The 64,958-nt window shown below is 34.1% G+C and overlaps 3 protein-coding genes across 4 annotated transcripts; all 3 read right to left on the bottom strand.

Moving 5' to 3' along the window:
- Positions 1-16,860: 16,860 nt before the first annotated feature.
- Positions 16,861-19,819, bottom strand: LOC106758087 (chloroplast envelope quinone oxidoreductase homolog). Its single transcript, XM_014640999.2, has 4 exons — positions 19,658-19,819; positions 18,931-19,072; positions 18,264-18,355; positions 16,861-17,755 (listed from the first exon to the last, which is right to left on the bottom strand). Exons 1-4 carry the CDS (start codon positions 19,718-19,720, stop codon positions 17,066-17,068), a joined length of 987 nt encoding a protein of 328 aa, XP_014496485.1. The 5' UTR covers positions 19,721-19,819; the 3' UTR covers positions 16,861-17,065.
- Positions 19,820-33,581: 13,762 nt separating this feature from the next.
- Positions 33,582-35,010, bottom strand: LOC106758705 (40S ribosomal protein S20-2). Its single transcript, XM_014641665.2, has 3 exons — positions 34,827-35,010; positions 34,634-34,747; positions 33,582-33,911 (listed from the first exon to the last, which is right to left on the bottom strand). Exons 1-3 carry the CDS (start codon positions 34,933-34,935, stop codon positions 33,769-33,771), a joined length of 366 nt encoding a protein of 121 aa, XP_014497151.1. The 5' UTR covers positions 34,936-35,010; the 3' UTR covers positions 33,582-33,768.
- Positions 35,011-57,869: 22,859 nt separating this feature from the next.
- Positions 57,870-63,901, bottom strand: LOC106758257 (ABC transporter C family member 3-like). 2 transcript variants are annotated; one of them, XM_022779506.1, is made up of 11 exons: positions 61,307-63,152; positions 61,039-61,125; positions 60,305-60,955; positions 59,999-60,163; positions 59,551-59,845; positions 59,245-59,459; positions 58,824-59,037; positions 58,732-58,748; positions 58,550-58,613; positions 58,201-58,440; positions 57,870-58,118 (listed from the first exon to the last, which is right to left on the bottom strand). In XM_022779506.1, exons 1-11 carry the CDS (start codon positions 63,116-63,118, stop codon positions 58,003-58,005), a joined length of 3,876 nt encoding a protein of 1,291 aa, XP_022635227.1. In that variant the 5' UTR covers positions 63,119-63,152; the 3' UTR covers positions 57,870-58,002. The 2 variants fall into 2 exon arrangements, with proteins under 2 accessions (XP_022635227.1, XP_014496681.1); XM_014641195.2 differs by having other exon boundaries at positions 58,732-59,037; positions 61,307-63,901.
- Positions 63,902-64,958: the final 1,057 nt, after the last annotated feature.

Raw genomic sequence — 64,958 nt, 5'->3', positions numbered from 1 at the left:
AAAAAAAGAAAATTAATTCAAAACAAAAGAAAATAAACAATCCTAATTTTCTTTACCAACACGTGTCCTCATTCTTCAAATGTTAATTCCCAATTTGTGAGGCTTGGAAATTGTTCCAGCCGAGAGCTACCCCAGTTTCCTCTGCTTCAGCCGAGAACCTCTAATTTAACATCTTCTTCTCAAAATCAATTCCTTTGCAAATGACNTTCTNGGTTCTCTCTCCAAATAGCATCTCATTGCTTCACCAAAACCGTGACAGCACCCTCTCTCCACATGGACCGTGATTCTCTCATCCGTACTGCACCAATTCAAGCTTCAAAATGAGATTAAATTCTCTTCTTCCAAGACGTGGCAGTAGCCTCTTCTAATGAACAATTTCATGAGTCAAACAATAAGCATTAAATGTGCACCAATCAAAGCTGCAGTAACTCTCCCAATAAATCAATTCTTCACTTCTTAAAATTAATTGGAATCACAAGCATCAATTCACCAACTAAACTCCTCTTTAATATTCGGACAACTCCATTCCCTAAGACATCATGTGCTTACTAAATGAAATAGCAATTAANTGATAGAACTTTCTTTCTTCATTCAGCAACGTCCCATCACCTCAAGCCAATCCCCTCTGCACTCATTTGAATGAAAACCGTGACCCTACACATCAGCTCACATCACCGTACTGCAGCATTTTATGCCATGGATATTGAAGAAAACTTTGTCAAAGTATGCTAGCCCAAAAGAGATTGAAAGCACCGAATAAAATGCAAGCAATGTGAGTAAACTTAAATGTACCAAAACGCAACAACAATAAGGGTGGCAGCTGGCCCTTCGTCACTAGCTTCAATCACTTCCGCCAATTAATATTTAAACCCATCACCAAATGAAAGTTGGAACATGTGGCAGCTCACTCTCTCAACCATTTAAAGCAACGTTTAAACCATATTCTTTCAAAAGCAAAACGGAAATGGTGTATTAATTAGGTAGCTCCCCCTTCGAGATTTTTGCTGCATCATTTTTAATCAACAAGAAATTCCAAGGCTAACAAAATAATGTTGCAGCAATTTTCATAATGGAAAGGAAATAAAGGAGAAAAGTGCTTCTATTATTTTTAACCTCTGAACCGTGTGCTCATTGTCTCCCTGGGAAATAACATTCAAAACCACAAAAGTCTCCAAAAACCCATTGAAAAACGAAAACTCGCGAGAGAGAAAATTCCTCTGCAAGGTGACGGCACACACACCCCTAGGTCTGAGAATGAGTCACCAAAAAACTAATGAGAGGGTAGGGTCCACCCAAAACCCTAGGGACATGTCATTTTTTATATTGGGCTTAAGTCTCCTCTACAAAATTGGCCCAAATAATACAAAACTTAAATTAAAAAGTCTAATCTACTAAATTAAAAATTGACTAATCCTAAAGTGCCTTTGTGGAGAATCTTCAATTTGCTAGGTGTCCTTCCAAAAATCCCAAAGAATAGTTCCAAAATTGCCCTGAAAATAGAAATAGGAATAATTAAGCTCAAATAATTCAAATTAATTAAAATATGAATTATTGGTCTAATTAAGCCCAAATGGTAAAAATGACACAATAACTAAGAATTAAGCGCAAATCATCAACACAATTCGGCGCGAAAAACTAAGTTAATGGTGTAAAATATTGACTCATCACCTTCCTTGTGGAATCTCATACTTGCATCATTCACTCCCTCCTGAGGTCTCCAAACAACACCTCCCAAACTTCACACACAGATCCATACAGACACTTTTACAAACAATGACAATGGTCCTCTACGTTGAGGATTGTGGTCCATGCAGCACAGGTTTTAGTCCAAAACCTGGTTGTGCCTCGCAAAATCGTTTACGCAGCACTTTTAAACGATTACACCAGAAACTTGTATGCTGCAAATGAGTTTCTTCTTCAACCTTCCTTGTGGAATCTCATAATTGCCTCATTCACTCCCTCTTGAGGTCTCCAAACAACACCTCCCAAACATCACACACAGATCCATACACACACATTTANTGCTGCAAATGAGTTTCTTCTTCAACCTTCCTTGTGGAATCTCATAATTGCCTCATTCACTCCCTCTTGAGGTCTCCAAACAACACCTCCCAAACTTCACACACAGATCCATACACACACGTTTACAAACAATGACAATGGTCCTCTACGTTGAGAATTGTGGTCGCTGCAGCACAGGTTTTTTTCTAGAACCTGCTTTTGCCTAGCGTAATCGTTTATGCACCCCTTGTAAACGATTACACATGAAACTTGTATGCTGCCCATCTATGTGGACTTCACCAAACCTTAAAAACTTTGCTTTTAATTAAAGGAATTATTAATAACGTGGTTGATATTGCCTTTAATTAACACACAACGAAAATAAAACGATATTGCAAATCATTTTATCATGAACAATTATATATATATATATATATATATATATATATATATATATATATATATATATATATATATATATATATATATATATATATAAATGCCGGTGGAGATGAACAAATCATCAACAATGTGATCTTATATATAAATTCATCTGTACAAGGAAACAATGTAATTTGAAATACAAAACAAAAATATTTACAATCCACCATACACCTAAATAATCCTAACAATCCTCCAAAAACCCATACACATGAAGCGCTTTCATTCTTGCAAGGTTTTCGTTGTCCAAAATCCACTCCTTGACGTAGTTCTTTCTAATTTCTCTCAAGTCCTCCTGAAACAAAATGTTTTTTACTTCAGATATAAAGAACACCATCATGTCAAATCTGTCACAATGAAATATCAGCTTACATTTGTATATTGCGGCAAGCTCTTGCCGTTGTACCTGTCCTCTCCATCCCAAATTTTCATTGCCTTTAACATTATCACTCCACAATCAAATCTAAAATCACAAAACCAAATATATAACTTATGACAACATACAATAGTGAAAACACCAAATTATTTACAATCAATGATTATCACAACTTACAAGTTCGGTTGGCTTGGAATGTTTGATAATACAACAGGCAAAGGAGCAATAGTACCTTCAGGTTGATTGTACAACATGCACAAAAATTTGGCCATGTTTTTACCCTAACAAACAAGTACATTAAGCATTTTCAAAAAAGATTATTAATTGACAACATTCAAGGAGAACATCAACTGTGATTTCATACCACAAACAAGTCAATCCTCTTCCGATCTCTGACAGCCTTGTTTAATGAGTCAATGACAAATATTTGTAATGTTTTCATGTTCAAACAATAACACCACCAGTGGTAATCATGGCAAAATGGCATAAACACCTACAAACAACATAACTGAAATCTAATTACATGAACATGGTACAATTTCCAAACTTAATAACAACACATTAAACTAACTCACAAACTTAGCGGTGGGAATGTCAGCAAGACCAAAATGGTCATTCCTCAGATAACTGGCGAAGTTATGAAGTGTATAAACATGTTGATTTTTTTCCATTCGGTTATAATCATTTATAATATGGTCCTGTAAACAATTACAAATGCATTAATGGCTTTTACATTATTTGTACCAAGATATATATCAATTGAAATAAATTATGATTTACCGCGTACAAAGAACTGAAATGCACCCTCCTCACAACACCGGTCAACCGTTTTTGATAGTGCATAAACATTGTTGACGCAAATAACACCACCTACACAATTCAAATTCTCTAAATAAATAACATAAATAAGAACACTACAAACTCCGTCAAGAAACGTCGTACTAACCATGTTATCAACATATGTACGTGGCGCTAAAGTCTGAATAGATGTTGTGTTCAAAGACTGGCCAATGATGTCACATACTACCTTGAATAAATACAAATATTATTCAATTGCAAAACAATACCTTTCACAGAACACAATTGAAATTCAAAACATTTACCTATTTGCTCTGTCTTTAACGCTAACTGCAATGTATAGTTTCTCAACATCCACATCGGTGGCTGGATCACCAACAAACTTCTGCAACGGTACATGCTCTTCATCTACATCAACATCATTGTCACCATCATCAACATCAATATAATACTGAAGAGAGTCGGATGCTACGGCTTTGTCAGTTCCTGCAACTTTGTGATGTTTGAGTGGTGGTTCTTCATCCGCTGAAGGGTGTTCATCGCTTCCACCACCACATCGTTCATCCTGTAAACGGTGTTCTTCAACTCCACCACAACAAGGTTCATCCCCTTTTTGGTGTTCATCGTCTCCACCACCACAACCTTCATCCCCTTTATGTTGTTCATCGTCCCCACCACCAAATCCTTCATCACCTACACCATAACCTTCTTCATCGTGACAAACATCACCTTCTTCGTTATAGATTGGACATTGACGCAGGTCCATCAAATCCTTCGTAAGGCTTGCAATTCTGCCATTCAATATTATTATTTCAGAATTGCTTTTCCTGATTATCTCCTTTGCACATGCTTCCCAATGACTGTCATCAGAGTTGTCTTCGTATGTATCCGGAATGGTTGATGGTTCACCCTTCGTCTCTTGACGAATTCCTCCGTCATCCATGTGAAAAGCAGCCCGCACTTTTGCCTTTTCACGATCGTTCACACTTAAGTACCAATCCATTTTTAACTATAAAAAACAAATAAAACTAAATTACTCAAATATATCCATCACTAATTAAAAACACACAATTCATGAAACTTTCAAAGGCTTACTTTTTCGTTCTTAAACATATTTGAAATTCTTTCTTCCGTTCCCGTGTAAGGGAACCATCGCCATATGCGCGGCCAGAGCCTTTGAGATCGATGACCGTGTAAGGACAATCTTTCTACGGTCCAAGCCTTGAAATATCAAAACAAACAATTAGGCCATATTTGTAACAATTTCAATCATAATTGTTCAATAAAATATGTTACCTGCAAAATAGCTACATTGCCACTAAGCCCCAGTGACTTCGAGATTTCTCCACGCATTATTTTCTTCATACACTTGTTTAAATTTTGTACAATGTTATTATGTACACAGGATGCCCAATCATACAAATAGAAACTATCCAAATCATCTAAAAGTGAGCAGGGCATGTTACAAACATGTTTAGACTTCCTCGGAAAATAAAATGTAACCAGACAAACTAAAATGTATAGTTTACACACCACATCCACCTCTATGTCCTCATCCACTACAATCATATGAAACATCTGAATAAGTCCTTCTTTGTCGTGGTTCTGGAATTAAACATGTCACCAACTAATCCAACTAAACATTCATTAAAGGTAACGTCTAGACCACCTATGTCTAACCCTGTGGCCATGAAAACGTCCACAACATTGAAATGAACCAATTGTTGACACACCCTAAAACTAACATCAATCCCAACCCACCGTTGAACCATCTCCTTCATTAATTTTAAATTCACTTCAATAGGGTTTAAAAGGTTCATGCACCACTTAAAAGCGGTCATATTAAGACGCTCTATATGACGGTATTTTAGTTTGGTATTCATTTCAAGAATGCTGGCCGAATCCATGAAAATACGAAGGCGCCACTACAAAACATTAAAATGACATACATTAAATGCTAACAATCAAACGTTATACATCACCCATACCAATAAAACATAAAATTTTAACTTACATTTGGTTTTCTTGAAGCCATTCAACCTGCAGTTATATCAATACCCAAAAAATAACTTAGGTTAGGTTTCGCTTAACAAATAAACCCCTCTATTACAGATTACATTTAAAAAAGTACATTCTTGCACTTACCCGAAATCCACAAAAACACCACCAACGAAATACGCAAATGCTCCGTCAACGACAACGACATACCAACCTTTCGCGAGATTCACACAACCACCCACACCACTACAGTGATGGTCCGACACACACGGCGGCAGTGACAATGAGAGAAGGACAAAACCAAACACCGAAAATGACAGAAACGACAGAAGGAGAAAACCCATGACCGAAAATGAAAGAAACGAGACGAGCAGAAAACCCAAGACCGAAAGAGATGGATAGATGATGCGAGACAAACCCAAGAACGAAATAGATGATGTGAGACCGAGAGAGGAAGTGAACGAAAGAGATGATGACTGAACCAAAGAGAAAGCGAAACCGTGAAAATGAAGAGCGCGAAATGAAAATTGTCTTCAAAACCTAATGTTCCGATTATGCCCCTACGTGAATATTAGAAAATGATTTTTTTTTTTCAAAAATCAGGGCCAATCAGACAACGCCATGTGGCCGTTGTCAAAATAGTGTTAAAAGGGAGTGTCAACATATCATTTTCGTTTTATTTATGTATCAAAACCGAAAAGGTTAAGAGAGAGAAGATGTTGTATAGAAAAGTAATTGGAATAAAGAAAAGTTTTATGCATGGGATTTTCTAGATTGAGAATGAAACCGTGAAGGGTTGGGAATGAATGGGTCTTTTAGGGTAGTAGTAGAGTGTTAATGTGAGAAGGGTTTGCTTTAGAGAGAGGTAAGGAAAATTGCCTGTAGAGAGGTTTAGCTTTCTCTCGTAACGCATGGGAAGAAGCAGTTTTACTTGGGACATGCTATGATTCACGTAAAGAGTTGTTAGGAAGAAGAATAATTTTGTTTGGGTAGGAGTATGAATTGAGATACAGAGGGGTATTAAACAAAAAGAGTAGAGGATGGTAGCATGGGAGGGTTATGGTATTTTATTTTAGTGTTAATTAGAAAAGGGAGTGAGTAAAATGAGAAGAGGAAGGGGTTGTTATAGTAGTGTTGTGTGGAATAAATTAATGAAATAAAAATGAAGAGAAGTGCAGGGTAGGGGACATGAAAATTGGAATGAAAGAGGGAGAGTTGTGTTTTAATGAAAGAGAAGAATAAAACTAAAGAAAATAAAGATAAGAAGAAGGGAAAAAATATAACACATCCTCCAAATGAACAAACAAACAGAGCAAGAGCAAAGTTTATATTCATTTTACACACATTAATAAATATAAAATTATTATAAAAGAGTAAACTTTTTCAATTTTTAAAAAAGGGGTTTGCTAACTTGCGTACGCCTATTTTTCAGTTGGTACATTTTAGCAATGTGTACCAGGTTTCAGTAGACAAAAATATCCTTATATCATGAATTCTAAGTTTTAAGGTTAAGGGTATTTTAATAATTTTCATTCTCAAATTAAAAAAATAGAAAAAGAAACCCCCAAACCCTTACTCACCTTTCTCATTCCTCTCAACCCTTTCTCTTTCATCTCTTTCACTCTAACCTTTTCTCTGTTATCCCTACTCTAGCCCCAATTGAAAAAAAATCAGAAACACTTGTCTTATTTTAATAATTTTCATTCTCAAAACTAAAAAAAAGAAACCCCAAACCCTTACTCACCTCCTTCATTCCTCTCAATCCTTTCTCCTTCATCTCTCTCACTCAAACATTTTCTCTGTCATCTCTGCACTAGCCCCAACTAAAAAAACACTCATTATTAAATAAAATGGTTAGAGAAAAAAAATACTTACATAAATAAAAAAATTAAAGCACCTAATTTTTTCTTTATATATTTTAAATAAAATTTCAAGATTTAGAATTTTTATTGTTTGATTTTATGTTGAGAATTTGATTGTATTTTGATTTGTTTTTTCTTTAGTAAAGGAAAACAAGTTAATGAATTTCTACCAAAAAAAATTAAATGGCCACGGAGCATCCTTCCTTTACCCTCTGAGACTACTACGTAACATTGTTCCATGGCCATTTAATTTTTTTTTGTAGAAATTTATTAACTTGTTTTCCTTTACTAAAGAAAAAAACAAATCAAAATACAATAAATTTCTCAACGATAAAATCAAACAATAAAAGTTCTAAATCTTGAAATTTTATTTAAAATTATTTAAAGAAAAAATTAAGTGCTTTAATTTTTTTATTTATGTAAGTATTTTTTTTCTCTAACCATTTTATTTAATAATGAGTGTTTTTTAGTTGGGGCTAGTATAGAGATGACAGAGAAAATGTTTGAGTGAGAGAGATGAAGGAGAAAGGATTGAAGGGATGAAGGAGCTAAGTAAGTGTTTGGGGTTTCTTATTTTAGTTTTGAGAATGAAAATTATTAAAATAAGACAAGTGTTTCTGATTTTTTTTTCAATTGGGACTAGAGTAGGGATGACAGAGAAAAGGTTGGAGTGAAAGAGAAAGGATTGAGAGGAATGGGAAATGTGGGTAAGGGTTTGGGGGTTTCTTTTTTTTATTTTTTTAATTTTGAGAATCAAAATTATTAAAATACCCTTAACCTTAAAACTTAGAATTCATGATATAAGGGTATTTTTGTCTACTGAAACCCAGTACACATTGCTAAAATGTACCAACTGAAAAACAGGCGTACGCAAGTTAGCAAACCCCTTTAAAAAATATCTCTGATTCAAATTACCACCACCATCTTCTTTGAGTAATATGTTAGAACCAATTTTATAAAATGATTATTTACATGATTTAATTTAAAAATGAAATTTAATAATAATAAGAAGGAAAAAGATATAACACATCCTCCAAATGAACGAATAGAGCAATAGCAACAAATTACAATGTCGCGGGTTGTTGTGTGTGGCTGAGGGAGAGTATGGAGACGAGAGAGAAACAAATTGGATAAGTGAGAAAGGTGGATTAGGGTAAGGCAAGGGTTTCTGATTTTTTTTTTCAATTGGGACAACGGTAGGGATGACAGAGAAAATGTTGGAGTAAGAGAGATGAAAAAGAAAGGATTGAGAGGAATGAGGGAGGTGAGTAAGGATTTGAGTTTTTTTTTTTAGTTTTGAAAAACAAACCCTATATATATATATATATATATATATATATATATATATTCTTTCATTAACAGTGCAATTACTGTGAATTCTAATTTCTTAAAAAATACAAAGTTAAGAAATGACTGTTCTTTATGTAAAAGATTTTTTTGTATATTTCATATTTTTATTTTATCTATAATTATATTTTAAAATTAAAAATGAAAAATAAAGTATCTTTACAATAAAGACTTAGAAAATAATTTAAAATAATAGTAATGATTTTAAAAATGGCACTTACTTATTTCATTAATAAAAAATCAAGGGTTAAATATGTTTTTAGTCCCTATTCTTTGGGGCGATTTTGATTTTAGTCTCTCTTTCAAACTAAGGTACAATTTAGTCCTTCAACTTTAGAAAACTCTGGTTTTAGTCATTTTTACCAAATTTTTTTAACTTTATTTGTTGTTTCAAACGTGTTTCTCAGTTAACATTGAAGCAAAAATGTGTCAAACAGTGTAAACAATCCAAATGCTATAATGAAACGTTGAAACAACAAATAAAGTTAAAAAATTTGGTAAAAAGGACTAAAAACAAAGTTTTCTAAAGTTGAAGGACTAAATTGTACCTTTGTTTGAAAGAGGGACTAAAACCAAAATTGCCCCAAAGTATAGGGACTAAAAACATATTTAACCCAAAAATCAATTATAAGTAAATTTTACGTTTATCCGAGATAACATTATAAATTTGATAATTCATAGAACATAGGTAAAACGAAATATTGTTAGAGTTATCCGAGATAATAATTAAGTATCTACAAGTTCTCTAAAAACTAATTATTACTCAAAAAATAATACTTATGTACAAATAAATTCTAAGTAAACCTAATAAATTAATCAATAGTCATAGCATATCAACACTTATTTCACCCTCTGCTTAAAGATAAAACTAAACACAGAGAAAATAATATAGGGTAAACTAGTCTTTAAAAAGAACTTTCATAATACAAGTGGTTAGATCATATATTCATTCAACATTTATAATATTGTAACAATCATGTAAAACACAAAATTAGTTGACTCTAGACTCAATTGTCCGAATACATGTTTTAACATATGTATTCACGATAGGTGTGTACCCATAGTAGTAATATTTGTACTCTGCAAAGTTATAAATACAAAGGTTATCAACCTATTACTCACGAGGCTAATATTTTATACCTAGAACAAAGTCCATAGTAAATACCTCTCGTCATTCTCTCCCCCACCTAACCCCACTTATTGCTTATATATGAGTTTAATGGTTAGTAGTATATCAAGATACTTACTTTCAGAATGTCCATATGTCAAAGCTCACACTACAACACATCATCACCAATTCCCCTTGGATTGATTCCAACATTCTTAATTCCACATCACATATTTTGTCAATTATAATATCTTTTATAAACTAACATATCATAACATAACTTATAAGTAACAGATTTGAAAGTTGTATTAAAACTATGTTAGTCTCGTCTAGCGAGGCCATCTCATTCGCTTAACGAGTATCGTGTGAAAATATACTCGCTTGACGAATGAACAGCTCACCTAGTGAGCTCAACACTAAAGCTCCCAAACTTAAATTACGATCATAATTCGCCTAGCCAAAACTCAATCACCTATCCACTAAAAGACAGGGTTAACCTAAATATAAAACTCGCCCATTGACCATAAACTCGGCCAACGATGGTAAAGTTAGTGAGCTTATTGACTTTGTTTTCGCAGTGCGAAAACTCGCCCAACGATGGTAAAGTCAGTGAGCTCACTGACTTTGTTTACGCGTAGCGAGAAAACTCGCCCAACGATAACAAAGTCAATAACTCTCTGATTTTAAGCTCGTCCAATGAGATTATGCTCGCCCAGTGAGTCTATATAATTATGTAGAACAACAATTACGTAGAATTATGACTGTCAGTCTTTGCAACACAATCTAATACATTCCACATGCACAACCAACCAAAATTCTCAACTTATATGCAATCAATTGATAAAATTTAGTATAAACACCAAATAGATCATTCAATCATTTCAAAGATTCAAACATGTAATTCATAAAGGAAGATCTCGCTTCAAGGATCACTCAGGCAATCTCTGATATTCATAGAGATTAGCAGAGGATTAGAAATTATAGACAAAAGGCATAAAGCTCTTAAGATAAAGAGTTTTAGAGAGATAATGTATTTTAGATAATGATCTCTTTAATAGAAAAGTATATTTATACTTTTGATTCAAAATAATTGAATATCAATATTTAAAACATTTTACCACATCTAATACACGATTTTTTTAGGCTCTTACAATGTTAATTGAATTTCATTCTATAAAATTCACCATTTTTCTAGAATTTTTTTCTAAAGTTTTATTTGTCTTTTCTCTAACATTTTAAGTTTTGCTATCATTTGTTTGATGATCAGAGACCACAAGTGGACTCACAATAGAGACATCTACACTTTTGACTGATTATAATATAAAATAGAGTAAGTTCACTTTTTGCTCTACTTTTGAATTAGTTTAACATTGAGACATATTTGTTTTAGAATCCATGCATGTGACATAAAATAGCTTTTGGTTTAGCTCAAGCTAAAATATTTTGCTCAAGCTAAAAAATGACTTTATTGCTTTTGGTTTCTTAACTTATTGAATGTAATGGTTATTGTAAATACAAATTGAGATAATAGTTATTTTTTTATATATTAAAGTTTTTGAAATGTGATATATGAAATGATATTGATGAGGAAATTGAAATTGTTATTGTGCTGTAATATGTATGATTGTATGTCATATTGAGATTGTTGAAATGAGTTGGTTATAGTTAAACTGAAATTGGTGAAAGATTTTAAAAGAATGTAAAATAAATAGAAAATGTCTAAAAATTAAACTTTTAAGAATGTACATGGACTTGAGTACTTTCTTAGGATGATATTGGTAATTTATGAATTTCTTGAATGCGTACAATTAAAATACTTTAGATTATATATATATATATATATATATATATATATATATATATATATATATATATATATATATATATATATATATATAATTGATTGTTTGAGATGAGATATGTGATATGAATTATATATTTTGAGAAGGTAATGATTCTTAGACTAAGAATATTACTATGTGTTGTGATGTTGAAGTGTATTGACATTAGAGTTGAAATGAGATTATCCTAACTATACTAGTATTAGACTCATATAGATAAATATACTTTAGTTGTGAGAGTCGATGGATGTTCTCTCTTTTGTAGATTTGGTAAGAGATTGAGTCTCACAAATATAGGATTTATCTTGTTATGGTCTTTAGGAGGGGTGTTGTCTAACCATGATATAGCTTCAATGAGGTAGGAAATGAGTTATGATAGGTTTAGGGTCTCATATTCTACTCAATATACTAGTCTTCCGATGGTCGAGTCAGATGTTTATCTATGTATGCAAAGGCCATGAAGATCTTTATATGTGTTGTAATCTTTAGGCTTTAATGATTGAGTGTGACGTATGGCTTGTGAAAAGATGTATAATTTTTAAAATTAGTAGTATGATTTAAATTGTTGATGAAAACCTCCACACCTAAAAGGTAGATGTTTGTGCATGCTAATTGTTGGAAGTCCCACATCGACTAGAGATAAGGCCAATTTATAATATATAAGTGAGGTGCAAACCTCACCTTACAAGCCGGTTTGTGGGGTTGAGTTAGGCGTAAAAACTCACTTTCTAATATGGTATCAGAGCCATGATTAGAGTCTATCCTAGCGAGTTGCTGGTTTTGTGGGGTTGAGTTAGGCCTAAAACCCACTTTTTAACATGGTATCAGAGTTGTCGTTAAAGCCTATCCTAGCGAGTTCTAAGTGAGCAAATCTGTTTCCACCTGTTGTCGGGCCGCTATTGGACCATTCAATTTCTACTATCACTTTATAATATATAAGTGAGGTGCAAACCTCATCTTACAAACCGGTTTTGTGGGGTTGAGTTAGGCGTAAAAACTCACTTTCTAATAGGGTATCAGAGTCTAGGACATGAGGAAAAAGGGAAATAACCCTTATGTGTTTATAGGAGTTTCATATCTTGGTCTTGGTGGAAAAGGCTATGATGATCGAGGACCTTGAGATAAGCCAAGTATGGTGGTGGACCCTCAAGAAAGTAAATCTTCTTTTGGTAAGGGTAAAACACCTCAAAAGCCTTATTAACTCCAATAAGGGAAGAGAGTGGTTGGTTTTCATGAACAATTATAAGGACAGTTGCAGTGTTTTAGGTGTGGAGGTGCATGAGGAGGGATTGCCCTCATTTAGAGAACAAGTGTTACATGTTCCACAAGGAAGGACACATTTTAAAGGAATGTCATTTGGATAAAGGGCAAACATGTAGTGAGAGAAAACAACTAAAAAGAAGAGGAAGTGGAAGACCTGAAAGGGTATTTGTTATTATGGGTGTTGCTGGTACATAAATTAATTTAGATGTTTTTATTTTTTTGTGTAAAAAATAGTTAAATAAATACTTAAGTTTTACTATTCAGTTAAAATTAATTTAGATGTTTTTCTATTTTTTATGTAAAAGATAGCTAAATAAATACTTTAGATATACTTTTAATTTTGTTATGTTAAACTCACAATACTAACAACACCATATATGTATAAGTAAAATTGAATCCGTTGAAAAGATGAGAACAATAATATTGTCTTTTTCTTTTACTAATATTTTATTTTAATATTAAAATAAATATATTAACAAAAATAAATAAAATAGTGTTCTAATTAGTATTATATGAAATCAAATAAACAATTTTTTAAACAATTTACGTCACGTCTCTCTCGTCTCCCACCTCTTCCTTCTCTCATATTTTTTCTTTATTTCTCTTTAATTTTCTTTGTCAATATCTTGTCACTTTTAATATTTAATTAAATATTATCGTAATTGAGGAGTTAAAGGATTAATTTTAAGATATTAAATTCTTAAACAAGATAAATTTTTATTTAGTCTAAATTATTTATTATCTTTTTTTCTTATGATTTGATCATCGATCTTACTTGAGTTAATTGAGAAAAAATATCCTTTCAACTTGATTAAACTTATAATAGAAAGCAATTATGTTTAGATATTTTTTGTAGGTCTCTAGATTTTGGAATAATTTATTGTTGGATGGTTTGAAAATTGCACTTGAAGATTTTAGGCAAAAGAAACATGATTGTTATAAAATTGTAGGATAGATGACCGGATTTGAAAGTGAATTTTCTACTAGACTTGGATTTCTAAACAAGGATTATAGTTGATTGAAATTTTTTTAGAATACTTAAACCTGAGTATTGTTGAGTTTCACTTAATAAATAATTGTTTAAAATGTTTTGAATTAAATGTTGTTATTGATGAGCTTATCTAGTGACTTGGTTATACATGTTAATTTTAGAGTTTCCCTAAATGGAGCTTTGAAAATAATTTAGATAAGTAGAGTAAATTGTTATAACATTCCCCATGATAATCATGAATTTGGTGTGAATATAAATATGCATGAAACCAAGATTGATTTGAATGTGTGAAGGGTGATGTTTGTACAAATCATGGTTTGGATTGGTCACTTGAATTGTTTAAAAATTGTATTATTGAAGTGTTTTTGAAATTAATTGATTTTTGTTTTTGAGGCAATTTTTTCTTATATTTTCATTTTAAGTGGAAATTATACACTCAAGAAAAGATAGAGCAGAGTTTCAAACATCGCTCTCAACCCTATATTAGATGTTAGTTCATAGTAGAACATACATAATATAAGTCTTTTGAAAGACTTCAACTGATATTCCATTTGTTGAATATTTTTGAACATGTAAATTCATGAGTGGTCTATATGATTTTTTATTTTGTGTTTGATTGAAATTGGATTATTTATGAATCATCTATAAAGTTCTTTCTTTTATATCATTATCTTATGTTAGGAATTTATTTCCAATAGATTACCTTGCATGGGTTGTTTTGTTTTATGCATTGTGATAAATGTGTAATGTATACAAGTAAATATTGGTACATGTGTAGGAAAACGTATGGAAAGGAATACAAATTTTCTTTTATTTTAATTCTCTTTATATATATATATATATTTTCGGTGTATGTTTAAGTTGGATTGTGTATAAGTATTATACAAGCTCTCTTATAGATTTGTGTATAATTAATAGTTAAATTTTTAAGGTGTTATGTTTATAGTATCAAAGTAGTTTGTTCTTACGATGACTTGATAATTGTGGGTTTGTTTTGTTTCTTTTATGTTTAAATAATTGTTTAAGTATAGTTTAAAGACATAATTGAAAGCTTTTAGTTGAATATTTGACAATTTATTTTAAATCGTGATGTACTCAAATTAAATGGTTGTTATGAATCAAAATGTAAGTATTAAGAAAAAAAAAGGAATCTTGATAAAGTGATGAGGATCACACTCATGATTGAGTAAAGATAATTTTCTATCTTTAATTCTAAAAGTTTAAAGCATAGTTTATAGGTATATTTGGAGTGGTTATTTATATATTGTATGTAATTTGATATTAAACATGTTTGATTCAAGTGCAAAATGTTTCATTGCATTAAGTAATTGTTTGTAGATTTTGAAGTTGTCTTTTTGGATATTAGTTCTACACCAACAATTGTTCTGGTGTAGCATTTTAGATATATAGGTGTTTTTGTTGTTGTTGGCACGAATTCCAAGTAGATTTGAGACACCTACATTTTAAGGATTCATATTCTTATAGCTAGTGTTGAATAAAAAACAATATCTTTAGTATAAACAAATATGAAGCAAGTATTTGCACATAAGTGTGAAAGGAGTTACAAGGTAAAGTTAGTTGTTTTGTGATTTGGTTTCAGATAGATTTCAATTGTTAAAGTTCGATAAACACAATCCGTAGTGTAAAGTTTTACATACATGTTTCTAGAGGAAGTATCATGAGTTGCCTTCCAAGATAGAGGTAGAGTTTTCCTTTTATCTGCTTGGAGTGAGACTAGTGTCAATAACATATTATAAGGGAACTCCAGCTGAGTTGTAAAGCTTGAAAAGGAATTGGAGATTTGATGGAAGACCAAATGTTGTAGTTGTAAGAGGTAATCACGAGTAATGTTGAAGAAAATGACCATAAAACTTATTTAACAACGAAACCGGGAACATGTGACGAATGTGTGTTGTGTCTAGTAACTGCAATTTGACCAACATAAAAGAGATCAAAATATTTCAGACTAAGCTTTTAATTCTTTCTCAACACTATTGAATGTTGTCTACGAGGTTGAAGTTTGTCAAGTGCAGAATCTCTTTCATATAATTAAAATTCGTGCATCATCCTATCACCCCGTTGCTTCATATAGTTTTGAGCTTTGGCCAATTGTTAACTTTAACTACTATAATAACATATCTCTAGCACATCAGAGTTTTGGTACATGTTCCGGTGATGCTGTCGTCGAACTCCTCCTACACAATTTCTCCCTCGAACGTCTGGTCCCACACTCCGATAGCTCCTGTTCATCTTAGATGTTCCTTCAGCTGCGTCCGATCGGTACCTATTAAAAGTACTCTGATGCTCAAGTCAGCTTATGGTAAAAGGTAGAGATAGAAAGAGAAAGTAAAATACTGGGAGTAAATATACATTCAATGTAACCAACCACCTTATACCTCTGACCTCTATTTATAGTTTTCATTGTAGGCTTAAGATTAACAAAATCTTAATCACAGCTCAATTGTTAGTCCAATACTTCTAATCTTGTTTTATCTTAATTCATCTTTAATGTTCCTTTCTTCCTGACCGTTTGGTCTTGTGGCAGATCATTACCTCAGATCGATGTGTCGACACCGATTGTTAGACAGCTCGATAGGGGTTTGTTTCTCGGACGCCTCCTCATGTAGTTGTTATCCAGACCGGCCGTATTTTCTTATCCGTCCGATTCCTACGGTACAGTACATAAAAGGAATCTTTGGCCTAATTCGCATAGCATTTTTAAGAGGTAAGAAAGTTGTAGTAGCCTCAGTAGTCCATAAAAAATAATCCTTTTTCAACAGATCAGTCAAGAGAGCAACTATATAAGCATAACGTTTAACCATATAAGAATAATGTCTAACAAGCATATAGTCATCTTTTATCATATATAGGCAGTACATACGGTCACTTTTTCCAACCAAATTGTATGTTACAGTATCCAGGGCCAAACAAATCTTATGTTACAGTGATTCATGTCATACCAAAGTAAAACTCAAAGGTATTCCTGAATCAATTCATATCATACAGTAAATTCAGTTTATGGAGCATTCGTATGCATATCTAGAACTCAATAATTATCTTCCCAGTTGCATGACCATCAATACTCTTGGCCCAAGCATCTTCAGCCTTAGTTAGAGGATATTTGGAGTCTAACACGGTTTTAAGCTTTCCTTCCTTGACTAAATCGATGAGATATTGAAGGTCCTCACCCTTGGGTAACAAAAACAAAGGCACAAGTTGCTTTTTGGAGAAGGTAAGTTTCTTCAGAGCAAATGTCAACATTGAAGCAGAGCTTGGAGTTATGTCTACAACCTTTCCATTTAAGGTCAAATTAGGCTCAAAGGTGGACCAAGGAAAGCCCACTGCACAGTGTATCACAGCATCATATTTCTTACCAGAGGGACTCTTCAAAGCAGCACCGTCTGGGGTCTTATAGTCAATTACCTCATCAGCCCCTAAGCTTTTGACCAATTCAATGTTGCGAGCACCACATGTTGCTGTCACATGAGTGTTTCCTAGCTTTGCCAGTTGGATGGCATAGTGACCTACACCACCTGATGCAGCAGTGATCAAAACGTTTTTCCGTTCACCGCTCCCATCAAGTTTGATCCCTATGGTTTTGGTGATTGCCTGGAGAGCTGTCAAACCTGCTACAGGTAAGCTAGCAGATTCTGATGCTGAGGTTTCTGATGGTCTTGATGCAGTGATGCTTTCCTTAGCAACAGCAAACTCAGCCAGTCCTCCACCACTCTAGCATGATAAACTTTCATGACTTATAAAACATGTCTTTTCTTTGATGAAGCTGCTTGATAACTGCTAAATTCTATCATGCGTTATCAAAATGCAGGAATCATATACCTTGTTAAAAAAATTTATGTGTTTTTGTCTCCTGATTATAATTCAATAGATATAAATTCAAATAACTTCCTGCAAAAATGTATGTGTTTCTGTCACAAAAAGGCCAGAATTCTACTTGCACGTTATGATGATATATAAATTTTGACAAACACCTCCATCAAGTCCTTGTATTGATGTATGAAGATATTTATATATATAGTTAATCAGTTTATAATTTGAACAGAGATGCTGTAAAAGGAGGATTTAGGATGGTATCATCATAAAGTAGAAGATCTAAAATTTCATGGGATATCGGTTTTTAAATTCTTCAAAGTTATCTACTGCTAGAAGAAATTGTTACTGGTAGTATTCTTTTGAAGTTGACAAGGGCTACAATATAATAATGATTGTGATAACTTACAAATGGGCTGACAAGGGCTACAACTTTGTCTCCAGGTTTGAACTTTCGTACACTCCTACCAACCTCTATGACCTCTCCTGCTATATCAGTACCTACATAATGCAGTATCTTCAACGTAATAATTGCATAAGGAGATGGAATACATGAGATAAAGTAAAAAATGTAAAAGATTTCGTAAGCTCAAGCTATAAAATATATTTGGAAGACTGAAATATCAAGTTCAATGTGTAATGCTTAATTAAAGAAAATCAGCTTCATTGTGGTGTTATTGATTCCACATCTTTTAGTTGAACAGTAATCACAAAATGATAGCTTCTAAGTTTATATAGAAAATAAAGATTACTAGTATAGCACAGGTAAATGTTTCAATATAGTTGTCAATGTCACATATTGCAAAAGGTAATAACGGACTATGAGATTGAGAAAAAAGAATTGACATGTAATAATAGACAGTATTTGAAGAGAATATAATATTATCACATACTGTTCCTCATATAAAATGGGAAAGATATTAATCAAAATCTTGTCAAAGATAGGTGGTAGAAAGTATAATTGAAAGGACTGGCCTTAGATTTCTGTAAGTGAGAACATGTCCTTCTTAACTCAAATTCTAAAATGTATGATAAAGATAAACACCTAAACAAGAAAGACAAAAAAGGAAAGCTACCAGGTATATATGGGAACTTGGAGGGCAAAAGTGGCCACAACATGCCTTTCTGTACTTTCCAATCAAATGGATTTAGACTAGCTGCTTCCAACTTAATCAAAACCTCATCTTTACTGGGAGTGGGCAAGGGAACTTCAACATGCTGAAATAAGTATAAAAAGTTATGAACAGCATTCTTAATCTGGTAATACTTTTTTATGCCATCGGTGCTTTCTATGAACATAAATTCAAATAAAATGCACTTCCTACATCAGATTGAACATTTTATCAGGTAACAGATTAAGCACACACAGATGAAGTCCTTAAATGCAAGTGAAAGATAAATCTACTGGGGAAGAATCTCAGGGCCATGGGTAAGGTAAAAGTGCCACTGGATAGTTAACTAATTTGGTACTTGATTCATCAAATTTACCCTGACATCCCTCTCATTTCTATCGCTATGTTAATCCCTAGATTGATATATTCAACTAACACCCCATGTCACCCAAAAAAGCACATTACAGTGTAGTGGTTGCCTTAAACGTGCAGTCTGTAATATCAAGAAACATAAATGTCAATGGTTTGGTGAGTATAATTTGCTCAAGAGATAGTGCAACACAAGAGTTTAAAACAGAAAAGAAGTGTTCAAGCATTGCGACACTTTTTGGACTATTAAGCAATCAATACAATATTCAAAGCAACACAATGCAACGACATGCCCATCGGAGAGAGAGAATTGAAAGACAACCCTTAAGGCAGAGGATCCTCCACCGTAGCTGTTGTACTGAACCGCATGCATGAGCTTTCCCATATCCCCAGCTGAGAAGAAAGGTGTGGAGTGTGTTAGTGTGAAGCAGAAAGGAAGCAGGGAGTAGGAGAAAGGAAGAGAAACATGCCAAAAGGTAACGCGTGGATAGGAAAAAGACAAGTGGTGGCATCCCATCCATCAACGTTTTTTCCCTTGTCGTATAGGTTTTGCCGTCATTAAGAACATTGCATTGAAATTTAGTATTTGTCAAATGCTTAAATATGTTTTTTTTTTTCCACTATTTATTAAAATTGCTTTTTTTCTTTAAAATATAGGTTTAATACATCATTTGGTCTCTATTTTTGGGGATTTGATTCAAAGTGATCATATCTTTCAAAAAAGTTCAGTAAGATTCCATATATTTCGTTAAAAATGTTCAATATGGTTATTTTTAGCTCATGGTGTTAAAAGCATAACGGTAGAAATGCCAACGTGGCCAAAATTGAGTGACCTGTGCAGTTTGATGAATAGGTGGCAATGTGAAATGCAATGACTTGGTGGAAATGGTTAAAGTTTAAGTTATTGGGTAAAATAAAAGGATTGACTAGGGTTCCTGCAACTTGTTCCCTTTTTTGAGCAAAGTGGTTGTGGATAGATAGAAATGGTTTCTTTCCAATTCTTATTCCAATACAGGGTGGGAAAGAAATTTGCATTCCTCAAATGATGGTGGTTGGAGATGAGGTGGGATAATCCCTCATTGCAAATGTGGTGATTTTGCTGTAAGCAAAGTGACGAGAACTCCACATTGCACTATTTTATAATACATGGTTCTCCCTTAACTTTAGGAGTTGTTACAAATCAGAACATATAATTAGGAAAGAACAATAACAGTAACAAATCTAATATAATCACAACAAATTAGCAATCAACATTAAATGCGATAGCAATCAACATTAAATGAGATTTTCACAGTGAACCTTGATCTTTATTTTCCAACACTCCCCCTCAAGCTTGATCATAGATGTTAACTAGATTAAGCTTGTTTGTCATATCAATGAAGTTCACGCGTGAAAGTGGCATGGTAAGCACATCAGCAACTTGGTGTTTTGAAGGCACAAAATTCAGCGAAATCTGCTTACTCTCAATGTGATCATTGATGAAGTGTCTGTCTATCTCGATATGTTTGGTACGATCATGTTGTACTAGATCTTTGGTGATGCTCAGTGTAGATTGATTGTCACAATTCAGCTTAATCGGTCCACTAATTGATATCTTCGTATCACCCAACAATCTATGAATCCATAATCCCTCACATACTCCATTCGCAAGAGATCGGAGTTCTGCTTCTGCACTACTTCGAGCAACGACGGTTTGCTTCTTGCTTCTCCAAGTGGCAAGGTCTCCCTAGACAAAGGTGCACATACCTGAGGTTGATTTCCTATCAATTAGAGAACCAGCCCAATCAGCATCGGTGAACACTTCAACTCCCCGACTGTCAGACTTTCTAAATAAAAAACCCAAGCCCGGGGCTGACTTTAAATACCTCAAAATTCGCATAACAGCCTCCATGTGAGTCTCAGATGGGTTGTTCATGAAACGACTCACCATACTTACAGCAAACCCAATGTCAGGTCTAGTGTGAGCCAAATATATGAGCTTTCCTACAAGCTTTTGATAACGTGTTAGATCAACTCCGGCTTCAGTTGTTCGGCTATACAGTTTATGATTGGGGTCAATAAGGGTACCAATAGGTCTGTAATTGATCATACCTGTCTCCTTGAGTAGATCCATTGTATATTTCCTCTGAGATACCGAAATACCTTGCTTAGAGCGAGCAACTTCCATTCCCAAGAAGTATCGTAGTTGACCGAGATCTTTAATCTCAAATTGTGCATCAAGAAGAGTCTTAAGCCGAACTATGTCCTCGATATCATCTCCCGTGATTACAATGTCGTCTACATACACACTCAGGATGGTCTACTTCCCAGATGATGAGTGTTTAGTAAACAATGTGTGGTCGGCTAGACTTTGACTGTAGTGGTTTTGTTTTAAGACTTTAGTGAACTTGTCAAACCATGCTCTAGGAGATTGCTTCAGCCCGTACAATGACTTTCTGAGTCTACACACTTTGCCTTGATTTTGTTGAGTAGTAAAACCGGGAGGAATACACATGAATACTTCTTCCAAATCACCGTTGAGGAAGGCATTTTTCACATCAAATTGATGTAATGGCCAATCTAAATTTGCTGCAAGAGAGAGTATGATACGGATCGTATTAAGTTTTGCTACGAGGGCAAATGTCTCACTATAGTCTAGACCATAGGATTGAGTGTACCCCTTTGCCACCAATCTTGCTTTTAATCTATCCACAGTTTCGTCTGCATTATGCTTTATCGTAAAAAACCATCGACAACCCACAGCTTTCTTACCCGGAGGAAGAGTTGTTAACTCCCATGTGTTGTTCTTTTCCAAAGCCTTCATCTCAACCTGTACGGCTTACTTCCATTCAGTAACGCTAAGAGCTTCTTCAATGGATTGTGGAATTTGGATTGCATCAAGAGAGGATACAAATGCATGGTGGCTATCTGACAAATTTCCATAATATATGTAGTCCTCCATCCGATAAGGGTCGCATGATCGAGATTGTTTTCATACTGCAATTGGGAGATCCACATTAGTATCATTAAACATAGGAACTTGAGATGAATTAATAGTACCTGGTTGCTCTTCATGTTGCTCAGTGTCAGAAGCCAAGAACTTAGATTGAATATGTGATCGAGCTTTATCTTCTTCTGCTGGACATGGACTCGTGTTTAGGACACTCGACTGACTCGTGTTTGGGATAATTGGAATTGACGGACTCGTGGTGGTTAGACTGGCAGAGTCAAACTGACGTGAAATTTGAGATGGTTTGGTTGTTGGCAAGGGTATGGGTGTTGGGAAAACTGAGGACAAGATTGAGGGTTCAACATGATTTTGTTTCTCCCCCTGAAGCCGAGAGCTTGGATAAAAGGATTCTTGTTTATTGAATGTAACATCCATGGTGATGAAATATTTTTTGTGTGAGGGAGAGTAACATTTGTAACCCTTTTGAGTTGGTGAATATCCCACAAATATGCATTTAGTTGACTTTGGATCAAGTTTTCCCTGATTATATAAGTGGACAAAAGAGGAACACCCAAAGATTTTTGGAGAGATTCGGGAAACTAACCGGTAAGCTGGAAATAACTCTTGGAGTTTCTGACATGGTGTTTTGAACTTGAGGAGTCTTGAAGGCATTCGGTTGATTAAATATGTCGAGGTGAGAATAGCATCACCCCAATAAAACTTAGGAACATGAGAGGTGAGCATGATTGACCGGGCTACTTGTAACAAATGACGCAATTTACGTTCTGCAATACCGTTTTGGTGAGGTGTGTAAACACATGAACTCGTATGAATAATTCCATTACATGAGAAGAAATTACTAAGGTCTTTGTTGAAAAATTCTTTTGCATTATCCGAGTGAAAATTGGTTATTCGAGTTTGAAATTGAGTAATAACCATTGAGTGAAACTGCTTGATTATTGATATGGTTTCGGAATTTGTTTTCATAAGATAAACCCAACATAGACGTGTATGATCGTCAACAAGAATGAGGAACCACCGAGCTCCATTGATTGAAGAGACTTCGAAGGCTCCCCAAATGTCACAGTGAATTTTTGAAAAAGGTTTTGATGCAACATAAGGTAATGGAATATAAGATGCACGAGTATGTTTTGACAACTGACACACTTCACAGAAAAAATCATCCACCTTTATATTAATGAACAAATTTGGAAACAAGTGTTTGAGATACTCAAAATTAGGGTGACCTAATCGGTAATAAAGAAGCATAACATCACCAATTTTATTTGAAGAAAAACAGCAAGGATAAGACGGTGATATTGACTCTCGTGGATGAGGATGATGACTTGGTTTATTTGCAGAAAAATGGTAGAGCCCATTTATGAGTTTAGCACATTCAATCGTCGTTCCTGACTCCCGCTCCTAAAACAGACACAAATTGCTTTCAAATACTGTTAAGCATTTCAAATCCTTATTTAATTTTGACACTGACAAGAGGTTGCACTTAAGATCAGGAATGTAAAAAACTTGATCCAATGTGAGTTTTTCAGAAAGTTTAACAGTTCCAACTCCCTTTATCGGTGACTTGCTTCCATCGGCAATTGTCACAGTGGCACTCGAATTACACGAATTCAATGTAAAGAATAGAGACGAGTTACCAATCATATGATCTGATGTGCCAGAATCAACAATCCATGAAAGGTTGTCGGTAGAGGTGAGGAGGGCTTTATGCTCACTATTTTCGTGCATGACAGTGTTGGCTTGAACCGAAGGTGTCGTGGAATGATTTCCACTGATAAGTCATTGAAGAATTTCCATTTGTTCCTTGTTGAAGGCAGGTGTTGTAACGGAAGCATTGGTTTCAGCAGGCTGAATGGATTCACCGGTAAGAAAGTCATTTTTTCCTTTTCCGCGAATGAACATACGAACGGATTGTGACCACGAAAGATAATTGTGACCAGAGAGTTTATGGTTTGTAATTTTCGGAGTGAAGGAATCCATAGCGATTTGGCTATGGGAGGATCCAGTTGAGGATGAGTTCTCGCCGGTGGTGGTGAAGAATGATTGATCGGATGAGGGCATGGTTCAGGATACAATTACCGCTCTGATACCATGAAGGAATATATTTTAGGATAAAATCATCTCTTATTTTATTCAATGTATTGCACTATTTTATAATACATGGTTCTCCCTTAACTTTAGGAGTTGTTACAAATCAGAGCATATAATTAGGAAAGAACAATAATAGTAACAAATCTAATCTAATCACAACAAATTAGCAATCAACATTAAATGCGATAGCAATCAACATTAAATGAGAGATTTTCACAGTGAGCCTTGATCTTTATTTTCCAACACAAGGTTTTATGAATACCCTTATCACTTTATTTGGAATTTATTTCTTCATAGATTGCTAAGTTAGAACCAATTTTGGTGGCTTATTTGGTGAATAACAGGGTGGATCTTCAAGAGGGATGTATTGTAACTTTTTCAAGTGTTGCAATGAAGAAAAGATTGACGAAAGAAATGGTGAAGTTGTTAGAGAAAGGATAAAATTGTTAGTTGGAGTTGTTTGTGTTGTCATTATGGTGAACATTGGGACAATGTGGGTCTGTTTAGGTTGATATTTGTAGGTGGGTCAATGTTCACATTAAGGTCTAGGTCAATGTTTATGTTCATGTAATGTGAAGGTGAAGCTCAATGTGTTTACGTTCAGGTGTTTATATGTAATGTTAAATTTAGTTTCCCCTTTGGTTAAAAAATGTGCAATGTGGTCCCCTTTTCAATTTAAACTGTGTACTTTGGTCCCAAATGGATATCAACGAAAAACACATGAAAGATATTTGGCTTAGTTTCCACCATTAGTTTCCACCTCCAATCCACCATCTTTGTCCACCCCCCACTTCACCATCTACCTCCTCTCCACCATTAATTTCCACCTTTAGTCCACCATTTTTGTCCACCTCCACTCCACCATCCACTTACTTTCCACCTCCACTCCACCCTTTATTTCCACCTCAAACCCTAACCCTCAAATCCAACAACAAGAACATCAAGTAAGTAGGCTAGGGTTAGCAACACTTACCTCACATACATACGCTCTTCAAATTTCACCTTCAAGGAATCATCACGCCACAGTAATTACAAGACCAGTTTCACCAGATTGTTAAACCTAGAAATCGCGATAGGATTCTTAGATGAGGGTAATTTAATTTAACCCATTTCGTTAAACCTAACTGACGTCATTATATTTTCTTTTAATTTACACATTCAATTATATCATATGTTGCACGTATTGCAAAAACTTTACATGTCATTCAATTTTGGCCACGGAGACAACTGCATTGTTATGTTTTTAACACCGTAAGCCAAAAGGACCATTTTGAACATTTTTTAACGAAATATTGGGCCTAACTGAACTTTTTGCAAACATAGGATGACTTTGCACAAAAACCCCAAAACTAGGGACCAAATGATGTATTAAACCTAAAATATATAATAATTTTGTTTTTACATTATAGAAAGGAATGTAATATATATTTAGTAGCTATTATCACTCTCCTCTCATTTCCAACTCTCTTTATTGTAACTCTTTACTTGAATCTGACCTTGACTTCACCTCTCCTCCTTACTTTTCACTTTCACTTCTTCACTTTGTTCATCCACATGGTTCGGGAAACCCATTTCCCACCTCATCATCGAGGGGACCAAACCCACTTTCAAAAATGCGTTTGGAAAAACCCCAAAGAGAAATTGGAAAATATGACAAGGAGAGCATCAAATTGATACGTTGCAGGACCTGTGGGAGAGAATTGAGGGTGATAGTATGAGGGGACAGTAAGAATGGGATTTTCAAGTTGCAAAGAAGGGTTAACGACATCGATGAATGTGAAGGAGAAACATAGGGCCTATAACACCTCCACCCTAACCCTTGAATAGAGGACCTAAGAATTCTCCATCACAGTGAAGAGAAGGAAGAGAGAGTTGTAAGAAGGAAGAGAGAGTTGTAAGAAGAAGATGAGACTCTAATGTCGTTAACTTTGGAGAACATTTTACATTCCTTATAAAGTGTAATAATAACACTAGTACATACTTTGAAACAGAGTCGAAATATAATTTACAGACAAAAAAACATAATTAATTCAACTTACAAATCCTATGATTACCTTATGTCTAGCTAAGCCAAGTGTCTCTCTTTCTCCTATGTTATTTGTAAAAACTTGAAAAATTAAAAACAATAATTTAAAAGATTTATTTCATTTAAGAGATATTCCAAGAGATAAAATGGTTTGTCGATCATTTAATTTAAAAGTATTTATTTTATTTAAGAGATATTCCAAGAGATAAATTGGTTTATTAATTATTTAATTTAAAAGATTAATTTTATTTAAAAAGTGTTTCGGTTGAAAGGGATCAAGATCGATCGTCCTTCTTTCCTCCGCTCTACTTTGTGTTCTGAACGTCTTAATCTCACCAAGATGTTCTCTGTCGACTGATGGGTGACCTGCAGAAAACACTCTAAAGCTCAAGTCAGATATGTTTCTTAAGGAGAGTTTTAACGATTATCGAAAAGTGTCTTTACCTGGACATTAATCTCGTATTTATAGGCTTCATAATCATCAAACCCATTAATTATCTGTTAATACAATATATTTTCAGGTAATATAACATGTTAATCACTCATTAATATCATATATTTGTGTTTGATATGACCATTAAACTTATTAATTCATGTGACTGATCGATCAACTGGTGTAACCATGAGAAACCGATCAGTTGTTAACACTGCATCACGAAGTCACGAACTGTTCTTGGGATGATTGGCAGCCCATACCATATAGTACATAAGCCCCCCAAGCCCCAGGCAAGTGAGTTCAGCTGCGAATGGGTTTTGTTTATGCCGAATGGATTTGAAATGACGAGAACAACCTCTTTCCAACAGCGCATCGGTCCCATTAACCCAATTATTTCTTGAGCATCCACCTAAAGTTCTTTTTTCAAAACTTTCCTAGTTGTGCGAAGGCTGAAAGTTTTCTTTCCCGAATTCCCTTAGGCCGAGTGGCGATTGATAGGGAATTCTTTTTAGAACTTAGGAGGCCACCTTAGTATGTGTCTTGGATGAGCTATATGTGTTTCACAGTCTTGTAAGCACTCGGTTGAAGCTAGGAGTTCTTGGAGAACGTTTCCTGGTGGATGAGGATGATAGTTCGTTGAGAACGTTCCTCATCACTCGGTTTAGGACCAGGGGTTCCTCAGAGAGCGTTCCCTGGGTTTTGTGGACGAGAGTGAGAGTTCACGGAGAACATTTCTCACTGCTTGGTTTAGGACCAGGGGTTCTCTGAGAGCGTTCCTTGGGTTTTGTGGACGAGAGGGAGAGTTCACAGACAACGTTCCTCACCGCTCGGTTTAGGACCAAGGGTTCTCGAAGAGTGTTCCCTAGGTTTCTTAATATTGCCACACAACCTGTGATTAAACAAAAATTGTTTGGCTTTATTCATACCAAAAGTGTAAGCACGTAAATCTTGTCAAAAGAATTAAGTCGAAACAAAACATGACATCAAAATTCAACTAAGTAAATTTGAGATGAGTCGCATTCCAAGTATTAGGAAGGACTTTTTATTATATTATTTTCTAGATGATATGTCCCAAGTTTTGATGGTACTGGTAGTGCTTCCCTCCATCAACATTTTTTGGTGAATGAAGCTTTCTAACCGAAAGGAGTTCAAGTCTAAGGGCTTCCTGAAGAATTTTTGCCCTGGGTGCATTAACAGTTGTGCAATGATCAAATTTAGGCGTTCGGGGAAAGTCCTTTAAACGAGGATCTCCTCCCTTGTCGTTGCCACGAAACGATTGTCTATCGTCCGTATTTTCTCCTACAAAAGTTTCTTGCTATTGTTTCTTAAAAGCGCGCATTTCTTCAATGCGTATGAATTTTTATGCCTTGCTCTGCAACTTTCCCAACGTTTGTGGTTTCTCAGCATATAGAAAATCAGCAAAGGGTCCAAGCTATAATGTGGTAGTCAAGCTACTGATTATGAGCTTCCTATCTACACCCTTCACTTGACAAATGGTCTGATTAAACCAATCCATGAAATCATTTAGCGCCTCTCCTCCTTCCCTTGTCGTATCTTGACCAGCGCATGGTTATGTCAAACCTTGCGCTTTGTTAGACGCATGTTATTGGCCGAACAAGTTTCGCGACATCGCAAATCCATCGATTGTCCCAAGTTCTAGAGAGTGGAACCAATCTAAGGCTTCTCCTTTCAAAGACAAAGAGAACACCCGACACTAGACTAGATCGTCTGGTGCGTAAACTGCCATAACATCCACGAAAGACCACAGGTGTTCTTTTCATACTTAATTTGCCATAACAAAAATCGTTATTTTCATACTTAATTTTGATACAAAACACACCCTTTATGACTTAGGAATTAACTTGAAATCATGTAAATTGCTTTAGTTAGGTTAAAAGAGAGTCAAAGGTGGTTTTAGAGATATTATGCTTGGTTTTTCCTTGTTTTGACAGGATTAGTCGAGAATTGAATGATGGAGAGTGAAGAAGGAAGGAGTTGGACTCAAGAAAGGATGGAAAAAGGTGCAAAGGAAGAATCGCAGCCACCGCTCAGCGCCAGTTTCAGCGTTGAGCGCCAGCTTTGTGAAGAGAGCCATTGTCAAACCCTTAAGCGCCAACGCTGAGGGGAAAAGTTAGAGCTGCGCATACCGTTGAGCATCAGATTCAGCGCTGAGCACTGGCCTTTCTAGACACAACACTGCCAAACATCTGGGTATGAACGTTGAGCATCCCACTTGAGTGTCGCACCTATCGCTGAGCAGTGAAACCAGCGTTGAGCGCTGTAGTTAGGCTTGGGCCTGTTTTCTGTAATTTTTCATAGATTATAAATAGATTTATGCGACCCTTAGAGTTATCTTTTGGCAGAGAAAAGATGCAGAAACACTCATTCTCACTCCTTGGAGGTGGATTTTGGATGTGAAAGCTCCAATCTTTCAATCCTAGGGTTATCTCTTTCATTTTTTTCCTTTCAATTCATATAGTTTCATCATGACAATGGTGAACTAAAACCCTTTGTTGTTGGGGAACGATGTAATCCTATTGAAACTCTCTTATATCAAAGTTCTTATTTTATTCATATACTTTAGTTATCAATAGTTTGAGTTTTCTTCTCTATACTTTATGCTTGCATTGTTTAACCCATTCAATGTCATGATCATTGATTTTGTTGATATGGACACATACGGAGAAATCTAGACATGAGGGGAATTCTCTTGATTATGCAATATTATCTAGACATAGGAATAGGACGGTCAATTGCTGTAAGCTTTTGTATACTGATATGCATGACTAATTACTAGGGAGACTAGACATAGTAAACTAGTAATTGTAGTCTCCCTAGTAATTGGGAGTAGGTTCTCTTCACCGAGACATCGGATTTAGAGTAAATCAGAAAGTTGCATGAACATTGATAACAAAGTTGAATTCAATAAGAATAATAGATATAGGAGAGTGGATTAGGATGAAACCGTAAACCCCAGCAACATCATTCATCCATATCTTTATTTGTCAATTGATCAAGCTTTTGCATTTGCATGTTTATTTTAGTTCTTGCATTACAAACTCTAAATTCATTCTTTGTCAAATCTTAAGAAATCAATTCACATAAACAATTAGGCCTAAGAGTCCCTTAGGAAACGATATTTGGACTTACTCTCTATTATTACTTGATACGATCTAGTACACTTGCCAAGGTGTTAACATGTTCCTCTAAGTCAGTCATTTCGCTATACTTATCCATCGCGAGGAGCATTTTGTTTTCGGGTATTGGAGCCCTCATGACTGCTGCGGTGAAGGGATGAAGTCCCTCTACCTGATCAGGACGCACAATTGGGCCAAGGGTTGTTGGCTAAACCGAACGGCTGACAGAATCAAGCTGTTCCTCCCGAGTCGGCCTTGCCAAGGAGCTGGTTTCCTCCTGCCCCCTGTTCTCCACCTGGACGGTCGGAGCATTGTCAGCCCTTTGTTCCGACGTTGGCATTACCAAATGTTGGACCGAGTGCTCCCTTTGACCATTACCCCGCTCTGCCATTAAGGTTGCTACCTCTGCTCTCAACTCCAACATCTTCCTTTGCATCTCCTATAGTACCTCCAACTAAAGTTGTTATACCATTGTGGTCTTAACTGGGCTTCTTCCAATATCCTTGGTCCCACGGTGGGTGCCAAAATGTTTCAGTTGAAAGGACCGAGATCGATCGTACTTTTTTTGCTCTACTATGCTTCGTTTTCCTAAACATCCTAATCTCATTAAGATGTTCTCTGTCGACCGGTGGGTGACCTGTAGAAAACACTATGACGCTCAAGTCAGATATGTTTCTTAAAGAGGGTTTTTACGATTATCGGAAAGTATCTTTACGTGAACATTAATCTCGTATTTATAGGCTTCATAATCATTAGGCCCATTAATTATCCATTAATACAGTATATTTTAAGGTAATATAACCTGCTAATTACTCATTAATATCATATATTCGTATTTGATATGACCATTAAACTTATTAATTAGTCATTAATGTTTTCCCGCTTACCCGTTAATTATATTGTCTTGTGACAGATTGATCAGCTAGTGTAAACTGGCCGATTATTAACACTGCATCACGGAGTCACAAATTGTTCTTAGGATGATTGGCGGCCCATACCATAAGTACAAAAAGATTTTGTAAAAATTTGGTGACAAGTTGGGGTAGTAATGGAGCATTTAAATCAAAGCAGTGCAATAGTGTAATGGAAACGTGAGTGATATTTGAAGGTAAAGAGGAAAATGAGAGTAAAAGTTGAAGAAGTTCAATTGAAACTTGAGTATCATGGAAGGGAAGTTAACCATATAATTTGATTTTTATGTGTTGAGATGATTGTTTGATTCAATGGTATATTATGCATGTGATGCGTTAAGATGAGTAGAATTGCTTGTAGTTTTGTTGAATCGATTGGTTGATATTGTAAGGAAAATTAGCTATTTAATTTGATTGATATGTGTTGTGATGATTGTTTGATTTAATGATATATTATGCTTATCATAAGGTAAGACAAGTAGAATTGGTAGTAGTTTTGTTGAATTGATTGGTTGATATCGCAAGTGAAGTATACTAGTTTTTTCATTGGTGCGTATGTGATTTGTGTTGAGATTCTTTCATACAGTAAAATGCAAGTGTGATTGGTATATTTATTGATAGACTGTGATGGTGTTACTATCATATGTTGAAGTTGCATGTGATTATGTGAAAGAAAAATTAAAGTTTGGAATTTTATTTGTTAATTACGTGGTAGGGTTGAGCATGTATTAAATGGGAAGTATTTTATGATGTATAACTATGTTGACTTCATGAATGAATAATGGAGATTATGAGTATTAATTAGAATGATAAGATGAATTGAATTATTATTTTAAGATAATATGTATGTCACTAGTTTATGTGTCAAACAAATTATGTCAACTTTGGTTTTATGTGTATGTGAGATATGACTATATGAATGATGTGTTGTTTGTCTCAATAAAAGGTGAGCTCTTTTGAGCAATCCTATGTAGAAAGTGGTACCTTATAAGTCTCTACGTGAATATGAATGGTCTTTATAAGTCTATCCGTTTTGGAAAAACTTATTTTAACAACACTTTTTTAATAACTTTTTGACAATGCATATGTGACAGTTTGTGATTGGTCCGTTTTAAATATTTTTTAAACATAAATTCAAATAGACCAATAAAATGATGACGCGTGTCCCACTGTCAAAAAAATTGTCAAAAAGTATTGTCAAAATATCATTGTCCATATGTTTTTCTCAATTCCTCTCGCCATTAACAGAAATTTGTTTGAATCAATTTCACTATGTTTCACTTTCAGTTTCTTATATTGTATTTTCTCTTGGAAAATACTTTTTATTGCTAATTCTCAGTATTTCTCTTATTTTTTTCAACATTTACTTTATTTTAATTTCTTATTTTGTATTTTCTCGTATTTATTTTTCTTTAAAAGAAACTATGATAGGAATAGAAGGATGGTTGATAGGTATTTTATTATTTATGTGAATGTTATAGCACGAATGATAAACGCGACCACATGTTTTTGTTTATATATATGGAAATGTAGTATTTACATTAATTTTTAAAAAATACAAATAGGATTAAAAAGGAAATTATATACAACTCAATTTGTACCGTTTTAGATTATTCCTATAAAAATCATGCAAAAAGAAAAAGGAAAAACGCAAATCGATGATGACAAATAAGTTGTCATTGACATGGAAAATACTAAAATAATTTTAATAATAACTATGATTAAATGCTTACGTTATCGTTAAAAAATATGTTAACATTATTACCTAATGTTATCTGTTAGGAAAAGGAATCTTCAACAATTATATCGCCTTAATCATAGTCAATTTTTAAATAAAAAAAATTAGGGTTTCCTCTCCAAGTTAAATCATATGACAATATTTTCGTTTAGAATAAAATCATATTCATTCCACATTACCAATTATTTAATTATGAAACAAATAAATACAACCAATATCCCATTTTTAAATAGTTTAACACTATTTTCCATAATAAATGCAAACTAAAAATAAATCTTAAAATTTAGTCCAAATTTATTATTTATGATGAATAGCAATTATGATTAAACGAACATCTTAAGAATAATATGCAACATCTTAAGAAATCAACCTAAAATGGTTATTATCTAAGGAATTATTTTATTATAACGAGTACAAGTTTTCTAAAGAATAAGCAACCCACAACTTATGTTTTTCATATTTATATTCTCCACACTTAAATAACAAAAATGACTTAATTTTCATTAAAAAATAACAAACAATCCTACTATATCCACCAAAACTTACAAGGTCTACTTTTGAACACTATTTTTTATTTATTAAAAGAAAATAAAACACTAACAAAACATTAATCTTATAATCCAAACAATATTTCATTATTGCCAAATTACTTCTGAAATAAAACTGTCCAAACATACAGCAAAAACAGTTCATCGTCAAGGTCAATTCCACCTCAAGGTTGCAGAGCACATTTGCTTTATCAAGAATCCACATTTATATAAGAAATTCTACTAAAAAACAGCTATTGTGTTAGTAGCAATTGTGTTGGCCTAAATCAAAAAATGCACTAATGTCCTCTTTGGAGGTGAAATTTACCCTATTCAAACAGTTCTTTGATGTAATGTACCATTTTGGCATCTTGCCTGGTTTCTACTCTGGAAGAGTGACAAACCAGATTTAATAACTTGAGATTTGTGATGCTATCAAAATAAATATGTGAGATTCTAGAATGTATAAAGATAACATTTCTCAGGTATTCATCAATGTCTGCAACCGTAAAACTAGAGAAAACAAATCAATTCGGTCCAGCAATCAAAACTTACAAAATATAAAAAAGAGTGAAGAAAAAACTAGGAAGCATAACTGTTAAAAATTTGGATCAAGATCAAGCATCTGCAATGGTCACTTCAACCTCCACACCAGGTTCAATCGTGATAGAGGTAATTTGCTTAACTACATCTGGGGAACTGTAGAGGTCAATGACTCTCTTGTGCACACGAAGTTCAAATCTGTCCCATGTGTTGGTACCTAAAACCAAGAAGCAGTTTTATGAACACAAGGCCTGATAACATCATTCCTTATACAATAAACAACCTTCAGAAAGAAAGTGTAGACACAGAACAGAATACTTCAAAAATGAAGTCAGCAAGTTGAGTGACTCCACAATATTATCATTCCATAACATATGAAAGCCACGCATTCAGTGTGAGACAGCAAAGCCAACAATTACCAAGCTTTCAACCCAGATAGAAGCTATCTATGTTTCAGGCAGTAAGAATGATAATGCTCACAAATCACATATAAGATCAACGGAAGGAAAACAAATGACAAAAGGTTCAATCCAGCACGTCATTAATATTATTTAGAATAAACACAATTTGCTGAAGATCTCTCTGATTAAGTGGCGCCTTATCATCATTTACTGGAAGGAATTAAGAAAAAAAAAAAACAGATATAGTTTTCCTGCAATTCAACTACTCAGAATGAAAATTGAAAAAAAATAAAAAGTGCTTTCTTTAACATCCCACTTCATCTTCTTCCTTAAAATCAAAATCAATGAGCACCCTCTCTTAATTCATGTTTATAAACAAGATATAACTCTCTTCCATTTTTTCTTCAAACTCATCTCCTCAAATTCCCACTTAGCACATTCCAGACCTTCCAAACTAAATTACAGCAAAACCCAAAAAGAAAAGACAAGTCTTGAATCACTTAAAGGGCAATAACAAGTGAGGAAAGTGGAAAAATACCTTCACCACAAGGGGATTTCCTGGTAGTTATGTGAAGAACCTTAGTGGGCATCCTAACAGGTCCCTTAACCCTGAGGCGTTTGTCCTTTGCACCGCGAACAAGGTCCCCACAAACTAAAAAACAGTAAAACGAAGTTAAAGCATAAGGCCAAGGAAAGGAAGAATAAAGCGTGAAAAGGAGAAGAAGAAATACCTTTCTCGAGATTTTTGACATGCTTGGAGGAAAGGGTGATCCTTATTTTGTGGATCTGTTCCTGGGATTCCTCAAAGCCTGGTTTGGTGGGCTTCATCGCGTACGCCATTGTTCACAGCCACGGAGAAGAAAGGAAGAAGTAGCGGCTGCCTGTGAAAATGAGAGAAACGAAGGAATGGTAAACCTAGACAGGGTTTTTAGGGCAAAAAATTAGTCCAGCCCTGTGAAAGCTTGTTGCAATTTTTGCAAACTAGTCCCTATGAATCATACTATTCCTTTTCTTGCGCTCTTTTAAATAATAAGTTAATACTATTTTAAAATTTAAAATGATAATTAAATTAAAATTATATCTTTTAAAAATCGGAGAAATAAAAAGAATAAAAGGAGTGTACTCAATTTTGTTAACTCATTGAATAAATAAAAGCGCCCTCTCTTGTATTAGATGGTAAAAATGTGCAAACTAATTTGTAAAATATGCTCTACTACAATAATATAATAATACGTTCATTAATAATAATTCCAATAATCAAAATATTTTAAACCTTTTAAAAAATAATTCAGAGAAGTTTTTGATTACAACTTATTTAAATTATTATATAATCCGATTAATTTTCTTAAATCACTTTTAAAGTTAAATTGATTTTTAAAATAGTTTAGTTCAATTAATGTATTTCACATTTTACTCATCTTAAATATATAAGTGTTATATGAAGTTGATTGAATGGTAAACCTTTTCATAGTAGTTTCAGAATGGTTCATGTAGCTATGTTGAAGATCTAAAGTATCCTATTTGAACCGTGTTTATGATTAAATCTTGTACATGCTTCATGTTGGTGGTTGTACATAAATCATCTTTAGTTATTGAATTTGAAAACGTGTGCAGAATTAGCTCTTGTTGTAGACATTTGTGTGCAGATTTTGTGCAGATTTGTACAAAAATTCAAGACCTATGAGACTAGATTCAGTTTGTAGAATTCTATATTTATTTCCAACATATATCTTCCCTTTTAAGATTATTTAATCTAGAGTTGTCAAGTAATTGATTTCATTTGGTTTGATTCGTTAAAGATTGCTAATTTAGTGAGTCAATCCAATCTAGCACACTTATTAGTGAAGAGAAAAAAATTCAAATCTAGTCTATCCCACCATGGGTTGGAACATTAAACAAGTTGTTTCACTGACTCATTTAATTACAGGTTTTTTTTTTTTAAATCCAAATTTGTAATTCAAATTTAAATAAATTTTACACCAAACTCTAAAGACAATTAAAAAAACAGTATCATAAAATCCAGATGTAATCCAAAAGTAAGAACAAAAGGTGAACCTATAAGTTTCTAATATTGATAATTTTTGTGTCACTTATCCATTTATAATATTAGAGTCTTGAATGAATAAATCCATAATATTTTCTCTCTTAAAACATCTTCTTTATCCTCATCTACAATATAATAAAAAAAAACGTGTTAACTAATAATATTAAAACATAAAATAATAAATAATTAAATTAAAATTAAGTGGGTTGGTGAGCCAATCCGACTCACCATAGATTCAATCCAAGTAAGCTGGATTATTAGTGGGTCGAGTTAAAAATTGACCCGTATAAAAAAATTACATTTTTTTTCAAGGAGGTTACTCCCTCTACCTCCCTGTTTGCTCCCTCCACCTCTCCATTTTTCTACATTTTTATTTTAATTACAAATATAACCTTTTGTTTTCCTTTTTTTAACTTTTATAGTTTTTTATTTTTTTACTTATTTACCAAACCCTACTTTTACTCTGATCCCTCACCCCCCATTTCAGATTTGAGATCCGCCTTTTTTCTCTTGACCTCCGTCTCATTTTCTCCCTCCGCCCCTTTTCTTCTTCACGCGTCACACTAATTTTTCTCTGTTTGACTCTACTTTGCACTCAGTCATGGTGGGGTGCGGTGGTGTGGTAAGGTGCGTGGCTGTTGTTACTGTTCGTGGTGGTGTTTCGCTGCAGTGAGTGGTGCATATCTTTGTTTACCAGGTATTAATTTACTACTGTGTGCATCTTGCTGGTTTCACTGTTTGTTCGATTCACTACTCTGTGCATGCTTTGATTCACAACTCTGTCCATGCTTGCTGGTTTCGCTGTGCCTTTAGTTTTTATTTTAATTTATTAGTGGAATTTTTTTTAATTTAGTTATTTAATTATTTCAATAGAAAATTGTAGATTGTGATCAGAGAAAGATATGATTCTGAAGGTGAAAAAAGATTATAGTTTATAATTGTTAAATTAGTTGCTTATCTGTATTTTACTCAATGGTTTTATTGAAGTTTGGTGTAAAATTTGGTGTTTAGGCTACCAAATTCATCGCAGCTGCATGATTTGGTGCTAAGTGGCTCGGCATATTTGGGAATGGCATGGTGCAATCTTTTATTAATACTCAAACTCTATCACCTTCAAGTACAAATGGGAAAACTTCATGAATGCTCAACTATCTTTAAATGTAGCAACTATGTACTTCCCTAACCCAACCTAAGACTTAATGCTAACTTTTGATCACGAGGAGGCTCAAAGCTGAAGTTCTCAATTATTTNTTANTATACTTTGTTTANNGCTACACTGGTTTAATCACTTCANGAATACATTTTCTCNGTGNCAGATNNGCGGGAACCAAAGCTTGCTGCTAAAATAGCTAAACAACTTAAAAGATTTCATTATGTGGAAATTCCAGGTTCAAAGGAACCTCAATTATGGAATGATGTTTGGAAGTTCTTTGAGAAAGCTCTATTATATTTTCTTTCTTCTAGTTTGGTCTCTGTCCGATTCTATTGATGAGTTACTTCTGTAATTTTGTTTGAAGTCAATTTGATTTGTTGATTTTTATTATTCCTTCTCTGAAGTTTTGAACTCCCCTTTTTAGTCTTTTCAGTTTCACCATTCTATGATTTTTAGTTTTGAAAGCAACTGTTTTTTTTTTAAAGATCACATGCTAGGGAATGTCTTGAAAGTAACTTATAATACCAAACGGATGTCGACATCTGTTTTGCGCCTTAAACGGATGTTAACATGTGTTGACGGATGCGCATATCCGTTTAAGAGGTTATATGGGGTGAGTGACTAAAAACATAAAATTTTAACCTTAAATATAAATTTTTATTAAAGGATAAAATAGGAATAGAAAAAATAAAGCAAGGGTAAAAATGGAAAGGGGGGGTGTAGGGAGCAAATGGGGAGGTGTAGGGAGTAACGCCCTTTTTTCAAACTCAATCCGATCTGAACCCGTGATGGGCCAAATTGGTCTACAGTTTTTAACCCATTTTGATAGCACTAATTTCATCTAAGAAAATCCTTTTAAATTTCATCTAGAATAAAATCTTAATCAGCAACTTTATCTCATAGAAAATACTTCTTAACTTTTGCCACAATAGGTTCTTTAAGGCGTTGGACAAAAAATGCATAGGTCCTCCATATGAAACCATTAGACAAGTCCATCAAATGATATCATTAAATCAGTCGACAAGACTATATAACTTGTTCTTTATCTTTTTCTCTTATTTCTCTCTAAGAACACTTTATTTTCTTCGTTATGCTTAATACCTTAGCTTCATTTTGGCCATTAGAAATTGTCCAAAGTTGCATGATCTGTAAGGCTATTGAGCATTAGGTGAATGATCCTTGTATCTTTTATAGAAGATTTATGAACATTACACACTTCAACTATAGAAAGCACACATTAGACTATCCAAGAAATAATCATGTAATTGTAAAACATCATTAAAACTCAATCCATAGATGATATAAGTCATCAAGTGGATTTCAATATATTAGACTCTTCTAACTAGAGCATCTAACACATATCGTATGTCTAGAACCATCATCTAACAAAACTTAAAAAACTAATTTTAGCATACAATAATGTTCAAAACTCATTGTTGATAGGGGGAGCAACATGAGTGTTGAACCCAATCTCTGATGTGTCTGGTTTTTTATGATGACAACACATTGATTGTAACAACACATAGATGTTATCATGACACAACAAAAATGTGTATTTGTGATTGATACATATGTGCCTATGTAAATATTTATTATTGATTGATACATATGTTGATATTATGTTTAGTTTGCATACTACTGTGATCATGATGTGTTTATATCTTTGTATGCATACTGGATGTTTCTATGTGATAAAACCACAAGCACAAAAGCAACTCTGCATGACATAATTGATTACAGTATTGTTGTAATCAATTAAGTTCATCAAACAACTTATGTTTTAAACTATGGCAAAACAACAAGTTTTAAATCGATTATATTAAGTGTTAAATTGATTAAAACTCGTGTCTTTGCAAACATCTTGTTGAAATGTGTTGTGATGAGTTTTAAAGAGAAAAAGTTTTCAAAAATCTGTTTAAGTGAAAAGCTTAATGATTACACTGTTTATGTAATCAATTAAGTCTGTTAATCTTTGAAAATTGTTTTCAACCTTAGTCATAACAATTATAATGGTCATACTTTTAAATATGTTTGACTAGCATTTAATGCAAATCGATTACATTAATTGTGCATTCAATTAAAACTGTGTTAGTTGCAATTTTGTTACATCTTATTTTAATGTAATTGATTACATTACTAACGTAATTGATTAATTTGTGTATGTCATGATGAAATCTATAAATTGACGCATTACATGCAACTCTGTAATAGATTAATCATTTGAAAATTGTTATATCTAATATCTTTGTTTTGATGAAATTGTAAACCCCAACAACTCCATTCCTTCATATCTTTTCTTTGCCAATTGATTCACTTGCATTTGCATGTTTATTTTCGTTTTGCATTCACACTACAAAATTATTTCTTTTTCAAGTCTTATAAGATCAATTTACATGAAAGATAAGGCCTAAGAGTCCTTTGGGAGAATGATACTCGGACTTACCGTTTATATATTACATGATAACGATTTGTACACTTGTCAAGGGTTTAACAGCTACGCAAAATTTTGTCAATATGATTAACATTTTCATATGACTGACCTAGAGATTTAAATTCATTTAGAATTGTTTGGAAGCGACTGAACATGGTTTGAGTGCTTTTGTTGTCCAACATGGTAAATAACTCATATTGTATGGTGAGCAAACTGAGCTTGTTCCTTTTTGACTTTGGTTTGTATGTGATCACCAATGTGTCCCACATCTCCTTAACACCTTTGTAGGTGTGTACCTTTCTATACTCTTCTTAAGAAAAAGCGAACATTAGAGAATTTCTAACTTTTGACTTAAGAAGGTACCTTTGTTTCTGGTCATTTGACCATAGACTTCTCAACAGGGGCTCCCTTTCTCTATCCAAGGGTACATAGTTTCCATTTTCAACCACATCCCACATGACAGGACTCAAAGAATGCTATCATTCTTTGTTTCTAATAATCAAACTTTTCCCCCTTGAATAGAGGAGGGCGGTTGATGGAAAATATTTTATTTTGCGAATTCGGATTGTTCCTCTAGTCCAACTATGAACTAACCCTAAGAGATTAGCTCTGGTACCAACTTAAATAACAAATAAACTATAGAAAGTGGGGGCAATGGGTGGTTTGATTAGAGTTTTAAAAACCTTTTCGCAATTAGTGCTAGACGTTGTTTATAGGGGTTAGATGGTCTGCAAACAGTGTTGAGTACTTTAAGATTTTCGAAACCGTTTATAAACACAACAAAAGATAACACAGATGAAACTTGTTTTTATAATAGTTCACTCCAACTAAGCTACATCAATTCTCCTTTAAGCACTCTTAAAAGGTTCCATTATCTTTAAAATGATACAATGAGTTTCACCACTTCTGGTTTTACAATGAGTATAACGGTATAAAATAGTCCAACTGACTATAATGTTTAACTCCCCCTAAGTTACACAACCAACTATTTTAAATCACTTCTGATTATCCAAAAATAGCACTTTGTTTTTAAAAACAAGTACAGATAAAATATCTCTTAGAGAGGATATTGAACAATACAAAGTATATCCAGAAAACTTGTTAAATTTTTTTAAAGAGCTAGACAATGCAAAAGCAACGTGATAATATATGCAATTAGTTCTTGTTGTTCTTCTCATTACACGATCTTCTTTATATAGGAAACTTGAAGAAAGATTCGTTACTCAGAAACAATGACTTTGATGTAGGTGTTGTAGCCTTTTGCGTGAGATCAGATGCTACTTTACTTTTGCAAAGGCAACTGTGTTGCTTGTATGGATTGGGAAAAATTAAGGTATTGAAGAAACATTCCTAGAATGTTTTGATATCTCTTAACATTCTTTTAAATTAGTGCAAAACTTTTGAATAAAGCTGATAACGGTCTAAAAATAGTTATTTTTATTCTTGAAATTGATATCAAAACACACCTTTTATGACTTAGAATGAGCTTAAAATCATGCAAAACACTTAAGTTAGGTTACAAGAGAGTCAAAGGTGGTTTTAGGGATATTATGCTTGGTTTTACATTGTTTTGACAGGATTTAATGAGAATTGAAGGATGGAAAGTGGAATAGGAAGGAGTTGGACTCAAGAAGGGATGAAGAAATGTGCAAAAGAGGAATCGCTCCCATCGCTCAACGCCAATTCCAGCGTTGAGCGTCAACATTGTGAAGTTCAATACGACAGAACGCTTAAGCGTCAGCGCTGAGGGGTGAAAGAAGAACCGTTGCCACCGCTGAGTGCTAGAATCCACCGCTGAGCACTAAGAACTTCAATTCAATATGGCAGAAGGCTTGGGCATCAATGCTGAGCGATCCAGTAGAGTACCGCACCGACCGATGAGCGGTCAAATCCAGCGTTGAGCGCTGTAGTTGGGCTTGGGCCAAAATTCTGTAATTTTTTGTAGTTTATAAATAGACCCTCAGAACTATTCTAGGGTAATCTTTTGGCAGAGAAAGACGAGAGAACACCTTCTACACTCCTTGGAGGCAAAATTTGGATGCTAAGGCTCTAATTCACTAAATCTAGGGTTTATTCTTCCATTCTTTCCATGAAATTCATATAGTTTCACCATGTCAATGGTGAACTAAACCCTTTGTTGTTGGGGAACAATGTAATCTTTGTGAAACTCTCTTATATTGAAATTCCTATTTTATTCATATACTTGTATTATCAATAGTTTGGGTTTTCTTCTCTGTACTTTAAAGCTTGCATTGTTTAACTCATTCAATGTCATGATCTTTGATTTTGTCGATATGGGAACGTATGGGGAAAACTAGAACTGAGAAGAACTCTCTTAATTATGCAATACTACCTAGGGATAGGAGTAGACGATCAATTGCTTTAAGCTTTTGTTCTTAATGCATTAGTAATTGCTAGGGTGACTAGGAATAGTAAACTAGTAATTATGGTAATAGGCTTTTTTCGCCGAGTAATCGAGTTTAGAGTAATTTAGAAAGTTGCATGAACATTGATAATAAAGTGGAATATAATAGAAATAGTTTATATAAGAGGGTGGATCAGGATGAAATTGTAAACCCCAACAACTTCATTCATCCATATTCTTCTTTGTCAATTGATTCAACTCTTGCATTTTCATGTTTACTTTCGTTTTTCCATTAAACTCTCAAATTATTATTCTTTCAAGTCAGATGCGATTAATTTACACGAACATTTAGGCCATAGAGCCCCTTGGGAAATGATATCTGGACTTATTGTTCTATTATTACTTGATACGATCTGGTACACTTGTCAAGGTGTAAATAAAAGCACTTATCCTTATATGATCTACACAGATCAAGAGAAACAACACAATAGACAAAATGATAGAAGTGGCTCCACTCTTCAAGTTAGAGTAGCTCCACGACTCAAAGTGACGTAGCAGAATAAGTTAATGAATGAAGACGCAGGTGCACATTAGGTGTTCGATGGAAGGTTCAGTGCGTGTTTGATGTGTGTTTGAGGCTTCACAAACTCAAGGCTTTCCAAAAGGGAAGGAAGCTGAAGGAGAAGGTGTTGAATCAAGCACAATAGGGTGAACTCGAAGAATATAAGTTTGGAGAAATCTTAACAGCACTTCAATATCTCATTCAAGTTGAAAATTACATGGAGATGCATCTCTCTTTTATAGGTGAAGAGAGAGCTCTAAATCTAAAGTGCATAGCTTCTACAACTACAAAAGAAAAGTACTAGGGACGCTACTCAAGCTTGGAGCGCAAGGTTTTCTCCAGCCATATTAAAAACATTAAAAACGTGTGTGAAGAAGAAAGCTGGTCTGCGACCGCTGGGCGGTAAGGGTGAGCACCGCTAAGCACTGGCGAATCCGAAAAGCTTTTTGGCTAGCTTTTCCCAATCCGAAAGCTGTTGTCTTCAATCCGGAGAGCACTTAAATTCCACCTTTCTTTGTCTTTTTTGCTCTCTTTAGCTTCGCAAACCTCCTAGGATGCATAGGCATGGTTTCCAACCTTTACTAGTGACTTACAAAACAATATAAATGTATTTAGTAAAGAAAATGCATTTAAGACTTAGATAAGGAAAGATAAATTTATATATTCTTAATTTAATCCTTATTAAATATTTTTATTATATTAATGAATTAAAAAGGTTTAAAAACCAACGAATTGAAAGAGATTAAAAAAAAGAAAAAGCAAAAAGTTTATTGATGAGTTAAAAACAAAAATATGAACATAATAATCATATATTCCAATAACAATAAATTCAAACAAGGGCTAAAAAAAATTAAACCATTAATATAACAAAAAGATATTAATAGACATAGCATTAAAACAAAGTTAACTAAACTTTTTCATTATCAAATCCCACAACTTCTTTGCACCATTGTAGTTCTTCCACGACTCTTTCACTATCTCAACGGTCATATTAAAGAGCTCCTCATATAGTTTTGGCAGCACGTCATTCACAGGCTCTTCAAGTGCAGTCTTTAGCTTCTCTACGAGTTCAGCTGAAGTAGTCACTGAAGTAGTTAATGACTCTGTAGCCCTTTCTATAACAATATCAAACACCTTGGACATCAAAGAACTTAATAATTTAAATACAAGTTGAAGGATGAACTCGAAACACGTCTTGATACCCTCTGAAAATACTTGGAAAATTCCAAGTGTGGCTTCACTAGATCCTTTCAAACATTGGAGTAACAACGCAAAGGTGCAAGCAATTGTGTTGAAACAATTTGGTAGTATAGTTCGCTTTTAGAACAAGTAGGTTAGTTATGGTGTTCATATACTTAAGATGAGGTTGAAAACTTATAAATTAAAGGATGAATTTTGAATGCAATTTTTATATGTTGAAATGAAAATTGGCTTGGACTTGTTTTCAATAAAATAATAAACTTCTAAATCAGTTAGGCATTATTAGAGTCAACAATTAGTGTCTTTTTGAAATATGAAGAAAATATTTGGAAAATCTTATCTAAAATATAGGGGAAAATTTTCATAAATTTAAATTAGTTTTTAATAAGATTTTCAAAAGTGACTTTTAATTTATAATTAAACTATTTTACCTTAACAAATATTTTCTATGTTGCCTATGTTCAGGACATGTCACCAGTGCTCATATGAATATAAATCTCATTAAGTGACCCATGCTAGAATATGTTATGACTGAGTACTCTCAAGTAATCAATTCTCAGGTAATATTTGAGAAAATATTAAAATAGATTCTTATAATTAACAAATAGATTCTTGGTAGAACATTATTAACGTAATATTTGAGAAAATAATTAATTAATAAACAAGTTCAAATTCTTTGTTGGATTTGTGTTTTAAAGTACATTAATTTTATGTTTTAAAACTATGTGAGAAACTAAAAAAATAGAGTTAAAGAATTGATAGAAATATTACGTTAACTGACCCAGACTTTAACAGTAAAACACACGCATAATATAAATATATTTTTGAGACATCTTGGTTTATTTACATAATCACTTTATCTCTTATATAAATATATATATATATATATATATATATATATATATATATATATATATATATATATATAAAAGAGATACGTGTTTTTTATAAATAAAAGTTTTTAAATTAAAACAATCATTTTATTAATTTGATCTTTTAAACAATTATCTTTTAAATTTAGTCATTTTTTATTTGTTTTTTTTAACTTGATAATCTTTTATTATAAAACTATCTACAAAATAAATAAAAATAATTTAAAATAAAATTATAAAACTTATTTATATTTAATTTTATAATAATAATATTTATTATTATCATTATTTTATTATCATAAAAGAAACATAAATGTATGTGTTTTCACTAGTTAAATATAACCAATCTAATATTAAAAGCTAACTCAAAAACCAATTCAGCTACATTTATCAAGCACCTTACATTTATAAATAACTTATATGTTTAATAAAAATAACAGTATATTATTTACCTCATTTCTTGTGAAAACATTAAGATAACCCCCTTTAAATACTATATTATAAGATAGTGTAATATGTAACTTCTATTATTATCATATTCAATATACCATCAACAGTGTATTTTGGCCGTTTTGAAACATAAACCCATAACACAAAATCTGCAATTATAATTATATTATAAATTACACAATCTAAAAATCATATCAAAATCAGACTAGAGAACCATAATTTTGCAGTAAATGATTTTCAAACTATATCATAAATTTTGTTGAATATCAAATAACGGAAGAGAGAGAATTTGTACCCAACACCTTAAATATTTTTGTTTTGGATTTTATATATATGTGATTGTATTAAATAATACGTTCCAGGTGTTTATAATAATTAAACTTTCTAAACATATTATAACTAAATATTTTTACCGTAAATAAATATATTAAGAACATAATATAAACAAAAACAATGTTTCTCCTTAAATAAAGGTAAAACAGGAGAAATAAACACTGGTATTTTTAACACTAGTGCAGTTAGGTTAAAATTCTAATGTCAACCTCCCCTATTACAGTTGGGTTAGATTTAAACAAAATTGACGGGTGAAAATTAAATCTAATCTACTGAGAATTTGACCTATCTTGATTAAACGCCTAATGAGCTAGGTTTGTGAGTCAATTTATCCATAAATTTTATATTATATTAAAAATAAAAATCTCAAATCAAAATTCTATTATATTATGGATTTATCCATTCAAAATTTTAATATTATCTAATATTATATATAGATAAGTGAAACAATTTTGAATAATAATTTATTTTATATTTTTGTATTTTTTATTGTATTTATAGTTTAACATAATTTTGGATTCTATTTAAAGTTAAATATCTTGGATTACATTTAAATTAAATTTTATTTAAATTTTAATTAAAAAATTGTTATTTTTAGAATTAAAGAAAAAAAAATGTAATTTTTTAACACTTCAAATTTTTTAACTACTTAGAACTTTGGTAAACCAAACTAGACCTTCAAATATTTTAATTTCACTTAGTAATATTTTTTCTTTAATGAAATGATAATGCACGTTGTACTGTATGGACAGGGCAGCGTGTGACGAGTCACTAAGGACTCCCGGTCAACATTATCGGCTTGTGCATAACATCCTTATGCATGAGATAATTTTATTTGGATTGTTCCAATCTGATCAGTATCTAAGGTGACAAGCCTAACCATCTCGTTTAGGACGTCCAACCATAATTCTCAGATCATGGCAAGATTAAGGTAAGACATGATTAAGATTATTGGGTCAATATTGGGTCGTGATTAAGATTATGTTAATCATAGGCTCATGGCAAAAACTATAAATAGAGGTCAAAGGTATGAGGTAGGTAGTTCATATTTACTGCACATTTATTACAGTTCTCCGCTTATTGAGAGAACAGTGCACTGACTTGAGCGTCGGAGGACCTTTAGCAGGTACCCTACTGGACGATGTTAAGGACAGAAGTCAAGGATCAGACTGAACGGCGATTTCCAGAGGGAGCCAGGAGGTGGAGTCGGACGTCCTAGGAGGCAAATTGTGAAGGTGCTAGTGGTAGCTCGACTCCACAACTGAAAAATTTTGGCGCCCACTGTGGGGCCGAGCGAATTGATACCCAATGGTGGCCACAAGGAACATGAGAGTTGAAGATCAGGGTGAGATGATCCGAGCATTGCAGCAGAAGTTGGAAGAGATGCAACAACTTCACGAGCAAGAGATAACGGTCGTGCGAGCGGAATGCTCGACACGGATAGCTAAGGGAAAGGGATTGGATACCGGCAAAAGGGTTGAGGGAGAGCATGACAAGACGATGACAGAAGACAGGGTCGAACGCAGTAGTTCGCCCGACCCAACGTGGAAGCCTTCCGGGTCTGGTACTAGAGGGGGCGGATCCAAAACCGATCGGGTAGAAAGTGCAACAATGAATAAACAACTAGTGGTGAAGACAGAGGGACCGTTCGTCCTCGTGCCTTTCATCCAGGCCGTCATGGACGTCCAGATTTCTAAGCAATTTGTGCCTCCACAGTTTAAGATGTATGATGGGACCACGGATCTGGAAGCTGACATCAAGGCTTTTACCAACGCGATGGCCTTCCGCACTGGTATGTCATCTGGTGTCGGGGCGTTCTCTCTATCACTTGAAGGGGAAGCTTTGGATTGGTTTAATTCACTCCCCCAACAACTCCATCGAAAACTTTGAAAGCATAAGGCGTATGTTGAAGGGGCAGTTCACAGCCAGTAGCGCACAAGATGTGACCTTCGTTGATTTGATGAACCTCAAGTAGGGGAAGAAGGAGTCGTTGAAAACTTTCATAGACCGATATCAGAAGACGGTCCGGCGAGTGAAGGACCTTAGTTTGGAGCTCGCACTCCAGTATGCCTTGTCGGTGCTAAGGTCAAACCCTTTCAAGGATAGTGTGTACCGTCGGCCACCCAAAACTTTGGAGGAATTGCGCTAAAGGGCAGCTAACGAAGTACATGTAGAGGAAATGAAGCAACGCTATAAGAAGGAGAATTAGGAAGCTAAGGGGGATAAGGTGGACGTTAGAAAGTTTGACGACCAATATGGTCGGGCGGGAGGCCCCAAGGCGAGGGAAGCACCTAGAGGCCCAAGGTTCTAACAGTACACGCCACTGAACGCGAATCGGGCTCAGATATTGCAGGAAGCCTTGAGCGCTCAGCTAATACAGACGCCCTAGTGGCGTCCCATACCCTCGAGAGCGGACAACAACAAGCATTGCCTTTATCACCAAAACATGGGTCACACCATCGAGGAGTGTGTGACTCTAAAGGATAAGATTGAGGAGTTAATCCGGGCAGGCCAACTAAAGAAATACGTGAAGGTTGACCAGCCTGAGAGGTCCCCTAAGAGGCCCAGGAGTCCCCGGGAGAGGAGTCTGCAAAGGACCGATGAAGGAAGAAGACAAAATTACGGGTGGAGAGACTATCCAAGGTCTGAGAGACGAAGAAGTTGAAGCCGTCAAAGAAGTAAAAACCACCCGTTGAGGGGGCACATCAACACCATTTTCAAGGGGTTCGCTGGGGAGGCTCGTCATCCTCCGCCCGAAAGCGGCATGTACGGGCATTACGTTCCGTCCATGCAATTAACACCCGAAGAAGGTCGATGCTTCCCATCACCTTCATTGACGAAGATTTTCATGCCCCAAACCTCGACCAAGATGACCCCATGGTCATAACCGCCGAGCTAGCTCCCTATGGTGTGAGCAAGGTGCTCATTGACCACGGAAGCTCGGTAAACATCCTTTATTGGAAAACGTTTCAGCAGATGGACATTTTGGAAGATTTAATCGTCCTATATAACGAGCAAATAGTAGGATTTGCGGGTGAGAGAGTGGACACTCGGGGATACGTTGAGGCAAACACTCGGGGACACTCGGAAGAAAAAAGGGTGCGCTACTTGTTGGTGGAGGCTAACACCTCTTACAACGTCCTCTTGGGACAACCGTGCCTGAACGCATTCGGGGCCATCGTGTCCATCCCGAATCTCACCATGAAATACCCAACCAACCGAGGAGCGATATGCATAATGCAGGCGGATCAAAAGACGACGTGGGAGTGTTATGCCGCCGGATTGAGGATGTACCTGAAAGAGGGGAGAAGAAAGGTTAATCATTCGGAGGTTGTTAAGATTGTTGACAACATAAACTCTATATCAAACTAGTTTTTGATGATGACAACTCAGTGCTTAATAACAGTATATATGTTCCAGTATTACATGTTCTTATTCTGTAATGTTTGTCATATCTGCTGAACAAGTTTTGATTGAATTACATTGTATGTTCCTATGTTTGATTAAGTGTTATATTTGTGGAACATGCTTGTATTGAAATGTGAGATAAAATGTTTTTGATCATTACACATTTCTGAAAGAAAAGATCACAAGCACCTTTTGAACTTATAATTGTTGTGACAAAGTTCTAGTCCAGACGAATACACTCTTAATGGATTCGACTATGCTAAAATCTTTGTACAAATTTTGTGAACAAGTGTTGCGTGAGATTTTGAGTTGAAAAGAATTTCAAAGTGATTTTTCATGTGTCAGTCGACATTGTGGAATGCATATTCGACTATGTTACTCTTCTGTTTGAAATTTTGTTAAGCCTACAAGCTCCAACGGCTATATTTTCAAAAGTTAATTAAAACTGTATGACCTGGTCAACTGTAATAAATGAGTCTTGATTTTTTTGACTGAGGAGCCTTTATGTTAACTATCTGTTATAACTGTTTTAAAACAGTCGACTGTATTAGTAGGCTATTAGACTATGAATCAATCTAATGAAACAGAAAACTATAAATAGACAGAATGCGAATTGTTCTGAGACTTTTGTTATCTGACATTTTCATTTCCTGTTTCACATTGAATTCGTTAAAAGCTCCAAGAGTTCTCCAAGAAGACGATGGTGATCTTGCTTGAGAGAGATTCAGAAGGAGAAGTCATTGCTCTTACTGTTTGATCAATATTTGCACAGAGAATGTGTTTCTGGTTTGATCTTGATAGGCTTGACATCCTGTGAAGACTGTTGTTTTTGACTGAAGGCTTGACAACTTGTGAAGTCTGCTGTGATAGGCTTGGCATCCTGTGAAGAATGCTAGTGACACGTTGAGGATTGTTCGACGTGGGTGCATATTGAAGAAGAGGGGATTTTTGCTGCAATTATGGTTTTGTGTGTGCATCTATATTTGGTTTTGGGTTAGAGAGGAGATTTATATTTTTGCGTGGTGCTTCTATAAATTCCTTGTTGTAAAAACCGCAACCATTATAGTGCATTTGCTTCTTGAGTTGGAAGGACACTGGATGTAGGCATTGTTGGCCGAACCAGTATAAACACAATGTTTGGATTTTCTCATCCCTACACTCTTTATTTTCCAATCGACTATACCTGCTAGGCAGTCAACTGCATTTTTCCACTGCATTAAATTTTCAATAACTTGCATTTCAAGGAAAGATAAAAAAACTTTGTATTTTTCATACTGAGATTGCGAAAAGATTTTAATTTTGAATTAACACCAATTCACCCCCCCTCTTGGTGTAAAAAGAAGCCAACCTGTTTCATAACAATTGGCACCAGAGTTGGTTTTCATAAGATATTTGAAAATTCAGTCGACTCTGTTTTTATTCTATTCGACTGTAAGACCTGGGGATGACTTTAAATTTTCAAACTTTTGGTGAAGGTGCTTCAACAAATAGACCACCTCTGTTTGCTGGTGAAAATTATCCTTTTTGGAAAATTCGCATGCAGATCTTTCTTGAATCGCAAGATAAAGGAATTTTGGATGCTACTTTAAATGGTCCATTTGTACCTACAAAAACTGTTGATAGTAAAATTGTTTTGAAACCTTTTACTGAGTGGACTGCTGATGAAAATAGAAAAGCTTAGTATGATGTTAAAGCTAGGAATATTATTGCCTCAACACTCACTATTGATGAATTTTTCAGGATATCCCAATGCAAGTCTGCAAAGGAAATGTGGGATGTTCTAGAGGTAACACATGAAGGTACAGATGAAGTCAAGAGAGCCAGGAAGAATTCATTGATACAAGAACATGAGTTGTTCAGAATGAAAGCTGGTGAAAGCATCTATGATGTCCAGAAACGGTTCACTCATATCGTAAATCACTTGATGGCTCTTGGCAAAGTCTTTGACAAAGAAGATATCAACATAAAGATTTTGAAAAGTCTGAATAGGAACTGGCAACCAAAAGTCACTGCAATCTATGAATCCAAAGATCTTACAATGATGAATATGGCTACCTTGTTTGGCAAGTTACGGGAACATGAGTTAAAACTTGGTAGACTGAAGGATGAAGAGGAGATTGAAGAAAAGACGTTCATAGCTCTGAAAGTTGCAAGCAAGAACATCACAAAGACAAAGATGGATGACAAAGAATTGATGACCTTGATGGTAAGAAAATTTAGTCGACTTATACAAAATGATAGTCAATTGTCTAACCATGCAGGTCAAAGCAAAAAGAAGAGCTTCAGCACGAATGTTGTCCAGTGCTATGAATGTGGAAAAGAAGGCCACATCAAGCCTGAATGCCCTGAATTAAAGCCAAAGCAGAAAGGAAAGAAAAGATTCCCTCAAGGCAGAAACATGAGAAAGAAAGGAGCTTACATTGCTTGGGAAAACTCAGATTCTGAGAAATCAAGTGATGAAGACTCTGATCAGGATGAGGAATCAAATTTATGCTATTTCACAGGTGTAACATGGGATGATTATGATAGTGATGCAGATATATCAAATGAACCGATTGAAGTCAAATATGATCTGCTTCAAGATGCATTCAAAGAACTACATGTTGAAGCCATGCGACTACAATACAAGGTAAATCGACTGTGCTCTGAAATAAGAGATTTTGAAAAAAGAATTGATAGCCTTATTGCTAAGAATGAAAGATTAGAAAAAGAGTTAAATGAAGCTTTGTCATCTGCTAGAAATATTGAAACCAAAATTATTACTGTTGAAAAAGTTTGTGAAAATTGTCCTATACACATTGAAAAGATAAATTACTTGACTGGCAAGCTAGCCAAGTTTGCTCAAGCTAGTGACAATCTATATGCTGTATTGAATTCTTCTAGCAGAAGCAAGAATAAATAAGGAATCGGTTATAAAGGTTACTCTAACGGAACCAATGCTAGAAAGCTTAATGATTTAAGAAAACCTACCAGAAATGCATGTTTTTATTGTAACTATGTTGGTCATACTGTTAGAAATTGCTATTATAGAAATGTTGTTTTTCCTCAAGGATTATATGTATGAATACCAAAGGAACATGTGACAAGAACTAACAATCAAGGACCCAAAATTAAATGGGTACCAGTAACCAAAACTTAATTGTTTTGCAGGATATGCAGCTGATACAGAACTGTTCTCAAGGATGAATTAACCATGGAACATATCATACACCTTGAGTGTCTACAACTGGTAAACCTGTATCTATCTGCTGCATCATGCATACATTGATTGATTGCTGCTGAATGATTATTTTTATTGTGTGTTGAATTGTTTAAATGATTGAATTTGATTGAAAATGATTCTTACGAGTCTTAGTCGACTTCATCTATAATTCAATCGACTGTATAATTTGATTATATGAGTAACTCTGTTTTAGAACGTTAAGATTTAAACTTAGGGTTTAAGAAATGTCCTTGGCGCGTCTTCCTTCTATAAATGAATGAAATTGTCTAAGACTTTCACATATATCTTGGTAAAGCAAGCTCTTATTCTGATTCTGGTAAATCCCTCATTCTTCAATGCTCAAATGACAGTCAACTGTTTTTTTCCGCTGCATTAAATTTTCAATAACTTGCATTTCAAGGAAAGATCAAAAGCTTTGAATTTTTCATACCAAGATTGCGAAAAGATTTTAATTTTGAATTAACACCAATTCACCCCCGCTCTTGGTGTAAAAAGAAATCAACCTGTTTCATAACAGAGGTAACCATGGCCGACCTCGACCCAAGAACTAACACTGATGATCGGTTGGAGCCGCTAAGTGATACGCAACTGGTTATGATCGGAAAGGATGCCTCCTAAACCACTACTATGGCTAGGGGGCTAGAGGCAAAAATGGAGAAGGAACTTCGGTCCACCCTATGGTGAAACAAAGATCTATTTGCATGGACGATGATGGACATGTCGGGAGTTCATCCCTCGGTCTATTCCCATAAGCTGGTCTTATTTGAAGAAGCCCGGTTAGTGGCCTAGAAGAAGAGAAGAATGGGTGAAGAAAAAAGAAAAGCCATCGAGGATGAGGTGAATAAGTTAAAGGAGGCGGGGTTCGTTAGAAAGGTGACTTACACCACCTGGCTCGCCAATGTGGTCATGGTAAAAAAGGCCAGCGGCAAATAGCGTATGCGTACCGACTACACGGACTTGAACAAGGCCTACTACAAAGACTCTCATCCTTTCCCTAGCATAGATGCCCTGGTCGATGGGGGCATCCTGACACAAAATTTTGAGCTTTCTCGACGCATATTCTGGATACAATCAAATCCCCATGTACGCCCCTGATCAGGAAAAGACAACGTTCATCACTGACAAGGCCAACTTTTGTTATGAAGTGATGCCTTTCGGCCTGAAGAATGTCAGAGCTACGTATCAGTGTTTGATGGACAAAAATTTTGCGAACCAGATCAGTCGATGTATAAATGTGTACGTTGACAATATGGTCGTACGTTCCCCGGACGGGTCAAGACATCTAAAAGACTTGGAAGAAGTCTTCAAATAGGTCAGGCGGTACAAAATGAGGTTGAACCCCGCCAAGTGCACCTTCAAGGTGGTGGTCAAAAAATTCCTTGGGTTCATGCTCACCGCTCGAGGGATCGAAGCCAACCCAGACAAATGTGCGGCCATCCTAGAAATGTAGAGTCCAACCACCCTGAAGGAGATTCAAAGGCTGGAAGGGTGTCTCAGCGCACTATCTCGACAAATTCTTTTTCTCAAAGTACCTGAGACAAGAAAAATACTATTGCTTTCTGAGATTGATGATGTGTATTTGTTGTGTTTCAATTTGTCAAAACTTTGCAAAAACAAATAAATCATGTGGTAATGGAATCAATATATGAGAATTGATTTGGTAGAAAATCTGGTTCTATTACACATTACTATTAATTACTTGTTTTCCAGCCAAGCCAAGTATTCATACTGTTACTCATTACTATTAATTACTTGTTTTCCACTTCATGATGAATTGATTATTATCATTGGAGTGTTAAATACGGTATCAATTATCAAGGTTTAGAACTCTTTTATGGCAAGTAATGTAAAATCAAAATTATAGAAATATTCGTTCATTAATAGATTGAGAGAGGAACAATATTGAAAAATCATTTCAAAATCTGTCTTGATTTTCTGGTACACTTTTCTCCCTGGAATGTTACAAAAAAAGGTGCACAATGTCTAAATTTTTTTCTATGATAAGTGTTTTAATGTTTCTCTCTTGTTGGCTATCATCACTCAATACTCACAACTCATTCTTCTTTGATATCTGCTCTCGTATAACAACACGGGTTATACGATTGAAAACACAAAAAAGAACTAAAGAGAGATAAATAGTGTTTTCGAAACTTTCCACATATGACATCTAATAGTTTTTCAAAAGATTAGTTAGCAAAGAATAAGTCCAGACGATATTCTTTTAGAAAGAGTTTTAGGAAAACGTTTGAAGAAGCAAAACAATAAAGCACTGATTTTTATACTAGTTTACTCAACTTGAGCTATGTCCAGTTCTTCCTTAATAACTCTTAAGAGTTTTCACTAATCTTTAAAAAGATTACACGAGGTTTACAATAGGTATTTTCACCACTCATGGTTCACTTAGTCAACATGACTAGTCCGAATTTAACCATTCATGTTTTATAAGTATTTTAACCACTTATGCTCCAACCCTAGACAACACGTCTTGACTGTTTAACTCAACTGAACTAAACACCAAGTGTTTTAATTCTCTTCAGAATTTACAACACACGGTATTATGAACGAAGGTACAAATTAATAACTCTCTAAAATATAAACAATACAAAAAAATTATGAAATATATTAAGGTTTTTCTTTATTAAAAAAATATTCAACTTAAGATGATATATAAATAGTGTAAACTTCTTTGAATATTCACGAGTTCACTATATTATATATATTATATATATATATATATATATATATATATATATATATATATATATTTTATCTTCACCATGTTTCAGGGATAATTGTTTTCTTATATTTTACGTAAAAAATGACAAAAAAATATTGTTTTCAAATTAATTAATTAAGTTTGAAAATGTGATTTGATAATATCAACTCAAAGTTCACAAAATTAAAACAAATATTGAACCCAACGGATTGAAATAGTAATTAGGCATTGTCAGTTTATATATTTATAGAATAACTTATGTTTCATATGAAAGCAATTAAGTCAACAAGAAATTCATGGTATAAAAAGAAAAAGATAAATTTATATTTTTAATTTTATTTTTGATAAAAAAATTTGTTATATTGATAATTAAAATACTAGTGTTTATGGTTAATAAAGTCGTTAATTTATTCTTTTACCTTTAATTTATTAACAATTTCATTGTTTCTCTTTCTATTTTTCTTTATTTTGTATATCAATTCATTCTTCAACATCTTTTCATCTCTTATTCATTAATCAATTCTTTCTTTTTCTTCCTAATTTTCTCCATTTCCTCGAAAAACTTACTTTTTAAAACCAACAAATTTCAGGAATTGAAGATGATCAAGAAATTGATAGATGAGTTAGAGATATAAAACCTAACTTAATCATGTTTTCATTTCTAATTCATCAATCAATTCCTTCCTTCTATTCCTAATTTCCTTCATTTTTATCTCTAACTCATCAATCAATTCTCTCATTCTCTTTTTATTTGTCCATTTCACCAAACTCATTCTTCGAAACAAATGAATTAGAGAGAATTGATAAGAGAAAAAAACATGGAGTTAATTGATAACTTAAGTTAGAAACAAAAGAAAACTCCTTCATTCTCTTATTAATTTCCTTTATTTTATTGGTCAACTTAATTTTCAAAAATTAAAAAAAAAGTTAAAGAGAGAAGAAATAAAGAATTGACACGAGTTAGAAATAAAGAAACAAATCTAATTTTTTCACCTCATCGATCAATTTCTTCATTCTCTTCCTAATTTCTCCCATTTCATTGGTCAACTCAGTTGGAAACTAACATATTAGAGAAAATTGAAGAGAGAGTAAGAATTTGATTTATGGAGCGAAGAGAAAAGAAGACTAATAGTATAATAAGAAAAAATTTGAGTAGAGTTTGAATTAAAAATAAACTTAACTAAAGTTCTTGATTACGAGATCCCACAACATCTTTGCACCGTTGTAGTTCTTCCACAACTCTTTGACTATCATTATCGCCATATTAAAGAGCTCCTCAAATACCTTTGGCAATATCTCATTCACAGGCTCGTCAAGTGCAGTCTTTAGCTTCTCTAAAAGTTCAGTTGAAGTAGTGAGTGAAGTAGCCAATGACTCTGTAACCTTTTCTATAACAATATCAAACACCTTGGAGGCCACAGAACTTAACAACTTAAATACAAGTTGAAGGATAAACTCAAAGCATGCCTTGATACTCTCTGAAAATATCTGGAAAATTCCAAGTGTGCCTTCGCTAGATCCTTTTAGACTTTGGAGTAACAACCCAAAAGTGAAAGCAATTGTGTTGAAAATTATACAGGTTAAAACACTCCATAACGTTACCACAACAAATGTAACTGTTTGTACAAGAAGAACCAACATTAGAACAAAATTAACTCAGTATAGAAGGCTAAAACAAAGATCAATCTGCAATTATATATCACAAAATTGAAAGTGACTTTGAAGGTTTCAAATTTCTTTAGTAATTTATTTAGCTAAGTAAACTCTCGAAGCTCATTGGTTAGAGTAGTTTCAACGAACAAGCCACGAGACTAGTTCTTGCTTTCCCATACATTTATCTTAATAGAAACTTGCAAGGAAACACTTCAATTTATAGTATAAAATAAGAAGCGTTATATGGCAACAAAACTTTCTTGTTCGTCACTTGAGAAAGTTGTGATGCTTTGAAGCCATTTGCTTACATATGTACATTACTGACGAAAATCTTTTGTTATTGGAAATATGACCAATGCAAAACAATCCAGGAATCACAGTATTAAATAATTTCGTAGTAGTTGGCTTCTAGACCGGGTAGCTTTCGTATGGTGTTCATGTACTTAACATGAGATTGAAAAATTATAAATTAAAAGATGAATTTTCAATGCAATTTTTATAAGTTGAAATGAAAATTGGATTGGACCTGTTGTTTTGGATTAAAAATTTGTAAATCAGTTAGGTATTCATTTCATATATGATATATGTATCTAGAGTCAACAATTACTTTCTTCTTGAAATTTCTAAACATATATTTGGATAAACTTATCTAAAATATAGTGAAAAAATGAAATATTGTCAAAAAACTTTAAACTATTTTATATTACGTTTTTTCAAAAGTGAATTTTAATTTATAGTTAAACTATTTTACCTTAAAAAGTATTTCATTTCTTTGTATCTAAATAAGAGCTAGTTAATTGCATTTCACTAGTCTTTTAGTTTAAAATACTCACTTGATGGTTACATAATATGGTTGTCACCTAATAAAAACTTTCTTTAATCACTATTATTCTATTAGTGTGTATGACAAGACTCAATTATTTAAGTATATGATTCATTATATTGTTTTTTTGACTTAAGTAAGTCTTTATTTTGTTTACACAGATAAGTTCCTTAATTGAAATCACCAATATCATAGTTAGGAGGTGATATATGAATTCAAACTCTTTTTTCCCTCTCTAACTCCTCCGATAATATAATCTCACAAATATAATCTTTTTTTAGATCTAAGATTACATGTAAAAAATATAGGAACTTAATTACAAGAAAAATATAATGACCAAATTACTAATTTAACATTTCATTAGATTTACATGATTTCCTTCAAAACAATATTAATCCTTATTTAACATTAATTCTATTTAACAAATATTAAAATTCAATTAAATAAAATTTATATATAAAAACTAAAATAAATTAAAAACTTAAATATAAAAATCAAATTCCGAATTAAACCTAGTTTAAAAGAAAATTGTGGACTTCTACCATGCACAAAAAACTTGCGGATTAATACAAGGATTGATGCTTGTTGGCATTCACATAATGCCATATTCCAAACAATTTTTGGGCGTCATAGACATTTTGCTAAGTTAGGGTTAAAATCAAGATCTTGAATTGTTACAATTTCTCAAAATTGGTGTTGGACCGCATGGTATACTCTGCAACAAGTTGTGCAAAAGATGAGGACTTGTTCTCTAGCAAAGTTGTTGGGGTGTCATACTCCTCAATAAGTCCTGCAATAATGTCTAACCACATCAGACAACAAAAACCTTAACGAATATCAAAGTTCTATGAAGAATGACATCATTTCCTGACCTTGACTAAGAAGCAGAACCATGTCACTGTCAACAACAGAAGTTATTCTATGTGCAATGGTAATGACTGTAGAGTTAGAGAAATGTTTCCTAAGAGTCTGCTGAATCAAATTATCTGTAGCTGTATCTACTGACGCAGTGGCTTCATCAAGCACCAAAACCTTGCTTTTCTTCAGAAGCACCCTGCCAAGGCATACCAACTGCCTCTGACCCATACTCCAATTCTCACCATTCTCAGTAACTACAGTATCAGCTTCCATATTAGAAATAACTTCACAATTTCTTCCTAAATATAAGTAGAAAATAAGTATTTATGGAAAACTTTGTCTGATCAAGGTTCAAAGACAAACCTGTGGAGTCGAGCTTCCCTTCTTTCTTTCTAACTTCATCTCCAAGTTGGCACTTATCCAGGGCCTATTCAAAGGAATGTAAATCAATGGACGCAATACAAATTTGAATAACAAGTAGAACTATAATCTTTTGGAGAGAACTTAGTGTGTCTATATCTGTTCATAAATATAAACCAACCCACCTCCCAAATTTGTTCATCAGTGTACTCTTCCAGAGGGTCTAGATTATTTCTCACAGTTCCTTCAAACATTGTTGGATCCTGAGGAATAATGCTTAGTTTAGACCTCAAATCATGAAGTCCAATTGAAGAGATGTTGATGTTGTCAATCATGATCTGACCACAGGTAGGCTCAACAATTCTGAAAAGTGTTTGAATAAGGGTGGATTTACCACTTCCTGTTCTCCCAACAATGCCAGTTTTTAATCCTCCACCAAACTTACACGTTATTCCACGCAACACAAGTGGAAGATGTGGAGCATAACGAACCTGCATCATGGGCACCACATCATTGCAAAAATAGGAAATATATCATGTAGAAGTGATGCTATGTTGCCACAAGTTTTCAGTATCACAAATTAAACTAATCATTCAGGAAAAGAAAACCTTAGCATGAGTTTTATAAATCAATTGACAGAAAAATGAAAGAAAACAATAGTACAAAACTATAAACATACAAATAGTAGCTGAAACTACCTGCAAATCTTGTATATCAACCTCGCCATATGATGGCCAAGAAGGGTTGGGTCGATCTTCTTCTACAACAAGGGGAGGCTCATTAGGAATGCACGTATATTGAAGCATTCTTTCTACTGATATAATTTTGTTTTCTATGTAGCATAGATTCCACATCACCCAAGCTTGTATTGTGTTCAAATTAAGTCCATATGTGACAACTAAACCAGCAATGCCTTCAAAGAAAGTTGTAAGAAAGGGAAACAATCATGTTCAATTCCATATTAGATTTTGACTTGTAACAGTACTAGATTGGAATTTACATACCTGGATCTATGATTCCCGGTGGAATAGATATTAAGACTAACAAGGAAAAGGCAAAGGTGATTGCAGACAGCATATCTAAGCGGAAGCGCAACCATTCTATGGCACCACTAACACTGAACTTTGGCCGACTATACCCATCAGTGAGTTTCATATTTGTCTCTCTAAATCTTGACTGCTGGTCATAGCTTCTGATGGTTGAAGTACCAGAAATTGTCTCAGCCAAGTGTTGAATGACTGGGGCTTTGCAGATTCCAATTAAACGTGCTAGCTCTCGAGCTGCTGGTAGATAGTATTGCTGCAGAATTAAAAGTTTATTAGATGTTAGCCATCATGATATCATAAAAAATTGAATAATGGAGTTAATTTTTCAAAATACATTTGGTACATATTCTGTATGTGAAGACATTATTTGTCATCTTATTACCAAAGAACACGATCCAATTAGTACCTGGTACCATATGCCGACTGCTATTACAGGTATAAAGACAACGAAAACCTGCCATGCAACCTGAGACATCACTGTTATAATTCCCAGAAGCTGGATCATAGAGAAGGCAAGTGAGGCCATTTGATAAGGAATGATTGTATCCACTGCACTTTGGTCAGTTGAAGCCTAAAAGAGAAAAACATGAAAGAGGAGTGACAAAGTATTCTATAATCTATAGTTCTTCAAAAACAACAAACAAACTAAGGAAAAACACAACAATCATCTCTAAAACACAGAAGGACAAAACTTCAAAGAATGTAAACATACTCTGCTAAGTACTCGACCACTTGGAGTGGAATCAAAAAATGACATTGGAGCACGGAAAATGCAGAAGTGCATTTTATTGAAGAGTATAGTAGCTGTCTTATAACCTGTTGTGACTAGAAGCATTGCTCTGACAAGGACACAGAAAGAACTTCCAATAGCAAAACCAACATAGACTCCTATAAGAGTCATTTCTTCAACACGTGCTTGCTCATGTGTTGAGATCGGAGTGGCCCAAGCCATCCAATAATTACTTCCTATTTGAAGAGCTTGAAAAAGAATCTGAGCCAACAATATGAAAGGTACCATAGCTCCACCATATGCGGTTGTGATATAGTTCCAATAGACTGAAAACCCAACTTTACCTTTCTCCCTTTCTTCTTCTTGAACAAGCTGACCTTGTGGTTCACTTTTGTTGTGTGTTTCCTCATTTTGCACATCTTTGCTTGCCTCTTTTTCTTTAAAATCATGTGTGCCAGAGACATTTTCTTCTTGTTTTAAGGTACTTATTTCATTAGGTGTTGTCGCTCCATCCAATGAATATAGAGTGGATAGAGCTTTTTTGTGCGCACCAACAAGTTCCATAAAATCAGTTCCACTTTTAAGCAGATCAATATACTTTCCAGATTGAGTAATTCTCCCATCTTTCATGACCTAACAACAAAGATAACATGATGGAATTAAAAAAAAAAATCTCTTTTTACATTATTGACAATAAAATTAGATCAAGTGCTCACCAATATAAGGTCAGCGGCAGGTAAGAACTCCACTTGATGAGTGACATAAACCACTGTTTTTGAACATAAATGACCCAGCAAGCATTCCTGTCGTACACATAAAAAATGCACTCACTGGAAATTAATGATCCTAGTTTCTCGTGCTTTGGGAAGAACTGCACTTAAAAAGAGTTAAAACCAAGGACTATTTGCATTTCATAGCGTGCAAGCAAAATGTCATAGCTCATATTATATTGCACATAATAAACAAATGATGAAACCATTTTACCTTAAACAGGTGAGAGCCTGTGTGAGCATCCACAGCACTAAAAGGATCATCAAATAGATATATATCAGCATCTTGGTACAGAGCACGTGCAATTTGAATTCTTTGTTTCTGTCCACCACTCAAATTTATTCCACGTTCTCCTATAATTGTCTGATCACCAAAAGAGAAAATCTCCAGGTCCTTCTTCAGGGAACAAGCTTCAAGTACCTTCTCATACCTTTCCCTATCCATGTGTTTACCAAACAAAATATTATGCTCTATGGTGCCGCTTTGTATCCATGGAGACTGAGCAACATAAGCCTTTGTTCCGCAAACCATAAGATTGCCTGATATCTTAGGTACTTCTCCCAATACGCAAGAAAGTAAACTAGACTTGCCTGATCCAATAGCACCACAAACAGCAACCCTCATCCCAAGAAAAACTTTAAAGTTTATATTTTGCAATGTCGGGTTAGGGGAAGATAAATCCCAAGAGAAGTTTCCATCAATTACTTCAATTGCTGTATTAGAACTTCCCTGAGGAAGCTTCTCTACAACATCAGACGGCAAGTCATCAAGCCGAAGGAATGATGAAATCCTATCAAGAGAAACTTTAGTTTGTGCTATCATAGAAATTGTATCAGGAAGGCTAAAAATGACTTCTTGAAGAATCCTGAATGTTGCAAGTGCAGACAAGATCTTCCCTGCTTCAAGGGGTATCCCTAAAAACATACAAGTGCCGAAAGTAACAACAGATATAAATGTGGGTGCAGCCCAAAACACAAATGAAGTCATGGCTGAGGTATAAACAAAGCTTTTTAACCAGCCTTCCTCAGTTTTCCTGAGCTCAGTTATTTTTGATAGAAACTTCATTTCCCAGCCTTGTAGTTTGAGGATCCTCATGTTCCTCAAAATCTCGGATGTGGCCTTCATTCTAATATCTTTTGACTCCATCAACTTATTTTGAAACTTCTCTTGCAATGACCCCAAGGGAACATTTGCCAACATAACAACAATGGTTGTAACGAGAGTTGCAAAGGAAGCAATGCCCAGGCTTTTGTACAAAATCAACAAGGCCAATGAGACTTGCAGCGCCACCATCCACAAATCATGCATGTACCAACTGAAGACACCAATTCTTTCAGCATCAACAGTCATGAGATTGATTATTTCCCCAGAACTCTGGCCCTGCTTTGATTGACAAGAAAGTGTGAGAACCTTATTGTAGATCATCGCAACAAGCAGTGATCGAATTCGAAGTCCAATCTGCTGAAACCTAAAATATAATTGCCTTTTAGAGAGGCACTCCACAATTTTTGCAAAGAAAAAGGCAGAAACCAAAACATAACCCTGGTTTTGTCGTTGTCCATCAAGGTACTGAACAAAATCATCAATAAGGTAAGGACCAACATAAGAAGCCACGGTGCCTAACAATGCAAGAAAAGCTGTGAACAGAATTTCCTTCGAAGCTGACATTACTAAACTCTTCGCTAGCTTAAACGTGGTGAGACTGTTGATGGCATTTGCACCATAATCATCCTCAAGTTTATCTCTGAAACTAGGAAAAGCACCAGCCACACTGTTTCTGATGTCTAGCTGAGGAACATCCTCAAGGTCCAAGGTCTTCTTGTAACCAGCAGCCACAAGAGAGCCCACCCAAGAGAAAGTGAGAATGCTAAAAACTCCAGCATGTGAGTAAGGAGTAACATTGTCCATATCCTGGGTCTCTTTTGCATCATCACTCAAAAGAGGTTCCTCAATACCGTTGACATGACCATTTTTTTTCACAAAGTACCCGACGTAACAAAATAAAAAGCCCGCAGAGGTGGACATAACATCATAAACCAATGACTGAGTTGGTATCTCGGTCACATCAACAATGTCCACCACGAAAGAATAACAAGAAAAAACTAGATAAAAGGTGCACCAAACTCTGAAGATGAATGAAAACCTGAACCTTATTTCACCAGAAGCAAAAAAGAAGTACCCTTTGTGCAAGGAAAGGCAAACAACACCCCAAGCAAGTGTTTTGAGAGCCAAATCCAAAAGGGTCATAAAATTTTGTTCTGACCACCCACTTGCATACCAATAGAAGTAATTGAAGAAACATAGAACGAAACTGAAAGCAGAAACAGCAAGGGAACAAAACACGGTCGTTTTGAAGAGGGTCTTACTGTCATTGGGTATCTCTTCCTGGATAGAGCCTTCTTCCCTGGTTCCTGGAGTGAATGTCATTTTGTTCCAAAGCCATGACAGCAAAGCTGATAGCAACAAGAGACCGTGGAGGGAGGCGGATAAGACGTTAAGGAAAACGGGTTTGAGGAAAAGAGGATGCATGAGGAAATGAACAACGTTGTAGTTCATGCAGTCTCCATGTACTATGAAAATGGAAAAAAATTGCAAAAAACAAAATGGAGTGAATATGAAATTGAAAAAGTGGAAAGTTTATGCAGAGAAGTGAAGTAAAAAAGGAACACTGAGAGATAGAGAGAGGGAGAGAGACAGAGAAAAAGAGTCAAAGGTGAGATGAGAATCCTTGGAAGTAGGAGAACAAGGAAGAGGAAGGAAGAAAGAACAGTATATGTAAGTAACAGATTCTGTTATACTGTTTCACTCCAAATGATAGTAGTTCCCAAGATATTTGTTTTCTTATTAATTAAAATTATAAAATCATAGCTATAAGAAAAACAAAAAGACTTATTAATAACATGTCAAGTATAATAAATTTTAATCGACAAAAAACAACTTGTCAAAAAATAATTACATCCTCTCTTTCTATATAAATTAAAATAAATGTTTCAGAAACTATTTATTAAAAGAGTTTTCTAATTTATTATTCTTAATCTACTTTTTAGTTAAATTTTAATATTTTAAAAGTAATTATCAATTCTCTTTATGTAGAGTAGAACATTGGACACAATATAACCTAGGTTTAAACCTCTTTTTTCTCTAAGTTATAAGCGAATGTTGAGTTTAGTTCCCGTTTTTAAAAATGTAAATCTTTGGTCCCTAAGTTATAAAAAATATATCAAATGAGTTCTTTTTATTATTAAGAAACAAATCAGAGCAATATAAAGATCTAGCAGTTGTTAAGAAACCACCAAAAAACAGTATTTCAAGTAAAAAAAAAAGGACTCATTTGATACATTTTTTATAACTTAGGAACCAAAGACTTACATTTTTAAAAGCGGGGACTAAACTGAACATTCGCTTATAACTTAGGGACCAAAAAGAAGTTTAAACCTATATCCTAACATAATATGATATTCCACCATTTTGTAAGCTTTTACTTCATAATCTTATTTAATTTGCTATGAATATTAACATATTCAATTGTTTCTTATTATCTTTACGTAAGTTTTGAACGATGACGTTAAACTATCATATTTATACGCAGGACAAAGGTGTTATTTTATCATAAAAATCTTAAAATAAAATAGAGTATTTCACTTTTTTAAATGGTATTTCACTTTTTTCAAACAAAATTTCTCTCCTATTTATAACACTTTAGAATTGATAATAGTTGAAAAGTAAAATTCAATTATTTTAATATTAAAAGGTCTTAATATAAATAGTTTTATTATAAATGATTTTTATTATTTTAAAACATAATTTTTCTAAAAATAATTTTTCTAAAGTTTTCTACCTTTTCTTAAAGGTTCTGACACCCTGT

Source organism: Vigna radiata, chromosome 4 (genome assembly GCF_000741045.1).
Source record: "Vigna radiata var. radiata cultivar VC1973A chromosome 4, Vradiata_ver6, whole genome shotgun sequence".
Classification (NCBI taxonomy): Eukaryota; Viridiplantae; Streptophyta; class Magnoliopsida; order Fabales; family Fabaceae; genus Vigna; species Vigna radiata.
The sequence above is the reverse complement of the archived record's forward strand: the minus strand, read 5'-3'. Positions and strand labels throughout refer to the sequence as shown.

What these genes read in the sequence shown, in the direction of transcription:
- LOC106758087 (XM_014640999.2), bottom strand. Translation starts at nt 19,720, where the DNA reads ATGGGAAAGCTCATGCATGCGGTTCAGTACAACAGCTACGGTGGAGGA. An exon ending in GAGGATCCTCTGCCTTAAGG is followed by an intron (nt 19,073 to 19,657) that starts GTTGTCTTTCAA and finishes TACTTATTTCAG; the next exon opens with CATGTTGAAGTTCCCTTGCC. An exon ending in CAAGTTCCCATATATACCTG is followed by an intron (nt 18,356 to 18,930) that starts GTAGCTTTCCTT and finishes TGCATTATGTAG; the next exon opens with GTACTGATATAGCAGGAGAG.
- LOC106758705 (XM_014641665.2), bottom strand. Translation starts at nt 34,935, where the DNA reads ATGGCGTACGCGATGAAGCCCACCAAACCAGGCTTTGAGGAATCCCAG. An exon ending in TGTCAAAAATCTCGAGAAAG is followed by an intron (nt 34,748 to 34,826) that starts GTATTTCTTCTT and finishes ACTGTTTTTTAG; the next exon opens with TTTGTGGGGACCTTGTTCGC. An exon ending in GAAATCCCCTTGTGGTGAAG is followed by an intron (nt 33,912 to 34,633) that starts GTATTTTTCCAC and finishes TCTTGGTTTTAG; the next exon opens with GTACCAACACATGGGACAGA.
- LOC106758257 (XM_014641195.2), bottom strand. Translation starts at nt 63,649, where the DNA reads ATGAACTACAACGTTGTTCATTTCCTCATGCATCCTCTTTTCCTCAAA. An exon ending in CAGGCTCTCACCTGTTTAAG is followed by an intron (nt 61,126 to 61,306) that starts GTAAAATGGTTT and finishes TGTGTACGACAG; the next exon opens with GAATGCTTGCTGGGTCATTT. An exon ending in AGGGAAGCTCGACTCCACAG is followed by an intron (nt 58,441 to 58,549) that starts GTTTGTCTTTGA and finishes CTGATACTGTAG; the next exon opens with TTACTGAGAATGGTGAGAAT.